Source organism: Neomonachus schauinslandi, chromosome 14 (assembly GCF_002201575.2).
Source record: "Neomonachus schauinslandi chromosome 14, ASM220157v2, whole genome shotgun sequence".
Classification (NCBI taxonomy): Eukaryota; Metazoa; Chordata; class Mammalia; order Carnivora; family Phocidae; genus Neomonachus; species Neomonachus schauinslandi.
The window spans coordinates 40,493,074-40,558,941 of record NC_058416.1 but is presented as its reverse complement, the minus strand read 5'-3'; the positions used below and the strand labels follow the sequence as shown (position 1 = coordinate 40,558,941).

Here is a 65,868-nt window from a genome sequence, read left to right as displayed (position 1 = left end):
GTGGAATTTAAGAAACAAAACAAACAAAGAAAAAAGAGACAACCGAGGGCGCCCGAGTGGCTCAGTTGGTTAAGCGACTGCCTTCGGCTCGGGTCATGATCCCAGGGTCCTGGGATCGAGTCCCGCATCGGGCTCCCTGCTCTGCGGGGAGCCTGCTTCTCCCTCTCCCACTCCCCCTGCTTGTGTTCCCTCTCTCACTGTGTCTCTCTCTGTCAAATAAATAAATGAAATCTTTAAAAAAAAAAAAAAAAGAGACAACCGAGAAAACAGACTCAAGATAATATAAAATATAAAGAACAAACTGGTGGTTGCCAGAGGGGAGGATGGGGGATGAGTGAAATAGATGAAGAGATTAAGAGTACCTTTGTCATGATGAGCACCACATAATGTATAGAATTGTTGAATCACTATATTGCATGCCTGAAACTAATAAAACACTGTATGTTAGTTATACTGGAATTAAAATAAAATAAAAATAAATAAATAAAATAAAACCTTGCCTCAAGAACTTTCCCATAACTACTCAAAATGTCAGACTCTAATTCTTGTCAAAGGTCACATCTGGGGGTGCTTGGGTGACTTAGTCGGTTAAGCACCTAACTCTTGATTTCAGCTGAGGTCACAATCTGAGGGTCATGAGACTGAACCCCGTGTTGGGCTCTGCACTCAGTGAGTGGGGAGTCTGCTTCTCTCCCTCTGCCCCTCCCCCTCCTCATGCACACATGCCCGCACGCTCTCTCTCAAATAAATAAATAAATGTTTAAAAAAAAAACTGTCATATCTGGTTGGGCCCAGAATGTAATTTGTCACATTTTTCAGTGGAAAATACTTAGCTGTGTTCAAATTAATAGATATTTTTTTCAAAATATATGCCAGTTTCTACTTGACAAATTACTGATCTGGGCTTCTCGATTTGTTTTGATCACATCTGAGGTTGGGTTTACCCAGAATTAGACCCTGAGAAACAGGATTTGTGGGCAACCTGAGGGGGAAGGGGATGGATGTAAAGGAACACTGCTAAGTAAATGAGAAATGAAATAGAGAAGGGAAAATAGCCAATAGAGGCCAGTCACCCCCACGGGCAACTAAAGCTCAGCCCTCCCGGGGAAAATGTTGGAAGTCAGTGTAGTGCACACACCGCAGAGTTAAACCATCCCAGAAATGAGGATTTCACAGGCCTGTCCTCCACATTCCACTGTAAATAAGAATGGATTGTAAGTTAACATACTGATAAACTGGATAACAAAACCCGGTGGTGTAAAATAGGAAAGTCTTCAAGTCCCCCTTGTCATTAATTTGTACCTTTATGATATTATATGATTCATGTTAATTAGATGCCTGTCCCTGTAAAGTGTTTAGACATGTAATCATTCTCCCCTAAGAGATGACTTAGCTTTACTGTTATAAACTTAGGAGGTGACCTTGATAGATAATTGGTTTAGATGTTTGTTTACTGCTAGAAAGAAGGGTCATGAGTCCATTAAAGTCATCATTTTTTGTATAGGCAGCCCAACATTTTAAAAGCTTATTTCCAATAACATCATGTTATTTCACTCAGTTTCTAAGACATGTTCTTCACCTGGCTTATTTAAAAAGGTACACCAAAAATTGTATTGCCATTCTTTGGATGTGGAAGTGATTAAATAATAAACTTTGAAATTATGTGTGATACACAGAGGTCAGCACATCAACAAACAACAACCCAATAATTATTTGTTGAATACATACATAAATGCAATCCATTCACTACTCGACTTTTCTAAAATCCATCCTTGCATTGACAGTCTATATAAGAACTGAGCCCCCAGATTACACTATATTGCTTGTCAAATTCCACCATTCCCAATAGGACTTCTCCTTCTAAATTATTCTTTGGCCTGATGATTCCTCTTTAAAATGAGGAACAATATAATTTAATTTTGTTAGATTGTAAAATACATTTTGACCAATGGTCTTAAATGTGCTTTGGAGAAAGATTAGATATATAAAAATTTAGATCTTACTAGGATGTAGTTGGAATTAAAGGTAAACTAAAAAGTAGTTTATTTTCAAATACAACTAAACATTTTTCAAGTGGAAAATATTTGGAAAATAGAGTCCAAAAAAACTTGGGATGAGAAGGTGGCTTTCTTCATATGACAGAGGTCATGGTGGCAGTTGAAAAAGCATTCCCAGAACTCTGTGAGATTGATAAATCAATAAGCAGAAACTCAATAATTATTTGTTGGATACATAAATAAATGCAATCCATTCACTTACTCAATTTTTCTAAAATATATCACCTGATAAATTAAATCAAATCTTTGTAGAAGTTCAGGCCTTTCCATATGCTGTTCCCTGAGAGAATAAATAAAGGTATTTCCTCTCCTGGTAAAAGAATATCTTACTAGATACGCCTTCAGCTTAGATGAAAGGCATGTCAAAATAATTATTCATCTTTGCTTTCCATTCATGATCAATAAACAATTTTTGAGCTAGTATCTTGATTGCTAGGGTAAGTGGAGGGCATTTAGAGAGAGAATATAAACTTTATAGTTATCCCGCAATGGAAAAATCTCCTCATGGCAAATTAATAAATTAGTATTTTACTTCATAAATCTTCTATAAACATGATTATTGAACACCAATCACCAAGAAAACTAATCTACTTTCAATATAAAGATGAAAATAATCTGAGGCTAGAAAGCTTGAATGTAAAGCTTGCCAGCCACCCAGGCGCCCCTAATGAACCAAATTTTTAAAAAGATATATAATGTATTTGGGGGCACCTGGTTGGCTCAGTCAGTTAAGCAGCTGCCTTCTGCTCAGGTCATGATCCCAGGGTTCTGGGGTTGAGCCCCACAACAGGCTCCCTGCTCAATGGGGAGTCTGCTTCTCCCTCTGCCTCTGTCCCTCCCCCTGCTTGTGCTCTTTCACGCGCTCTCTTTCTCTGTCAAATAAATAAATAAAATCTAAAAAAATAAATAAATAAAAATAAACTTTTTAAAAAAAAGATATATAATGTATTTTAAAAATCATTAAAACCAAAATGAAGATCAAAAACCAATTAAATAGAATAAAATTTCAAACACAGGTACAAAACTGTCAGAAATTAATGTGCTATAAACTAGAGGAGCAAGCAATAAGGAAAACCATATTTATTGACTGTCACTACAAATTAAATATTAGTATATGGAAAAATAGCATATCTTTTTTTCTAAGATTTTATTTATTTATTTGACAGAGAGAGACACAGCAAGAGAGGGAACACAAGCAGGGGGAGGGGGAGAGGGAGAAGCAGGCTTCCTGCTGAGCAGGGAGCCCGATGTGGGGCTCGATCCCAGGACTCTGGGACCATGACCTGAGCCGAAGGCAGATGCCTAACGACTAAGCCACCCAGGAGCCCCCCCAAAAATAGCATATCTATATCTAATGCCATAGGCTTTAATAAATGGCAAGTCTGTTACAGACATACACACTCTAGAAATGATGAAGAAAGAATACTAGTCAAAGAGAGTGGACTATGTGCTAGTTTCTCTATATAAATGTATCTAATTTAACTCCCAAAATCTTCCCCGTAAGGAAATAGATGAGGTAATTGCAATTTACAGAGATAAATTAACTCACTCATAGAAACAAACCAAGTTAGTGAAATTTCTGGAATTTGAACCAGATCTGCATCTTTATCCCTTTCAATCTGCTACACTAGCATTACACATTTACCTTAGCTCTAAATAGATAATTCTATGAGCATCACAAACTAGAAGCTATAATTAGAGATAAACTACATAAATAAAATTAAATTCTACACGACAAAAGCTAACAGATGTGATAATAACACATTCTTTCAAGATCTAGTGATGTAAGCAAGCTATAGAATCATCAGAAACCATTCTTCGAGGAACCAGTTCCACATCAGTGTTCAGTAGGGGAGTTGAAGCTGAAAGGCAGACTCCTTAAAGATACCACCTTTATTTTCTGTCACTAAGCTTCTTCCCCCATAGAGATTTTTGGGTATGAGGCAGGATGGAAAGGCACAAAGAGAGAGAGAGAACACAATAGCACGTTCAACGTAACTCAGAAACCAATCCCAAATAGATTTAATGAGTAAAAACCAGCAGAAACAAGGGAAAGCAGAAAAATACCTAAAAAGACTTCAGATACGAAAATCATCAGGCATATACTATCAAACAAATAGAAATCTAGTAAAATTTATATACCTAGTGAGGCTGATCAAAACAAAAAGAGAATGTACAAATAAAAAATATCAATAGTTCTTTAAAATAGGACCTGATTGTAGATTCCACAGACCTTAATGAAATAAGAGGAGATTATAAATAACTGTTGCAGATTTAGATGAAGTGGACAAATTCAGAGTAAAAAGTACAATTTACCCAAACTTTCAAGAGCCAAACACTCAAGAAAGAAATAATTTCAATCTTATACAACTCTTCTACATAAGAGAATAAGACCTTACAATCCTCAACTCATTTTATAAGGCTAGCATAACTTTTTGACAAGTTCGACAAGATCAGCGTAAGAAAGGAAAATTATATGTTAATTTCATACATGAACATGGATGGAAAATTCTATTTAGGGGAGTGGGAGGTACAGGCTTCCACTTACGAATGAATAAATCACAGGGATGAAATGTACAGCATAGGAAATAGAGTCAGTGGTATTGTAATAGCATTGTATGGTGACAGATGGTAGCCACACTTGCGGTGAGCCCAACACAACATACAGGGTTGTTGAATCACTGTATTATATTTGCAACTAATGTAACATTGTGTGTTAACTATATGTGAAGGAAGGAAGGAAGGAAGAGAAAGTTTAGCAAAATTGCTGGATATAACAATCAAAAGGCCAAAATCAATTGTATTTCTTTTTTTTTAAGATTTTATTTATTTATTTATTTGAGATAGGGACAGAGAGAGCACAAGTGGAGGGAGGGGTAGAGGGAGAGGGACAAGCAGACTCCCCACTGAGCCCGGAGTGGGGCTCAACGCGGGGCTTGATCCCAGGACCCTGAGATCATGACCTGAGCCGAAGGCAGACGCTTAACTGAGTGAGCCACCCAGGAGCCCCGAATGTATTTCTGTATGTAAGAAAATAAATGTTAGAAACTGTAATTAAAGAAAATACATCATTTATACTAGTAAGATAATGAATTTTTGTTGTTTTTAGTCACTAAGTTTGTGATAATTTATTACCACAGCAACAGGAAGCTAATAGACAGGACTATTTATAACAGTCTATTCCAAATAAAAACATAATCATTTTCAAATGCAAAAAAAAAAAGAAAGAAAAATCACAACAAACTCAAAAGAGAAAAAAAGCAAAAAACAGTTTCAACGTATTTGACAAAGTTGATTTCCCTTATATATGACGAGTATTTACAAATCCATAGTAAATGCATCAGTAACACTGATGGGGGGGGGAGGAAGTAAATTTTTCAAAGAAACACAAATAGCCAATACCAACCCCTCATGAAGAGATGCTAATCTCATCATATTAGAAAAATATGTTTACCAGCTGCCATTTCTGCCTACGCCAACCTAGGCTTAATTACCCTGACTCGGTAGTTCTTAAAACTTCAGCCTGCACCCCCAGAATTATGTGAAGAGCATGTTAAGAATAAATAATTTTGGTCCCATCTCCAGACATTCTGATTCAGTAAGTCTGGGGCCAAGAAATCTGTATTTCCTATATACTGGACCATATGATTTTTGGCACAAGTGGTCCAAGAAACAGTTTCAAAAACCACTGCTTAGCTTTTGACCTTCCTACTCCTGAATTTCTTCCTAGACAGCCTAAGCCCACATCCCACTTCAGAGTGTGCTAGATGCATAACTAACAGCATAAAGGGTAACCTATAAACACAATACAACTTTGCCAAAGAGGGGGGGTCACCGCCAGAGCCACTGAAGCAGCCTGCATGACACTTAAGTAATTACCATAGTGCAGAAGGTGCGGCCACTGACATCATGACCAGGAGTCAGGGGACAGACAAAGATGATATTTTTGTGGGATAAGGATGCAGCAAGTATGTAATAAGCATGTAAGTGCACACTTTAATTAATACAGAGCGAGAAGCCACACTAGTCTTTCTGCACTGACTGAGAAGACATCCCACACCAAGGACAGGACATCACAGAGAGAGTCAACAAGGCCCCTCTGTCAGGGGGTGAGTATGATTTTAGGGTGTAAACTGACATCATCCTTATGGTATTAACGTAACTCTTTAGGAAACTGACATTTAATCTCTGTGATTTCCAACACCTCCTAAATAACCTGGTTTGCAGGAACCACAGTTGCCATACATAAATTGGCTTTAACGAGGAGACAGGTTGTTCACCTTCAGTGCCATTAACTCAAGGTGGACAGTCAGAGGTGTATTCACAGCACGGCTCTAGGTCAAAACCAAGACAAGCTTTGTTTACATTTTTGTTCATGCCCCTAGGCCCATGCTAATGAAAACCCTTTTGCTTGAGTCAACTCTAGAACCTACTTGCCTACTGCATTTGACAAACATAGTTTAGGACCATAAATATTTTTTAAATTTCCTTTCTTCTAACACCTGCTATCAAGAAATAGAGCTGCCCTTGGATACTTAAATAATACCCACCGGTAACCCTACACTGATAACTTGATGGCAAATGCTGCCTTAACATCATGTTCACAATATTTGGCCTAAATAGATTACATTTCTTTTTTTCAAAAAGAATTTGTACTGGCATGCATTCAATTACCCTTCTTTGACGGCATTACTTTTAAAAATATGTAAGTGTTAAGATACTTACTCTTTTAGATGGACATGAGGTATGGAATGAGAAATGTCCCACTACTTTAAAATGTCCCAGTACGAGACAATATTACAGAAGCACAGAACAATGCTTAAATATCAAGAGCATCCCTGAAATTCTACGTAGGAGCAAATGAGATGCTACTGGTTTGATATTGAACATTAATAAGGGGACAAACTTACTGTTAGAATTTGCTTGCAGTGCCAGCTATTAAACTTAATAGTTTGGTAAACTCTAAACTCTGTAAAGAGTTTTTGTAAAAGATAATAGCATTTAGTCATCAACTCTTTTTTATTTTGCTTTCACATATCCAGCCAACACTGAATAGTGGTTTGGTATTTATATAAATTGACTATAATCAGGAGGTAGAATTCTTGCCCTACTTTGGCACTAATAAACTGTACAGCCTCTCAGGGTTATACCAGTAACATGGATCGGAGAGAAGGAAGAGAGGAGAGATTGCATTAGATCATCTCTAGGTATTTTTAAGCATTAATATTTTAATGTTCTGTTTTTATGATGGCTGGTACCCCAAAAGAGAAAGAAAAGTAGCTGCTCTTTATCTACCTAAACTCAGAATCATGACCTAAGTTTTGCCCAGAAAAGGATTTCAGTTAGTAACTAGCCACAAACTGAAATCCTTTCAGGATTCTACTCTGAGATCACTTCCACAACTGTCCCAAGGAGTAAATACAAATGAGGTGATGGGGCATCAAGTGTCCACTTCTCATTTACTGCACAACCTTTTAAATTTGGCTATAATCATAATCACCAGATTCAAATTCTGAATCACTGAGTACTGGAGTTACAAATGGGGAAATCTGGAGGAATCACCTAAAAGATCTAGTACCTACTTCTATTGTTTGCTGTTTCTTTTCTTTTTTCCTTTTTTTGAAACTCACCTTATGAATAAATAGCAAGTTGGGTAAGTAGAAAATTTTATATTTCAGGAGAAATCAACCAATCACGATACAAACAAAGGGTGGAAACCCTTGCAAATACTCCATCAGACATAGCCAGGAAAGAGTATAATTTTTCCCCTTGTGAAAAACAATAACACAGAGAGATCTAGATCTGTTTCATTAATCCTCTTAAGCAAATTAAATTATTCTAATTCAATATTAACTAAATATTGAACTGAACTATTAAATAAAACAAAAATGAATTTCTTTAGCTGGCTACACAATAATCAACTTGCCCTACGATGCCTATTAATGTAATGCACTATTATATGTTGACTCAGAGCCAACATACAGTGGTGGAAATAAAGTAGTGGTGAAAATAAAACCATCATAACAGCCCCTGACTTCTCCCTGAACTTTTAGTTCCTTCTTAAGCTCTGACTGACCCATTGTTTATAATCATAAATCTGCTAAAGGATCCTTACTGGCTTCTCCCATTCTCCACTGTTGTGCAGTTAGTCCCATTGCAATAGAAAGGTCTCCCAGATTCATCTCTGCTTGATGGCCCAGAGCATCATACTGAAAATACTGAAGCTATACATTCTCTTCTATGCCTTCATATTTTCCTTTGGATACAGACACCAAAGGAAATTTTATGTACAGAGGCCACAGTCAACTGGGTGGCACATAGAAAGAAGATGTCAGCCATTTATTTTTTAAAGCCTAAAATTCCATTTATTTGAGACACTTTATATTCTCCTCTTATATTTCTATAATTCAAATCTGAAGCGGCTTTGCACACTGAATTTCCACAAGACACAAACCATCTCCATAGCTGTTTTTGGTGTGTTTCTAGAGATAAAAATGCACACCGTTAGCCAAGGACTAGCCCTACTCACTGATACAGCACAAATTCTCATCATCCTTCCTTCTTTATTCCAAAACAATTTGAGCGCTTTGTGCAAAAATTAAAAAAAAAAACAAAGCCACAACACAGTCTTAGCCAATGAAAAGGTCTTTGGTAGGCTGGATTGGAGAGAACCACTCCACACCACCCTGTCTCTTGGAAATCATTTTAAGCAACAACACCCTTTGTATTTCTCACATATAGAGAAACACAGGGAAAATGCCACTGTGTCCCCAAAGCCCAAAGCTCACTAGCACTATTGATAGAGGTTATATTTCAAGAGTAAAAATATTTAATTTAATGCTGCCCTAACCTTTCTATAAAAGAAAATTTTTCCAAGGTAGATAAAATTGTCACATTTCAAACCTCTGAACAATTCATGAAAACAAAGGATGAAAGCTCAGTTGTGTGTAAAAGAGTTGTAAAAGAATTTTCTTAAAGCTTATTTACTCAAGCATAGCTTTCCATAACTCTTGGTTAAGGACTTATCTAACACACAATGAAAGAGTAAATTAATATCTGGAGGACTACCTGATGTACTTTAAAACTTGATATCATACGCATGCTTTATCAGGTCAGTTTATATATTTTTTAATTAGGTAGATATCTTCAAATATTAGATTTGCCTTGGGCAGATGTATCCAAATACCACCTTTTTGTAACAATTTACTTTTCCCATTGTTTAAAGATAATTTCCTGCTCTCTTTCTTATAAATCTTTTCAACATATAATTCATTTATCTTCATTTTAGGATACTATACCAGCCCTTTATTGCCCTCTCCCATGCTCCCCAAAATGCCAAACTAAGATTCTCAAAGACTAAGTGTTATTTAGAATACTTTCCACTACCAGCGATAGAGCCCATCTTGTTTCTTAATTGCAGCAATGGGGTAGTGAAGACAAGAGGCAGTCTCCAACCAACATGTATTAGCAGTTAGAGAATTGTATCAAATTCTCCAACCAACATGTATTAACAGTTAAAGAACATTCAACTACATTTTCTTTTTATGTTTGTTGATGATGCTTGCCAACTTGCAACTTTTTCATAGGGAAACTATACCTATTCTAAACTCACACTAACAGAGGGTTAGAGAGAAATGAAAAAAGGGAAATGATTTTCAGGAACATCCAGCCACTGCTCTGGTCTTTTCCCCCTAAATTCTCAGGTTCTCAATTTCAGCTTTCTCTTAATAAATGTTTATGAGGGATTCAAATGTGTTCCTCACCCATGTTATGTACTTTTTTTACCAGTGGAAATGCCATGAAGAATGAGCAAACTCTGTCTTGCGGTTACCTTAAAACAGTTTAGTTAATTAATGCCATATATAACAGGTTCAACTGTATATTGAGGAAAGAAGTTGCGAAAATGTGGGAACAAACATACTAGTGAAATCAGAGTCTCTTTATCCTAACCTTATTTTTTTCAGAACATCTTTAAAGCTGAGTAATGCAGTTTGACCAGAGGACTCCTTAAGGAGGGAAGCAGGAATCACCTGAATTAAGAGATGAGAGTTTCATTATTCTATCTCTCTCCCTACACCATCCTTTGGGCCTGATACCTTTTCACAGTGTCCTCTGCTCAAAGTGTCACCCTTGAAGTTGGTTCTGTAGTGGACCTGTGTGTGTGTGTTGTCAGTATATATAATTTTGCTTTTACGATGTTGGCAGAAGAAGAAGCCTACTAATTTTATTCAGCATGATGATAGGCCCTAACATTTTAATTATTTTTCATGTTGTGAGTAATTTATTATTCATTGGGTATCTTCCCTGTAAATCTTGTCCTCACTCTATAAGATTTTTCTTTGGTGTCCAACAAAGGGTTTCATTGCAATAAGAATCAAGGTGTGTCTATGTTCTTACCCAGAGCTCAAACAATGCCAACCTTCCAGACCAGCCCAAGAGTTTGGGGTGGGGAAACAGAGTCATTATAGAACATCTTCAATCCTCTGCGCAGACAGCACCAGAGTTATCACCCATGTCCTCCTAAAAGGGCATCTTGAAGCACATCTTGCTGCAGAGCCGAATTCAGAACCCAGAGGACTGGGACTAAAATCAAATCTCACTGGGGTTCGTGTGCAAGAGAGACTCAAAGGAATGGATTGGCTCCTTTTCAGGAACATTTGCCTTTTGATCATTTTAATGGTAAGTAGAATTTAAAGGCCTGGAAAGGAAATGCAGCCTTATCTCCTCTGTCGGTTTTCAGGCTTTCCACGTGGGATTTATTCCTTTCTAAACCTGTTCCTATAAAGAGAGTTCTGTGAGTTCAGCCAGTGGTGACTTGAAAGTACTCTCCATGCTTGAGGGACCAAATGCCATAGAAAAGCAGGGGGAGAATCTGGCTAAATTAGAATTCAGTGGCATCACAGACGTAATCTAATTCAGATTCAATATCAGAACAATTCTAAAATTTATAGTCAGAAACAAAATTATTTTTCTATCTTCTTTTATTTATACTTAAACCAAACAGATTGCTGTCAAAATTCCCAGTGCAAATGGATTCTACATGTGTAGGGAAGCAAAGTTGGTCAAGGCCATTTCTTTTAAACAGTTATTTCCCTGTGAGTTTGTTTCAAGGTGAAGGAATGGTGGCTATGTCAAAATTACATTGTGAATAACTCTGAAATATTTAAGTCATATGAGAATTTTTTCCTATCAGAAATGGCTAAAGAAAATGAAGAAAACCAAGCCATCAGGACAAACCCTTTCTGGCATTATTAAAGCATTCCTACAGTCCAGGAAGGAACCATTTAGATGATATATTTCTTTAAAATAAACATGGCATTTTGGATATTGTACTACTTTCCTCCAACCCTTGGGTGCTCAAGGCATGAAGTACTTTCCAGATAGGTATCATGCATAGCAAGTGTCCTATCCTTGAAAAAGGTAAGGCAGCTCCTAATGCCAGGGCCCTAGAGAACAAAGATCAGGTTGGTCAATTCACCAATTTTCAATTAGAAAAATCTATTTTAAAAATTCAATTAAGGGGTACCTGGGTGGCTTAGTCAGTTAAGCATCCAAATCAAGTTAAGCTTGATTTTGGCTCAGGTCATCTCATGATTGTGGGATCAAGCCCGGAGATGGGCTCTGCACTCAGCAAGGAGTCTGCTTGAGATTCTCTCCCTCTCTCTGCCCCTCCCCCCACTCATGTTCTCTCTCTTTCATAAAGAAATCTTTGAAAAAAATGAATTAAACTACGTTAGATTACATTAGACATAAGTCTATTGATGTTCAGAACAATTCAATCAACACAGTTAAGAAAAAATTAAAGGGAATGATAAGAGGAGAGGATCATTGAAATTGTACATATTTTTTTTCAAAGCAAATAAATGCAAATACCCTATTGCTGGCCTCACCTCAGTCTCCCAGGAATGTCCACAGTGATGCTACGATATTAGCTTGGAAAATGATTCTCACCATATTCAGGCAACTGGCATTATATGGGACTCATCTGTACATCAGTTCTAAAAGGCAGAGGACAGCCGGGCTAGGGAGATATGGGAACACATGGCCATCCAGTTGGCCCACAGGTGCCATTCTTCAGGGCTTCACAGTTACCACGAGCTTCAAAAGCAGTGCAGGAGCCTAACACTGCCAAACGGCACACAGCCCAAGCTTGGAAGGGAACAGTGGTAGAACATTCCATTCTCTGAGTTTGGGAGACAGATTATTAAATAAGATCATTTTTGAAAAATATTTGTAAACTGAAAAACTCCAAAAAGAAGTGTAATGCTCTGTTATAATGATCATTTTTATTTATGTTACTAAAGGAAAAGGAAAGAATCTGACTTAATTTTTAAGAGAAATTAAGAATCATCCATATAGGGGCACCTGGGTGGCTCAGTCAGTTAAGCGTCTGCCTTTGGCTCAGGTCATGATCTCAGGGTCCTGGGATTGAGCCCTGCGTCGGGCTCCCTGCTCAGCGTGGAATCTGCTTCTCCCTCTCTCTCTGTACCCTGCCACTCATGCTAGCTCTCTCATTCTCTCTCTCTCAAGTAAATAAAATCCTTATTAAAAAAGTAATTCAAAAAAAGGGAATCATCAGTGTAGACCTCTTGTTATACTTCTGTGGGTTATCTCCATGATTTTAAACTCAGATAAATCTTTTGTTTTTGTAAGGAAATCTGATTGCATGCATCTAGATTTTAAAGGCTACTTCTGAGCACTAAATTTTGCCTCCTGTTCTCTGCACAGGCATGTTTTATGACAATATTATTTAATTGAAGAGTTAATTTTTCTTCTCCTTGATCTTGAAAGAGTATTATATTTCAGATTCTCAGCATCTCTTTTTGGTAGTATTGCTTTATTACTCTTACTAATTTTCATGTTTCTGATGCTTAATTTCTCCCTACTCCCCACTGATACTACAGTATTTGTGTTTTACATTTCTTGGTAACTGTGATAGATTTAAGGTCTTTTCTAATAGATTTCTAATAGAGCTTTTAACATATCAAATAATAACATCTGTAATTAGAAGTAGAAACTTCTAGCATGTCTCAAGATTGGAATAAGTTAGGGAAAAATCAGTATAATATTATGGATGTTGTGGAAAATAGGCACACCTACTTGCCTTTCACTTCTTGAACATGAACTCTGCCCTTTTTTCATTAACTAAATCAAAGGCTATCTGGGCATCACAGCAGCTTATGCTAATGAGGGTGGGGCAGCTTCTCAGAGATGGGTACTTTGTGTCATCCGTATCTCAACCACAAAGAGTACTTTAAACAAGATTTTGACTGACATGATCTATAAATGGTACCCAAAACTCTAAGCTACAATAGGGTGTCTCATTTTATCACGTGAGCCCTTTGGCATCGTCCTCCTAAGGACATTCACCACGTTTTGCTTAAAATGGGTTGGGGTGGTCAGGTACAGTCAAAACTGAACTGGGACTCAAAGCCTCAAGGGTGAGTCACAGCTTCCCCCAAAGGGGCTGGGTAACTTTGGTCAAAGTACCCAACCTTTCAGGGCCTCATTGTGCCCCGTGTCAGGACACACTGTTAGACATGATGTCATGAAGCTTCTGCCAATGCAGAAACTGAGATCCTTTAATGACCTATATTGAAGAGTCGAGTAGTAGAAGTTCATCTCTGGCTCCCAAATATTATTTTCATAACTTTAGTCAAAGAATCTAAAGATTTAGGTCATGCTGTGGATTGTGTAAGTTTTACTAGGAAAGAATCACTTAAGACAGAACAGTTATTAGCTGTGAGAGACCTATATTTTATCAAGTTGATACCATAAAAAAAAACCCAGCCAAGTAGCTCTTATCAGATAAGAATTTTTGTGCATATATGGTGATCATTCCTGCTACATATGAGATGTAAACATTTCAACTAAGTCTTCTCCTTCTTGGAAAGTAAAGAAGGTAGATGGCTAAAGCATATAAATATTATCTCACTGTAAATTGAAAACAGACATCAGAATTTAAAAACATATTTAGAACTAACCGAGCCACTTACCAATTTAGTTCTCACATAAAACAATGTGATTCTGCCATATAGAACAGAAATTTGTTTTATTTTATTGTCAGGCAAATCTCTAGGAGTATAGACTTATGGGAACACCACCAACAACAACAAAAAAACACCTTATCTGATTTTGTTTTTCACTTGTGCTAACCAGAATGCCCTAGATAATATTAAATGACTGGTTTTAGTACTGCTTGTCACAGAAACATTGATGTCCCAATTGGGCCAGTGATGTATCCCTTCCATGCTTCTTTTATATTGTCTATTACATTCCAATATCTTTTCTCAGTTACTGACTTTCCTCCTTCTTTCAACACGTGACACCAAAGGTCACATGGAAGCAAATCCCACCTCTATTATTTTTGTTGTTGTAAATATAAGGAAATATAATATATATTTTAACCCCAGTTGACAAATTTATATTTTTGCCTTCAGATTCCTACAGACTACATGTTGGACTAAAAAAAAAAAAAAAAAGTTATATCCCAAGAGATATCTCGTATTATCATCATAACATGACCCATAATTTTACTATAGTCTTCTCAAGAATATCTATCTGTAGAGCTGTAGGATAAAAATCCTGCTCTAAAAATACTTCATGCCTCTTGAGATTCTATGATGTTTCCCCTTTTTCAAAGATATTTCTCTTTTTAAGAGAACTCTTCAATCCTGATTACATAGTCTTCTGACTCCTTGTTAGTCCCTAAGTATCCAGGCAGGAGTTCCTTACAAAGTAATGAAACTATTGTTTGAGCTGCCGGGACATTTCCTTCCCTTTCCCAAGTGGGAGCACAGTTGGAATATTTCATGCACAGGGAGCACCTCTGATGAGAGGGTTTGTGGAAGGAGTGATTGGAGTGAAACCTTCAGATATTACCTGCATGAGAAGTATTTGCCTTTCCTTTCTACATGGAAAATTACACGGCTTACAAACTAAAATGCCACTACTCGATATACCTTCAATTATAAACAAAAGTGGTATAATTAGGCTGTACTTGGCATCTCTAACATACCTCTGTGTGGATACCAATGGTTTTACACAATTATTTTTATAAGTATTATTCAGGAGAGAACTGCTTATTAATAAGTTAGTCCTAGGTGTGCAAGTGACTTCAAAAACTGACTTCAAAAAGGTAAGTCACAAAAATGAAAAATAGCCTTGTTCAGTAGCTACTGCTTTAAATCACTCAGTAGGTAAAAGAATCATGTGTACTCTAATATTGCAGGAAGCACACACAATGACTTAGATTCCAATATCTTGTATAAAAATCATCCTATTCTCTCTAGGAGAAAGTACTGACAAAGAAAAATAGGCCCAGGAAAACTTCAGCAATTTGCCAAAAGTTAGATGGCTACAGAATATTGTCTATCCTTTTATTCTCCCTAGAACGGGTACATCATTACAGGTTGGAACTCCCACACAAAGGATAGTACTTGTTCCATAATATTTTATCAGTGAAAATTTTTAAATAATGAATGGGTTTCCTTTCTAATTTATCTTTCTTACAAAGTCACTTCACCATATATCCCACCTATATGCTAATGGGCCACTTTAATGTGGCTAGTGAGCTTGAAGGTTTAAAATTGAGACAACCGGGGTGCGTGGGTGGCTCAGTCATTAAGCGTCTGCCTTCGGCTCAGGTCATGATCCCAGGGTCCTGGGATCGAGCCCCGCATCGGGCTCCCTGCTCGGTGGGAAGCCTGCTTCTCCTTCTCCCACTCCCCCTGCTTGTGTTCCCTCTCTCGCTGTGTCTCTCTCTGTCAAATAAATAAAATCTTTTAAAAAAATAATAATAAAACAAAATAAAATTGAGACAACCATGGAGTTGGATCTTGGGGATTCGGTCTGCCACTGCATTCCCATTTTACTGTCTTACACTAACAAAGCACTTTACAGTTAACAAAGTCATTTCACACACATAAAAGAAGTCCTCAAGGATAAAGAGAAGTATCCTTGTTTTACAAATAAAGAAATTTTCAGGGCATAAATAATTCATAAATGTACCATAAGTGGTACAGTCATCAATACCACATGTCCAAAACTTTATCCACTGTTCCAGCACTGACTCCTTCCCATACCTGGGCGGATGCTCTATCCTATCCATGCTTCTTCGATAGTGCCTATAAGATGCCCATCTCTTTTTATACATCTCTGCTTTCCTCCTTCTTTGAATGTGGGAACCCCTTCTGGGCAGATATTCCGTCTTAGTCTTCATCACATTCTTGGAGAGTAGGTAGCACAGGCACATACATTTTAGCTTCTGAGGAGTTCTTATATTGCCAGAAAAAGTCCTTTTCATGTTACTTCCGCTGATGCAATTTATGGTAAAGACATCCAAAGGAAAAAGGAAGATGGGAAACCCTCTCATCAAACTAGGCCACAGAGAGCATAGCACACTCAGCATACCAAACATCTCTCTGGGTTATTTCTGCTCCCTCAACTGCACGTGCCTCTAACACCCTTTTTCCTGTATTCTGCCATTATGGCAACTGGTTCAAACCTCTCCATTCTGTGTGATGTCTTTTAGCCAGGCTCTCAGGCCAAACCACACCTTAGCATGATGTGTGACCTACATAGGCTCCAAAAAGGCGACTTTTATAGGCAAGGAATTTCTGCAATTAGCCAGGAACCCATAACTATCCTGCACAGTTTAATTGAGGTTCATGCAGGTAGGCTACTACATGCAATTTAGAAAGATGATGTCATTTCACGTTTCTTCCAAAACACCTATTCACAGGTATTTCCTGGAAAGTGAGGAGTCTCCTGACAGGGCTCATGATTTTGTAGAGCTTAAGAATAAAACCCACAGTTCGTTCAGTAACACCTGCCCATAAAGGGACAGGATTTGGAGAGTATGGCTATTAGGACTCTCATCAGTAGAGCCAGCTGAGCAGAAAACAGAAATACCAGAAGTGTACCATCCCAGTCAGGCACAACGTAAGTTCTCCTAGATAAGAACCCTAGGATCTAACATTGCAACTTCCCCAAACTAAAAAAAAAAAAAAGTCAGAGACATTTACACCTTATACTCGCAGACTCATAGGGCAACCATGGATCGTTGCTACTCTTCAACTGAGTTGGATTCTGTAGAGAGGACAAGAGCAAATAAAATAAATTCAAAACATTGCCTTTATCCCTTTAAACTGAGGACTAATCGGGTTGATGTGGCTAATTTCAAGTCTTTAAAAATGAATGACTAGTACTTTTATATGATAGGGTGTGCTGTGAACATACCCTCTAAAGCACAGAAGGAAACTCTTCTTTCACTCTTCTTCCTCTTTATAAATATACTGAGCATTTACTGTGCCTATCACTTTCACACTTTTATTCTTTTTTAGATCAGAACCTGAATCAGAGAGAGGCTAGGAAATTTATCCAAGATCACACAGCTGGTAAACAAAGTCAAGACTCAGACTCAATTCTTCTGCGTCCAATGTGTCTAAACCACATTGCTTTTTATGAAGCTAAATTATAATTTAGGGCTACTTATCTTTGAGATATAAATTATTTGACTTAGATACAGACTTAAGAAACTTGATACCAGCTTAATTGCTGCTATAACAATAATCTTCATTTGGGGCACCGATATCTCTGATGTACATGATCACTTCAGAGGGTACAAGTGTACAGATAGTCCTAAGTGAATCATTTACTAGATCTTCAGCTCTCATATATATATATATTCTTTCCTTAAGTCAATCTTATGATCATGCACCTGAACTTGAGGTATCAAGCTAGTTGTCCTCTCCCAAATCTCCCTTTAAAAAAAGTCACACCTCTCAACAAATATTATTATGTTGTACTGCAATGGATTATAAAAGTATCTGGGGGCACTGAACCAAGGGATAATTCAAAGTATCTATGTCAGTATTGAGAAAAAAATGACTCTAAAACTCATGAAGTGTCTTCTTGCAAGTCATATGATTTTCAATTATTTATTTTCAACAATATTAAAAGAGGACCCAATAGAATTGTCAGCATATAGGTCATTTTAAAAATCATTTTTAATGATAGATGAAATATTATTAAACATTCTCAAGAATGTAAAATACTATAAAAATGTTTCTTTTCATGGCAATGTTAGTGTTTAAAATTATCTGCAGGATCACTTATAAGAATATGAAATCCAAAGATTTATTTTGGAAATATAAAGAAAGAAGATACAAGTAAAATTTTGTTCTCTTAAGTTTTACACCTGTATTTTATTTCTTAAAATATTTTTAAACACTGAATGCCTCTGTCAGATTCATTATTAGCAATAAATTCCAAATAGTCACTCAGCAAAAATAAAATACCTATTTTGTCCTACTTTTAGATCAGAATAAGACTTTCACTTACAACACATATCTCCATGTATACTTCCCATAAATGCACAACTTGAAGCACAATAAATCTCCATAATCATTGATGTTATATTTTCATCTAAAGTCTGTATATATAGTAGAACTAATTTTATGAAGACCAAGCAGTTGGATAAGAGGCAGGGGAAGAACAGTACTAAATTACAAATATTATTTTGTCTTCTTTTTTTTAAACCCCCACTTTTTCTGAAACGTCTACATCTCACCCAACTATTTACAAAGTAAATACAGATTATAAACAAAGCCAACTTCTAGATTTCAAACCAAGTTTATATATTCCATTTTTCTTAAACAGAGTTTTGTGACAAAGATCAAGTCTAATAAGACTTTAATCATCCCACAGAGCCATCACATGGCCCTGTAGAAGGCAGTCCCCTCTAGCTATTTTATCACAGTGCCAATGTATATGTAAGGAGTAGAGTTCAATTCACTGCTACCCAACTGGTTTTCTAATCTATCATCTATCCATTTGTACAAAACCATAATTTAGTCACATTGACACCAAAAGTCCTATGGTACAAATGCATGATATATGAGTTTAGTCATGCCTTCAGATACTGCTAATCAAATAGTTATTTTCTCATGTGCGTTTATCATACTTATAATTAGATTAATGCTTTACAGATAAGGTAAAAAGTTGAAAAGAAATCTCAGAAAATTACCATTTAAGGTACATGGGAAGTCTAAGAAATCATTTAAATTTGGAGAGAGAAAATTCTCCACAAGGTAGAAGTGTGTCTGAGTGGACGTGGAATGCAGCCCACTCATTCCAAGGCTGCTCCAAGTTCAATGCTTAATCAAGAGTAGGGATAGTGAGTGATCACATGCATATCATGAACCAAAAGAAAAGGATATCAAAAGCCACTGTAAAACAATTTCTTTCAAAGAATTATGTGGATTATTTCATATATCTATGTATCTGTGTGTATTTTTCCTTTTATATCTTCTACATTTTCTAATAATGCCACACTCAATTTTTGCAAGGCTTAGTATCTTTATCATTTTTATAGTGATTGTCCATTCGTTTCTACAACAAATATTTACTGCACGCCTAGACACTGGGCATTCTGATAGGGGAGAGAGTAAGAACATGATCCCCAAAGTCCCAGCTTTCTTGGAACATGTATAGTAATGGACAGGTACAGATAATAGAGAAGTAAATGGATAGCTTTTCAAAATAACATCGGACACTGAAAAATGCTAGGAAGACTCCTACAGAGGAAGATGTAACAATGATGGATTTGACAACCATTAACAGAGTGGTGGTCATGGATGCTGACTGAGCGTGGAGGTCGGGAAGTCAGGGATGTCTCACTGAGAAGGGGACTGAGCCAGTGCTTTGAAAATCAAAGTTTGAGCATTCCAGGCAGTGACTCAGTAACCTGAGACAAGGGAGCACTTGGGTCCTGGAAGAACAGAGAGCAGCAGAGACAGAGATAAGGGACAGTGTTGAGAGATCGGCAGAGCCAAATCAGATAGAGCTTCTTTGCTATGAAGGCGGTGTAAATTCCATTCTAATGGCCCTGGGAAGTTGCCTTGAGAGTTTTAAGCAAGGGAGTGACTTAATCCAATTTGTGCTTTAAAAAGCCTGCCTTAGCTATTAAATCATTTTTATTTGGCCCTTGCAAAAGATCTATGATGTAGCCCATATATATATAATATCAAATTTAAATAAGGACTTTGTATTTGGTAACTTTTTCAATCTTAAGAGAATGGGGATAACCAGTTAGGAAAGAATCTTAATGAGAAAAGATTTGGTACTCCTAAGGAACATATATAAAAGCTATACATTATACTCCACAATAAATATGTTTGTACAATATTTTTCTTTTTTCTTTTTTTTTAAAGATTTTATTTATTTATTTATTTGAGAGAGAGAGAGAGAAACAGCATGAGAGGGGAGAGGGTCAGAGGGAGAAGCAGGCTCCCCGCTGAGCCGGGAGCCCGATGCGGGACTCGATCCCAGGACTCTGGGACCATGACCTGAGCCGAAGGCAGTCGCTTAACCAACTGAGCCACCCAGACCCCCTGTACAATAGTTTTCAATGGAGGTACAATTCATGAGTTAAAAATAAAAAAGCTTCTATGCAAGCAAGAAAGATTTTCCAACCGTCCTTTAAAATTAGCACAACACAAATGCAATGACATGATTGTCTATGTAGAAAATTGAAAAGAATTGACAAAACAACTCCTGGAACTAATAAGCAATTACAACAAGGTTGCAGGATACAAGATTAATATACAAAAGCCAAATGCTTTTCAATATACCAGCAATGAACAAATGGAATTTGAAATTTAAAACACAGTATCATTTAAATATCCCAAAATTAAAATTTTATATATAAATCTAACAAAATATATACAAAGGTATACATGAGAAAATCTACCAAATTCCGATGAAAGAAATGAAAGAAGAATTAGAGAGATATTCCATGTGTGAGAAAGAGAGAAGACAGTGCAGGAAAGGGGGAAAATAGAGACTAGTGGGAAGCTGAAGATGAGGAACAAGAACCTCTAACAGTGGGCTCTGCGCCAAGTTCACCAACCTTCTGGCATCCATCAAGGAAGGCCGTGCTTCTAATTACATTAACCTCCCACTGGAAGACAGTGCCTGACAGTCTCATGTCAGATTTAGTCTGTAGCACTAACTAGTCAGTTCTCTGTTACCCTAATAACCCAAAGACCTGAATGGAAGACACCTGTTAGAGTGATACATTAGGCAAACTTCACAATGTATGATGTCTCTATGTATTCACTGATGTGGAACTTTACCACAGTAATCATTGAGTGCAAAAAACATATTACCAAATGGCATATTATAACTCCTTTTAGGTTAAAAAAAATATATTACAACTTGTATATGTATGTGTTTGGGGAAGAAGAAGAAGAAAAAAAGCCTGAAAAATTTTTTCCAAATATTAACAGTGGTAATCTCCAAGTAGTAGGATTTAGTGTGATTTTTACTTTTCCTCATACCTTCCAGAATCATCTAATTTTCTAACAACAAAAAAACACCTAAGCCCCAACAGGCATTATTTATTATGAAATAAAACATCCTTTGCAATCAAATAAAACCAGCTTCTATTAAATACTGAACTTTTGGGACCCTTGGGTGGCTCAGTCGGTTAAGCGTCTGCCTTCAGCTCAGGTCATGATCCCAGGGTCCTGGAATTGAGTCCCATATCGGCTCCTTGCTCAGCAGGGAGCCTGCTTCTCCCTCTGCCTGCCGCTCCCCCTGTTTGTGCCCTCTTTCTCTCTCTCTCTGACCAATTAAAAAAAAAATCTTAAAAAAAAATCAATAAAAACTGAAGTTTTTTTCCAGGTCTAGATCTTTCGTTAATGTCTAATAAAAGTACATGTTAGGGAGAAAGTGAATTAAGAGGAAACACTATGCCCCACTGCCAAATTTCTAATCTGTGTTTTTCCCCTTTCTGGACTCAGGTGCCATTCCAAATCCCCACCAGAGCCCCACTCCCTCTTATACGCCCCCACACACCTGCAGACCTGCTCTGCATCCTCTCCCAGTCCAGTCTCTCCCTGATTTCACTCTGCTCCCTGACTCACTGGAGTTCACCTTAGTACCTTATCACCTCTCTGAATCTCCCATCTGCCTTGGTAACAATCCCCAGCTAAAGGATAGCCCTCACATTCCTTCTCTTCCTGCTCCCAGGCTACCAAGTTCTATTAGAAAAAGCACAAAACAGATGGGCTGCACATCATATTCTTGCTTCCTCATCTCAACTAGTCTTCAAACTCTTCAACAACTATGGACTAAGAGTTGGTTTCCTCTGCTTCTAACTTTCGGTGCCCAAGTGTTCCTAACTTGAGAATGCTAGGTGGAACTACTGCTCCTGATTTGAGGCAGTCGTTGGCTTCCCGTCACTTTCGCTCACCTCTCCCCATTCTTGCTCATTCCAACTCCACAAAACGGTGGTATGATTTTTCTCCAGTTATACCTCAAAATGATTTTCTCTCTTTATTCTTCTATTTCAAAGGAAGAAATAGTCTACCTCATTACCCAATCTCTTTTACTCACAGTTTTGATCCAGCCATTCCTATCCTCTTTTAGTCACAGTTGTAACTGTTCCTTGATGAGTTCCTCCTGCTCCCCTCCCTTTATCCTCTTCCTCTTATCACTCTTTCTCCACAAACCCCTTTTCCTCTCCCTTTAAACTGTATATTTGGTCATGATTTCCCAACATAAAAAATATGTCTTGATCTAATTAACTCCTCAAACTGCATCTTACCTCCCACATTTTTTTTTATCTCCTAACTTGAAAATGTAATCTCTGCTTGCTATTTCCACTTTTTCAGTAACTCGTCCCTTGACTCTAATTTGGCTTATGCCACCAGCAGAAGTTAGCAATGACTGCTTGCTTTAAGATCCCACAACCTTCTCAGTTCCCATTCACCTTGACCTTGCTATGCACATAAATCATTAAATATTCCCTCTTTGTCTAACTTCTTATCACCTCACTCCACTTATTCTGCTTCTTTTCTTGCTACTTTTCCACCTACTTATCCAATCTCTCCTTTCTGAAGTCAGTTTCCTCACCAACCCACCACAACCACCACAATCGTTGCCATTTCTTAGCATTCTGACACTGACAGAATGTGCTGTGCACCCACAACCCTGGTGCCTTGATCTCTCTATTCCCCTAGTCTCTCAGAGCCCTTGGCTTTTAGACTTCTTCCTTCCGTACACTGCACAAATGTCAGCATCTCAAATAAGATTCTTTTCCCTGCCTACTTCATTTACTTTAAACCATTTCATGTAATATCCTCATTTCCTTTAACTTTAAATAGCACTCTCCTTTGGAAAATTCTACTTCTTTAGCTTTGATATCTATCCCAAATTTTAGAATCACATTAAAAATAAATAAAACAAACATCAGTCACCCTCTCGCTGCAGTGACACTCTCCTGCTGAATTTTCAGTTTCTATTGTCCCTGAAAGCCAAGCTTACACCACCAGAACCATCTGACCCTTCCTCCCCTGGCACCCATGGTCCATAAGCCCTATCTGTCCTTTGGGAATGTCTCTGTCCTCTCTCCATTCCAGTGCCACTTCAGCATAGTTAGAATAGTTGTTGTTCTATGCCCTACCTAAGCAATTGCTAATTCCTAAGTGTCTCGACTTCAAGTGTTTTTCCTTTAAAATCTACCTTTTGTATCAATGCCATGTTTTACACACACTGCTTCGGTCACTCCTAGTCTCTTATCCAATAAAGTCCAAACTCCTTAATCTGGTATATAAAGCACTTCATGATCTGTCTCCAAACTGACATTCCGAACCTTGTTTCCCATGTCTCCTTAATACTTCTTCTATCTTCCAGCTAATATATTAGTTATCATTTCTGGAACATCCTTGACACCTGTGCTCATGTTTTACTCTGGCTGAAACTTTCTTTTTCATCAATTCCTCTTATCAAAGCAGCTTCATCCAGAGCCCCTTTAGTCCCTACTTTCCTACGAGGCCTTACCAAAATTCACTTTGAACACTTGAGTTGTCCGCTATACCCTTCCACTGAGCCCATGGGTGACTCTGCTGAAGCATGTATCCTAACCTGCCTTGCTGTAATTAAGCGTCTTTCTTCCCTAAAAGTTTAAAAGCCTTTGGAGCGCAAAAAGTCTATTATTTATTTTGTATTACCCATGTTTATTCCATATTATGAACAAAATGCATATTTAAGAAATGAATTAATAAAAGAACATTGTCAATGGCTTTATGATACTGCTTCCTTTAATTATGCAAATTTTTGCTAACGTTGTACCTTCTGTAACAGGTGCTGCTGGAAGTAAACAGCAAATTTATCATTGAGGTAATGTATAATAAAACTATTTTCTCAATTTAAAATTGAAATAAAAATGGAATTTTGTAATGCATCATCTATCAAATATCAGAATATTTGAAATCATAATCATCTAGATAAAAGGTAAGAGAAAGAACCTCTGCCAAATTAAAATAGCAATGGTAAAACCCATACTCCCAAATATCCATGTTTTCAGGCATAGTTTGTGACAGCTCAATGTCATAGTAACTCCTACTTTTCAAACTATATTAGTAGTTTATCCATACATTTCCCCACTTAAAGCAAAACAAAAGAAGCACAATAACACATTAGGATGGGAAGAGGTTTTTTAGACAGTTACATCATCAAGAAAGACAACTGGTGATCTATCAATGAGGGAAAGATAGAAAAGTAAAAAAATATGTAATCATAACTAAGTAGAACAACAGAGAATCTGGTGCCAGTTAGAGTGGGGCTCAGGAAATAAAGCAACCATCCTCGATCTCTGGGAGGGCTTTACTTTATTACAGTAGTTAAACTTTCATTATGATAGTCCCAAATCATTGAAGAAAACAAAATTTCTTTTCTAATCTCTGTTGACAAAATAGAGAATATGTGGTACATTTCAGGAAGTTGTATCAAAATGGGAGGAAAATGTACATGCTTTCGTTCTTGAAAGGATAAGCTCCATTCACAGGGAACATTTCCTTCCCACAAAGTGCTAATTAAATGAAGCCCTAGCTTAAACAAACCTACAACCATCTGTGTCTCAAATAAGTACCTTAGGAGTTACTTAAAAATTTATATATATACATATATTTATACATATAAATATATGCATACATTTATACATGTATACAAATGCTTATGCATGTAGTAACATTTCTAAACTCTTGAATACTATAAAATTCTTAGACATCCTCCAACGGAAGCAACATAAGACTATAAAGAGAAAAACATATAGCTAGCAGAGATACAAATGGACAACATTGAGAAGTCACATATTTGTCCATGGGATTATTACAAGTACCATCAATTCAGTTAAAATACATATTCTTCTAATCCTACAATAATATATCTGGATGCTTAGCCAGAGTGGTGTCCTTACCAACAGAAAAGAAAAATCCCTTCCCTCTTTTAGGTGAACATACTCACCAGCACAACTTTCCTTTTGCATAGGACGTACTCACTGGAACGCTAGTAGTCTTTTAAACTCAGGAGACCAGAAAGCCTGGTCAGAGTTCAATAAAGGGTGACGTAGGCAAGGCCTCCACGTTTTGAGGACAGAATGAAAAAAGAAAAATCATAACATATTATCCAATATAAGACATTGTGAGCACCACACATAGCTAATGAAATTTGTTTCACTAGAATCATATAGTTAGAAGTGAGATGGATTCCAAAAGAAGTAGGTAGGCAGGTGACTGGCTATACCTATCTAGAGTCATGAAGTGTTTACTAAAAACACTTTCTGTGTTCCTCAAATTCAATACCATTGCTTCTTCTGGGTGCACCTTGTATTGTTGAATAAATATCCTTCCTAAGTAAATGTTGAATAAATATCCTTCCTAAGTAAAACTGTACTAACACTGTACAAAATGTGAACTATTTTGCATAAGGTGAAAGAATTAGGCATTGAAAATGGCACTACAAAATGGCAGACCATCAGAAGACAAAAGCGGGAGTGGATCAAGTTTGCTGCTGCCTGTCGAGAAGGAGAGGACAACTCCAAGAGGAATCCGATTGCCAGAGTAAGTGATGAAATAAACAGGAGCATGCTGTGCTGATAACAAATGATTTTGCAGGGCAGGAAAGCCCAGACGTTTTGGAGATTGGCAGCCTTCACTACTCCATAGTGATTTAGGAAGATGAGTGACATGTATTCAGTCATCTGCTCATGTTGCTGAGGCACTGTTCTGAATATCACCTTTGGGGAACTGATACAGAGCAGAGTCTTTGAGTAATCCTAGAAGAGAGACCTGGATCTCCAGCACAACTGGGCTTTATCTATTCATTTGTGTTCTGCTTATCTGTCTTATGTACATGTTATAGGAAAGGTAGGCATGTAGTAATAATCTTCTGACTATCCCTCCCCCAAATCAAAGGTTTACAGTATTGATTAATTCTCTCCAAGAAAAAAAAGAGTCAAAAGTTCCCACTGGATTCCTATATCCAGAAATTAGGAGAGACTTAAAAAGTATTCCAAATAATGGTAATTAATAAAGAAGGAGAGTTAAGAAAGTGTAGTAAATTGATCCATGAAGAATGGGATCCACATTAGCAGTATCACTAGCTCTTTCTGGGCATCTAGGCCTTGCCCCACTAGTGAAATCAGCAGAGCGATCAACCAGAATTCTCTCCTGAAAGCTTTACATTTATACATTGTTTAAATGTATATATAAAGTTTTACATAAATATAGTAAGCATCAGCAGTGATGTGACAAATACAGTCTCAGCTCAAGAAGAGATTATATATTTTCTCTCGGAAGTTTTCAGAATTTGGGAAATTTTTGGAAAGCTTTAAATAATTATTGTTTCCTCTCGACTCACAGTTATAGATTTATGTTCCTTCACTCTCACTGCACAGCATATTCTTTTCTTTTTATTGCATTTGGAGGATTTCCTGGATTTTAATCTATATAAATAAAATCTCTGGATTAGAGTGGAGCTAATCCAAGTTGTATTTCCAGTTGTCTTCATTTAGTTGTGGATATTTGGGTCACAAATCTTAGTATTTTACTGAATGTTCTCATCTTCAGTATACAGGTGAGATTTCAAAATTTAAACTATCTTTGTTTAAAATTATGAGCAATAGATATAAATCTATTAAAACAAAACCTATATGGCAGAATATTTGCTATAAAATCGATTTGGTAGATGAATGAATGATATGGTAGGTTTCAATTCAAAAGATTATTGCCTGTATCTCTAAACACTGTGTTTCTCTTCTGGTTTTCTTAAGTTATCTAGAATTTTGATTACATCTGCAACTAAAATCTAGTCAAGGTACATATCAAAATGACTCAATCTTTTAACAAATACTAAAGATGGTGATTTCTTCTGTCAAACTCTTTATATGCAAAGAAAATCAGAGAATTTAACAATGTGTTGTTAATAATAACAAATCCAGCATCAAGCATGTATGTGCCTTATGCCAGGCATTGGGGTGGGGTGTATGCATGTTACCTCATACAATCCCCACAACAAAATTAGGATGTAGGTAGGATTATCTCATTATACACTGATACGTGGCAAATTTAAGTGAACTTTCCATGGTCACACAGGCCTAAATCATGGTGCCAGGTTTCAACCCAAAGCCCATCTGGCTACAAAGCTATTCCCTTCTCATTCTATTATCCTCTGCAGTTCATGATCTGCTTTCAATAAGATCACAGTCCTAGCCATTTTCTTTATAGATTCGATCAGACTGTGAAGCGAACCAGAAGATTACATACCGCATCTCTGGGGTAGGAATTGATCGACCACCTTACGGAGTGTTCACCATTAATCCTCGGACTGGGGAAATTAACATCACTTCAGTGGTGGACAGAGAGATAACTCCACTTTTCTTGGTAAGTCACAGCAGTGTGTTTTAATTTATGCATTTTATTTTTCTTCCCCTTTTAAAACACAGTAAAGCTGAAACCAGATAAAGGGATCAAAGAGACGAAATGAGTATGAAAACATAAGTTTATAGTTCAAGAGTGTCTGTCTGGCGTGTTGCATTGGTATGCCATCAAATGTCTTGATAATGTTTAAATTAATAAACTGTAATATAGTCTGAATTCACTAAGTAAATTGTTTCTTTGCATATTTCCTGAAATATTTTTGAGCATGTTACTTAATTTCCTTTGATGGAAAAAGACAATTTTTTCCCCAACTCTCCACAGATCTATTGCCGGGCTCTGAATTCACGGGGTGAAGATTTAGAAAGACCTCTTGAGCTTAGGGTCAAGGTTATGGACATAAATGATAACCCTCCAGTTTTTACACAAAATGTGTACACAGCTAACATTGAAGAAAACAGTGACGCAAGTAAGTAGATGACAATCCTCTGCATTATACCACATTGATTTCTCTTGGCCAAAAGCTGTAGGAAATTGACATACAGGTAATTTAAAGATCAGAAAAAGTCAAACTTGTATTTTGAACAAACCCTACAAATTCTAACTTAAAACTTACCTAGAAAAAAAATTGTATCTAAAATGTTAAATATCCCCTTATTTGTGGAGGATTCTTATACATGTGATTTAGCAGGAGCTCTAGCACCTTCCTTAAAGATTGTTACTGGCTCATGATTAACTTAATCGAAATGAGTAAACTGAAGAAGAAACCACTGATGTGGAAAAGGGCTCTATGTTGGCCTATTCCTCAAACTCTGGGCTGAAGCACACCAGAGAGTCATGAAGGGTGCATCTCTGACAGTACCCATTGGGTTGGTCCCAGAGGGTAATCACTGGTTCTTCACAGTCTACACAGCAAGCTACATTACATTCTCTCATTTTTTTCACTTTTTCTATCCTGCTTAACACTTTTCTCCCTCTATCAGTTCTCCTGAACATCTTTCCTTTCTGTTGCTATTTTCCTCTGTTCTCCCCTTTTTCCTCCTGCCTCTTTCTTTTCCCAATCCTCTAATATTCCTTTTCCTTTCATATCTATGTCTGCATGTATACCTCTAAATTAGATTTGGAGAAAAGAATAGAAAAAGAAATTTCAGAAGAAAGGCAGATAGAAAGCAAACTAGAGATACTGATGGAGGGTCAAAGAAAGAAGGATGGAGAAGTCTAGAGGAAAAGAGACAAAAGGCAAGAAATGCTGGAGGAGAGAAGGAAAAGGTAAAAAGGCAGGAGTCGAGAAGGGGTGTCTGCAGAACTCCTTCTTCAGAGACCCTAAAAATGGTGATGTTGAAAATAAGAAACACAAAATGTTTTATAACAAAGGATGGGAAGACATACAGAAGTAAAACAAAAGTTTTGTCCAAGAGAGGCCAAACAGAGAGAAGGTCTCCAAAGCCCATCATTGTTTCCTCACTAATATACTCCAGCACAACCTGATGAAGGGAAAGAAGGTGAAACCCACACGCAAACCCACACCTAAGTCCACGTCCACCTCTGCTTGGTTGCTGGTTAGCAGTCTTGTTAACACTCCCTCATGTGAGAAGAGTGAACCACAGGGCCAGGGCATGTTTTCATAAACTGTGAACTCCATGAAAACTGGCTTTTTCTATTGAAAGGGTCCCTGGTTCTCTGTGTTAGGGTTTTTCACTTTGAAACTGGGCTAGGAAGGAGAAAAACATCAGGGACAAGCCAGGTCTGGAAAATCTGTCCTGTGGGCTGATGTCCTTGAGGACTGCCTAAGATGCTTGTTCTTTGTCCCTACGAATAAGTAAGAACTTTTTCTATTCCTGTGGACAAGTCTTCTTTTCAACAGTTATATGTTTTTGATGAATCCATAAAGTACTATCATCCACCAAGGCAACCAACAGTAATTCTCTACTTTCTGGATGAATGAAAATAAAGAATATAGGTGCTCAATAAATAATCTTAAAATTGAATTTAATTAAGCTATAATCTTTCTTACTTAAGCATTTTAAAGTAATGTCACATGACCACAGCAAAAACAAATTGATAAAATCCGTTTTTCAGCTTTATGATAAAGGCTATGGAACTTTTCATACATTAATGATTACTCTAGTTTGCTCTTAATTTACCATTTAATCACTTAAAGAGTGCAAGTACTTTATACACCGTAAAGGATTTTATAGAAGCAAACCACCATTATTTTTGCAATCAAGGGTGTAGCTGAAAGTTATGATACTATATTCTCATGGGAACTAAAACAAAAGAAAATTCAGGGGAAGGCCAACCACTCTTTCCTCCTATGCCTGATGATTTGCTGAACTGATTCTAACAGAATCCCAAACATTCCCCACCTCCATCTTCATTTCTAGACACACTGGTTGTAAAGTTAAGTGCCACAGACGCAGATGAAGACAATCATCTGAATTCTAAAATAGCCTATAAGATCATCTCTCAGGAGCCAGCAGGTGCACCAATGTTCATCCTGAACAGGTACACTGGAGAAGTTCGCACGATGTCCAGTTTCCTTGACAGAGAGGTAAAGCCTTCTATGAATGAATGATAAGAAATAAAGAATTCCATTTTCAAAAGACAAAGATAAAATGACCTATGTATGCCCTTCCTCCAATGTAAAGGAGGGAAGGAAAAATAATCCAACCATGACTTTTCAATGAAAATTGTAAGAAGAAAAAATTATATTAGAGTCTTACATAAAATTATGAAAGGAAATTGGAAGAACAACATCAGAATGTGTTGGATTTCATTCAAAATGAGATCTAAGTCTTACAATTCTTTTTCATCTTAAGCAACACAGTATGTATAACCTCCTCTTGAGGGGCTCAGATAGAGACGGAGCTGCAGATGGACTGTCTTCTGAGTGTGACTGTAGAATCAAGGTTTTAGACGTCAACGATAATTTCCCCACCTTGGAGAAAACTTCTGTAAGTTGTTACTCTTATAATCCTTTTTTCCTAAGTGTCAATAATTGATTTGCTTTCTTGGCAGTTTGTGAGCCTGGTTGTGTTATATGTATGGATGGACTCAGCTTTGCTGCATAAACCTCGGAACTTCTTTTGTATGATAATAATAGACCTCATATAATCAATAATGTTGTACTAACTCTGTATGGTGACAGATGGTAACTAGACCTACTATGGTGATCATTTCACACTGTATATAAACATCGAATTACTACATTGTACGTCAAACTAAAATGATAGTGTATTTCAGTTGTATTTCATTAAAAAATAATAATATGCCTTACTAGTCATGTTTACCTCTGAGTCACTATTCTGTGCAACTCACATCTATGAAAGCAGCAGACCATCTCCTCTGTACTCTCTACTTATAGAAATGCAGGATTTTATTAATATAAATCTGCGAATCATGTAACATTATTGATCTATTTTATGGGTCTGATAATTTGTTGAATTAATTCTATAAGAGTCCCAGACATTCTCAACTTTCATCTTCATCTTTAGGCATAAAGAAGCATAAAATTGAAAATAACAAGGCCAAATCTGGCTCAAAAAAAAAAAATGTTGGTTAAAAAAAATTTTTTATTGGACCACAACTTGACTCATTCCTTTATATGTTGTCGGTGGGTCCTTTGATCCTACAGCAGCAGAGAAAACTAGTTGCAACATGAACTCTCTGGGTCACAAAGCCTAAAATATTACTATCTGACCCTTCATAGTAAAAGGAGGGAGTAACTCAAGGAAAATTAAAAATAAGCAAGAAAAATGAAACAAAGTGACAGTTTGACCTTGATTTCACATACAGCACCAAAAAAATCAGTTTTATTATCTTATACTCATTTTATTCTTATATTTCTTGTATTTCTGATTGGAATGTATGGCATTTAATAATGGTGCAAAAATTATTGATGGAGTTTGTTGTTAGTATCTTAAATGACAGTTATGCATTAGTAAATATCTTTCCTCTTTTGAAACTTTATTGATTATAAAATTGATCTATGTCATTTCAGTATTCAGCAAGTATTGAAGAGAATTGTCTAAGTTCAGAACTGATACGATTACAAGCAATTGATCTTGATGAAGAAGGCACCGATAACTGGTTGGCAAAATTTTTAATTCTCTCCGGAAATGATGGGAATTGGTTTGATATTCAAACAGACCCACAAACCAATGAGGGCATTTTGAAAGTCGTCAAGGTACAGTATGGGATCTACAATACTTCTAAAGTTTTAAAATACTCTTACAGACAGAATCTGCCTCCAGAAAACACTCTATAACCTCAAATACTACTTATGTGGATGAGTGCAGTAACTTAGCTCACTATGTCAGTCTGAGACTTGCAGCTCAGCAACACACTCTTTATTACCAAGAGCAATAAGAAATAAGGAGGGTGTTTTGTTCTCACAGTGCCCAGTATCTAGTTGAGAAGACAAGGCATGCACTCCTGAATTAGATAGTGAGTTAAAAACAAAGAAGTAGTTGTATATATGTTATAATGTTAAACATAATTAATGGCCAGATGGGTGAAATATAAAATAATTACTAAGAGGTGAGATCTTTCTGAGCTGGATTTGTCTGAAAAGATTTCGTGCAGAGAATGCAGCTTAAGTAAGACCTTACAACTGAGATTGCTAATGTGAGAACTGAAATGAGCAAACTCACTCAGGTGAGGAAAGGTAAACCATGTTCAGGGTACTGTGAGGAATTCTTTGAGGCTGCAGCAGAGTGTTCATGAAAGGAAACAAAGATGCAAGAACAAAGATGTTGAGTTAGAGTCGGTCTACTGGTTTGATTTTTTCCTGTAAATTAATTTTTCTTAAACTACTTTACGATTTTTACCTTATGGACAGCAATCAAATCTAAAAATACAAATTAGAAACAACTAAAACTGCGAACCAGTAAGATTCAAATTAACTTTAATGTAATAAGGGAAATTAATTTTTTTCTCAAACAAAATTACTACTAACAACATAAGCAGAACTTACAGTTATGAAAATATATACTAATAGACAAATGCACACATTTAATTTGGTACACAGGGTGAACTGTAATTATTCCATTCTGTTACTACTTTTCTTTATCCCAATTACTATATATCAGGAAGCCATTTGGCCTTTATCTAATGCAAACATATCATTTCTATAGAGTCTTTCTCCGTTCTTTTTGCAGTTGTCTGGAGCAATTAAAGTATTACTACTTTACCACAAAACACAATCAACAGCACTGAAATCATGCACTGCATTAATTTATGAGGTGGTCACCAAAATTATGGAAAATATCTATGTATACCTTCTAAGATTGTCATTCAAATGAACACACAAAATTTCAAAATTCCTGAACAGAACACAAGGACTCTAAGAACATACCAGAGCCTTCCTGTTTGAGAAATATTGCTTTAGGCCATAGGTCAGCAAATTATAGTCCAAAGGCCAAATATGCCTGCCACCTTCTTGCACATAACATTTTACTGAAACACAGCCACACTCATTCATTATTTTCTATGTCCATTTCTACCTTCCAATGGCTGAACTGAATGTTTAAGACAAAAACTGTATATGACCTCCAAAGCCTAAAATATTTACTATCTGCTCTTACCCAAACAATTTTACTAATCCCTACTTCTAGATGAAGAAAACTTGGGGATATTAAAAAAAAAAAATTGCAGTCACATTATGAGCTCAACTCCGGAAAGATTAAAGAAAATAATTACATACTGTAAAGCAAGTCCTGAAGTGCTAAGAACCTGATCTAAGGCAATAGCAATAAAAATGGAAATGAGGGAATAAGAATAACAGCCACTGGCAAATTAACATAGGTAAGGAAGAGACAAGAAATCACCTACCATCCTATCAAACTCTGAATATTTAGTCAAGTTTGTTTCCAGGGATCAGAATTTGTTCAACCTTGTATCTCAGTTAAAAACCAAGATCTAGACATGTCATATAATTCTTACCCATCTTCTTACCATCTTCATCATTGACTTAGATTGTTATCTCATAACATGTAACTGTTCTTTGCTTTGGTTTGCCTCCGAACCTACTAAAAAACATAGTAAGAACTTTGCATATAAACAACTCGATCTAAAATATCATTCCACTCTTAGCACCTGGCCCAGTGTCCGGAAGATAGTAGAAACTCACAAAAGTTTGAGGATGGTGTGGCTTTCACCCAAATGGGTGTCATCAGGCTTGATTGCATATTTCATATTTCCTAAAAAATTATAAAAATGAGAAAGAAAACATGTTTATAATGCAGGCAATACACTATAACTTACATGATGTGTCTTCTGTGAGAGCTAAAAAGTGTTTTGGTTTTTTTTTTTTTTTAACAGACTTAGCTCATCACAAAGAAAAACTATGGGAAATTCAGTTTCATGAAAAATTGGTCAAGGTAGTGTTAGATGTTATGTAGACAGAGTGTCTCTCTTTCTTTCCTGGATGATAACTTCTCAAGTCTATTAAAGAAAGTAGGAAAAATATGCTTAAGAATATCAAAATAATATGGAAAGGCTAATTAAAATAAATGTAAAACCTTAGTATGCATGTCAGGACACAGCCAGAGGAATTATGTATTTAGAGAACATATGTGTAATTTCCTGAATTTGGCATTTGCAATGAGGTCACTAATGCCCTCCTGCATCTTCTCCATTTTCACCCAAGCTGCCATTTAACCTTGTGGAAACTTGCCCCTCAGTCATGGGTTTTGACTAAGCTTTCCATAAGTCTTTTCTTAGTCTAAGGATATAACCCTTTTCTTAGTCAAAGGATATTACAAATGATTCAATTCAACTCAGATGTATTGAGAACTGCGAGGTGCTAGAGATATGAAGGTGAATGAGACATGGTTCTTGTTCTCAAGGAACTTGTAGTGTAACAAGAGAAAAACCTTTAAGAAGGTAAAAGATCTCTCTGTCATTAATAACTTCCTTTCGGTATTTATTGATAAATGTGTATGGAAATACTAACAAACAATATAAATGTGTGTGTATGTAGACACATTCATTTCAGCACTGAGAAGAAAAGCAAAATGTTATCCAATTGGAATTCTAACAAAGAAATGTTGGTTCTCTGTTTTTATAATAATTCTAATTAGCATTTACTAAGCAGCCACAAAATACCAGCTAGTCAGTCATATGCATTATAGAGGTTTTATGCGTACTATCTAATCATCCCAACTCTGGGAAGAAAATACTCTGATTCCTTTTTTTATAGAAAGTGAAACAAAACCGAAGAGGAAAACTAACTTTTCTTAAGTTCACCCAGGTGGTCAATGACAAAGACAGGATCCAACCCGAGCTCTCGGTTTCCAAAGCCTTATGAAATGCCACCTCCGTGCCTCACGGTGGAAGGTGGGGCCAGGAAAACAAGTCCGGCTCAAGAACTCGTGCCTTGAGACATTTCCCTCTGTTCACCCCTCTAAGCCCCTATCTTGACTTCTGTTGTTGGTAAATGTGGTGCAAGTGATGCTTACATTAGCTTTCAGAACACTTCTAAACAGACTTTGTCCAGGACTCCCTTTTTCACAATTGATTTCTCACTTGTTGTGCAAGACGGAAATCTCTTCCAACTGAAAATCCATTTTTTAGTACACAATTCAGTCAGCTCTGTGCTGAATTGTTGGTGGTGACTTTTCATGTCACCACATCAATCATTCTGGATCAAAAGATTCCATTCACCTTTCATCCAAAGAACCCATTTCAAAGGTGGCTTTTCTCTGGGAAAGGTATTTATTTATTTGAATGTGCCCTGTGAAGAAACCTTCTTGTCCACCAGACTCAGCACAATGAAATTATAGTTTAGGACTGCATTTAATAATCATGAATTTTCTTTTAGAAGTTGTTTGCATCATTTTTTTTAAATTACATGTTCATTTACATCATATATATTGGCTCCTTTATTCTGCTGATTTCAAGAGATTCTCAGATGTGGATTCTACAAAGAAAACCTGGGTCCTATTTATTCATTCACCAGGTGTAAACCCCTTTTATTTCATGCTAAGTTTATTTTTTATGTTTCTCATTTGGAAAGACATCGTTTTTGACTTCAGCGTTTTTATAAAAGAAGTTTAAAACTCTAGGATTTGAGTCCAACTTGAGTCACAGGCCAAAATGACCTACATACCTGATTATGCCGAGAGATAAAGGGAATAATATGTCTGAAATATCTGATGCAGTAATTAGGAAAGTTTTATCCATTAAAAATCTGAATTACATAGCTCCTGGACTTCACTCTCGTGTTTGCTTTCTTATCATGGCTACTTATTCTATCAAAAGAGAGTCCTTTTGCTGTTTTGGAATTTTTTACTTTCCATCATTTCAGATGCTGGATTATGAACAAATGCCTAATATTCATCTTGGTATTGGAGTGAAAAACCAAGCTGAATTTCACCACTCAATTGCCTCTCGATTCCAAATGCACTCAACCCCTGTGAGAATTCAGGTTGTTAATGTGAGAGAAGGACCCACATTTCATCCAAACTCTATGACCTTCAGTATACGAGAAGGAATAAGAGGGACTTCCTTATTGAATTATGTGCTTGGCACCTATATGGCTACAGATGTGGACACGGGAAATCCTGCCACCAATGTCAGGTACCACAAATACTGTGCTCATGTCAAAGTGATAAAATGTGGTTTTGTCCAGTGTTAGCTCATGCAGAATGTGCTAGATTATGTGGGTTGAAGTGCTTTTTGAGTTTTGCTTTGCTTCTCTTGTTCATTTGCTTGTTTTAGAATGCTTTTGTAGCACTGACATTTTTCCAAGATTTAATAGTATTTTAGGGGCAATATGGCCTCCAACTGGTTAGAAAGGTAATTGTGCCCAGGGAGAAACTATGAGGTCAAAGGGCTACCTAAGAGACTTTGTGAGTCTCTCTAATCTTCTGTGGCCAGTTGCTACCACCCTGGCCCCAGGCTGATTAAGCCATATTGTAAACTATGAGACATCATAAAAGATGAAGCACTGCTTATTTCCTTAAAACCCATGTTACCTAATGACTTTGGGGCTAATCTCAACCCCCAGCTTAATTTAAAAGGAAGAAAAAAAGAACAGGAGAAGCTGAAACACAGGCGTTTCAGAAATTTGATGAGTATAAAGAAAGTCAGAATTGGAGAAATAGAAAGGTAAGCATTTGAGGCACTAGGTACACAGATTATACATGAATTACATTATATTACAAGATATTCTAGAAAATGACTCTAGTGAAATATTTAAGTATTCTTTCCTTATCTCTCTTCTTTTCTCTGAACAGTTTATTGACTTGTAAATTACTTTGATATTAACAGTTTTGATTACTTAATGACTAACAAATTGACAGACAACAAAAATTATGAAGTCTATCAATATGGGATAGAGGAAAGGGTGTGTCAGATAAGTGCTTTGGACCCTTGAAATTGTGCTTGGTACAGAGATCTTCTTCCACTAAGGTCAAGCACTTTGAATCCATTATTACATTATAGCATATTATAGTATATTATATTATATTAATATAATACCACAATCCCTAACAAGCCAACAGTGAAGTACCCTAAAACAAATACACCTTAAAATCTAGGAAAAACAAAGTACATCACATGTGAAAATGAATAAAGGATATTCCCTCAGTAGATATTGCTATAATAAATAAATCTGAAAGAGACTCATACATTTTACTAACAATTATAGTAAGAGCTAGAAGAGTGAGAATCATGAAATTTTAAAACTCTGTTGTGAACCTGTGTATTAATAAGTTCAACACTAAAATTTTATTGATATATATATATATTTTATAAACCAAGGCAATTATCACCATAAACCATACAAACACCATATTTATGTTTAACACATTGTATGTGACTTAAAATTATTAACTTTCATATGAGCAAATGATGAACTTATTTGTTTAAAAAACAGGTATATCATAGGACATGATGCAGGCAGCTGGTTAAAAGTAGATTCAAGGACTGGTGAGATAAAATTTTCTAGGGAATTTGATAAGAGATCAAAATATATTACCAATGGGATATACACGGCAGAGATCCTCGCTATAGACGGTAAGAAAATTTCTTCTCAATATTTTAATAAAATTATTATTATTCCATTAAATATAAATGTAATATATAATATAATATCAATATAATATTGATATTAGATTGACTCAAATAAAATATATCATTTAATGTGTCTGTCTACAAGACTTAATAGAGAGTTCTAAATACCTTAGATTAAGAACTGAACTCAGTACACTCATAACCATAATTTACATTTAGATCATAATTTATTTTACCTACTTCCAAAAAAGAACTGTATGTGACTTACAGCAGAAAGCATAAAAGTTTAAGTCTATAAGTAAAATTCAGTTTCTGCTTATGGCCTCATTTCTTGAAATGGTTAATCCAACTTTCAGAGTATGTTAGGAATGTTTACATAAGGTAAATGCTACAAGGTGTACACAAAGTTCATTTGGGGATGACCTATGGGAAAGGCAGTGTCCCAAAGAGTATAGTTTTTTTAAGGATTTTTTTGTTTATTTATGAGAGAGAGATTGTGCACACACATGCGAGCGGGGGTGGGGGTTGAGAGGGAGAACAGAGGGAGAAGGACAAGCAGACTCCACACTAAGCGTGGAGTCCGAGGTGGAGCTCCATCTCAGGACTCTGAGATCATGACCTGAGCAGAAAACAAGAGTCAGATACTTAACCAACTGAGCCACCCAGGTGCCCCAAGAGTATAGTTATTTTAGAATCACTAAAACTGAGCTACAGTGAGAAGCCTGTGTAAATGCAGCTTAAGTGGACATGTTGTAAAGCACAAAGTAAAGCACAAGATTATTCCAAATATAAGAGCCAAATTAAAAGTCATAACTGCAGACACACTGAACTTTTAACTGAGCTGCTTCTCATGTGGGAAAATCTATTAAGCATTCTTCCTGGTGACTACAACAGGAATTTATTTATCAATAATCATTCTCTAAACAGTGCCTAGGAAACCAGCTACTACAGAACAAAACAAAAAAAGGTCAATAACCAGGAAAGAAGAGTGAAAACAGGTGTTCCAGACATATACCTAATATAAGATAGATACTATGGGTTTGTATTATCTATCTGAGCTTTACAGTGGCCAAAGACAAAGATAAAGAGGCAGTATAAGATTTAAAAAGAAACCATGATAATACCCAAGTAACTGTGGTCCATAATTCTGGTCGTCATCCTGTGAGTGTCACTTTTAACACCTGGGTCAGTTATCAAAATATTATAGTTTGATTTATTATCAGTATTCTGGAAAACCTATTCCTATAAAGGATTCTAACCATGTTGATCATGGCCTATGTTTGCACACTGGTCATATGTGAATATCTTCAAAAACTAGAATAAAAATTAGTCATTGAGTGAATAGAGGGAGGAAAAAACTATCAAAATGTACAACAGAAAACTAAAACCAAGGGCTATTGTTATGTACCTAAGCAGAGTATCTGCACAGACACAAGCCAACCAGATGAAAAAGTGAACTAAAAGCCCAGATTCCTATTTCTTGGTCCTCTGCCCTTTCTAATAAACTATATTAACCCAAAATTTGTTCCAAGTAGGTTAGGAAAAAAATTTAATAGATTTATGTTTGTTTTCAGAAGTGTCATTTCAAAGAGAAATAGCATCTAAGGGATGGCATTAAAATAAACAGCAAAACAGAAAGAAAAAATATACAAACAATTATTGCATTTGAATTTTGGGTATTTTCCTGCAAACACAGAACTCAATAAGCATCCTGAATGGAAGGCTATAGGCTGGACTGGGAGTCTTGTTCACGGGGACAGGGTAGGAACAGAAAGTTGTGAGCCTTTTCTGAGGGACACTTACTTTTGCATCTTGGGATATGTAGGAGTTGGCTGAATGAAATTGAGATGAAAACATTTTGGGAAGAATGAATAGAATGCACAAGAGTCTTGGGTTAGGAAGTAACTTGTTCCAAGAACTAAAAAGAAGCTAGTGTGGCTGGAAGGTAGTGAGCAAAGGCAAGGGTGGCTTCAGGTCATTGAAATAAGCAGAAACCCATCAGGCACCACCTCAAAGAGTCATTCATGTTATTCCTCTAAGCTGCAGCATCATCATGGAATATAAGAAAGAATTTTCTCCCTCACACCATTTACCCCAACACCCATGATGCTCTGCTGTTTCAGATGGCTCTGGGAAAACGGCAACAGGGACCATATGTATCGAAGTTCCTGATGTCAATGATTACTGTCCAGTTGTTTTGGCTGAAAGTGATTACATATGCATTGCCTCTCCATCAATCCTTATTTCTGCAAGAGATGTTGGTGATCATTCTTATGGGTCTCCCTATAACTTCTGTGTGGTTGATCAGCCACCAGGGACAGCTGACTTGTGGGATATCAGATCAATAAATGGTAAGTGGAATGCAAACTTGCTCATCTTTAAGACCAAAGCAAAAACAATGACTAAATAGTTAGGCAAGACGTGTAATAACACTTTCTATCTCTGTTTCTATGATTCTTGGCCATATTCATAATAAGTAAGAAAATCTTTCATATTCACACTTAGGATATTTGGAAAAATTTTAAACTGAAATAAAAGTAAAAATGTTTTATCAATACTGCAATTACAAATAGTAGTATGTAAATATCAGTTTATCCACCATTTTGTCTACATGGGGTGCTACATCAATATTTGATCAGTTTGAAATAAACAGAACCCTTGACTAACTCACCATATGTCACAATTGCCTATTTTGAATTATTTCAAGCAAATCACTTAAAAGTTTCTGAAACTCAAGTATCACATAAATACATCTATGTATTTGGTACTCAGGTACATAAGATCAATGAAATTCTTTTTAGAAAGAGTGATAAGCTCAGACTTTTTGTAAAGGTAAAAATTTAAATCCAAATTGCTCAATATGGGAAGAATGGTTAGGCAAACAGTAGAACATATTATTAGGATGCAGTATGAACAACATTAAAATTAGAATTATGTGAAGCATTTAGATACAGAGAAACACATAAACCAAAGTATTTAAAGAGTAAAGATCTCCAAGTAGTTAAGTGTATTGTGCTAAGTGCTGCTATGTAAAAATGAATGCCTGAAGGTACTGAGAGTGAATTTCAGATGACATAACATTTTATATACTTAGGTTCTAGTTCCTTGAGATGTTAAATGTATAATAGAAAATGAAATGCTGTAAGAGAACCTCATTTGGGTTACAATAGCTCTCTAATTTCATATTCATTTGAGGCAAAACTAAAAGATGTTTAGGGGGTGATGGGATGGGGGTCAGACCTCAGAGCCCAAAGTGAGAGGAAATATTTCCCACCTCTCTGAAGCTGCTAAGCTTCTCCATTCAGAGAATGGAGAAACCCTAAAAGGATGCCAGAAAAAAATGCCACCCGTAAGGACTTAGTCAAAAGAGGAAATTAAGCAACTTGTTTTCATGATAAAACTTTTTGGCTCTTTTCCACAAAACCGCTTTAATATTTTAAAAAGCTAGGGACATTAAAGTAACCTCATTAAAATCAAGACAACTTTGAATTCACCCTTCCTATAAAGCCCAATATCCCATTCTTAAATAACAACTGCTAACCATGTTTTCCTCATTAAGATCCTAGATATTATGAGTAAAATCATTTTAAAAAAAAGGTTCAATGTGGAGGTTCATAAAGGTATTGAAATTATATTATAGATTTGCCAATAAAAAATATAATCGCATTGGAGACAATATTCCTAGAGTACTATTTCGATGTTGGTTGTTAAAGAACAGAATAAACTTTCACCTAATGTGCTATAGCATTGCACGTTATTCAGCTCTTGCCTTGTGCACAGGTTACATTTTGGTAGACATAGCTGGCTTATCATATAGCTACATGAAATTAAGAAACCATAATATTTATAATTATTGCATGTTATGGATCAATTAATTAACATTCGTGATTTAAGTGTAAATTTAATCATCTCTAAACCCTCCCTGGGTTAATAAATAAATTTCAACCTACGTTTTAAGCAATAATTTCCATGCAAATCAATAGGCAACGGTAGCAAAAAGATTTAGGAAAATAATAGTTACTGGAATCACTTAAATTTAAATGATAGAACAGCGTCTTTGAATAAGAGATCAACAACAGTCTTAAGGAGGGTATTTGCAAACCATAATCCTAAATAGAAGACTTTTAATATTTCCTTTCTGCTCGATAGTCTTCATTCATTGGACAAATACTTATCAAATATTTATATAATATGCCAAATATTGTTGCTCTGGAAAATAAGCAACAGGGTCCTAGCCTGCTTCAGAGAAATACCAATTCAGCAGGAAGAAGTATTCAACAATTCATTATAAATATTAAAAAAAAATAAGTAGAGGGTGCTGTATGACTAAGGGAACATGATAAAAATCAGGCCCTAGGTGAGTCTTGGGTATTAAGAAGGGTTACCCCAAGGAATTTCAGTTTATTTTCCCTTTCCTCTCTTCCTTTTCAGCCACCTCTGCAATCCTGATGGCTGAGCAGCCTTTAAATCCCATAGTTTACCAAATCCCAATCATAGTGAAGGACAGCTATAACCGAGCATGCGAATTGCCACAGATTGTGGCATTAGAGGCCTGTGATTGTGACAACAACCACATGTGCTTGTACTTTAGTACCACGGGCATCAACGTAGAGGACGGCAGCTCAGCTACCAGTGACGTATATGGGACTGTCACTGATGAACAAGCTGGGGGTTCAAATGTTGGTCTCGGACCGACAGGGATTGGCATGATCGCTATGGGACTCCTACTACTACTTTGTAAGTACTGGATCGAATCCCCCTTTTCAGCAATTTTTCAAAATAAGAATGTAACCAGGCTCACTGCGGTGGCTAGGTTCATTTGGCCATGTCCTTTTGGTATCTGTAGCAATTCTCAGGGGAATTTGGAAGAAAACAGTGGGACTAATAAGGGCATGTACTTGTTCAGTAATGATAACTAGAATTAGTGAGGGTCATAGAGATGAAAAACACAAGCAAATTTCTAAGTATAATACAGCAAAACATAGAGTAAATCCCATCATGAAAATTTCAGCAACGTGCTTTAAGAGAGGTAAGAAGCAATTCAAGTCCAAGTGGGAAAGGTTGGGAGTCTTTATGGAGAAAGTGGCTTTGACCCAGACCCTACACGCTCAAGATTTTCTTAGAAGGAGGATGGCATTTGAGGGAAATCTGAAAGGAACAACACAAACATAAACAAGGAGAAGGATCAAAGGCATTGAACACTCAGGAAATGGACAGGCTAAAAGGCAGGCTGGGAGTCATCACGCAAGAATGTTCATGATAAGCCAAACATTCTGGGCTTCAGTCCACAGGCAATGAGAAATCAGTGAGGATGTGTGAGATCAAGTGACCTGTTCATGCTGGCATAATAAGAAGCAGGCAGAAGAGCCTAGAAGAGAAAATGAGCCTCTGGACTCTTGATAGGAGTGTCTGCAAGTAGGACCAGGGTCATAGGAATGGTGAGGTCCCTAAGCAAACACCGCAAAAAGGGTCCTCCTCTGCCTATACCATTTTTTAAAACATGTAGATCCTCAGAAGAGTAATACATTTTAGGCTGCGCCTGCAATACTTTAGATTTTGTGGACATCAAAAACTGGATTCTAAAATTAAAGCGGACTAAATCCTTCCAACTATAATATGAATATGTTTCAATGGAGAAGTGCACACTGAAACTTTACCATTTTGAGGAATGAAAAAATAACAGATGACTTTTGGACAGACTTTCTTTCTTAAACTAATATGAACTTTCAAGATTATACCAAGATCATGAGTGATCATCATAACGGTATTAGAGATATTTTCCCAGAACACGACAATAGCAAATGAGTCGAGGTGTCAGCTTGCCTTTAAGCCAGCAAGTCTCCATCTCAGCTGCACATCAGAATCATTGGCAATCTTTAAAATTAATCCTTTTCAAGCAGGAGTAATCAAGATGAGACCCCAGGTGTGGCATGTGTAAGCCCTCTGCTGAGGCTAATGTGCAGTTCAGGGATAAAAACCCAGGATCAGCCTCATTCCCAGTGGACTAGCACTCAAAATTTCACACCTCTTCCTTAATTAGGCCAAGGAAACATAAGAGTTGTGAAGTCGATTGTAGAAGGGGCATACCCTTTTGGAAAAAGTTATTTGTTCTCAACGGAAAAGCCCAGGCTGTGGTCTGGTGGGGGAGGAGCGGTGTGATGGAGAGAGGAGGGGTCACCGCCCAAAACATCTTCTCAAAGGGCCTTCATTTAAGACTTTTGATGTTTGCTCCGAGTGAGATTAACTATTTCAACGAAATCAATAAAAGCCCTGATTTAGCAGCTTTGATATTTTCATCCGTACTTCTAATTAACTCAGTGGAATGCATGTTATACTAGGGAATTAGGAAAGTATAAAAAAAAAAACTAGAGTGGACCCAAAGAACTAAACTGAGTGTATACTAGAATCTTAGAAAAGTTAAGAAATGTCGATATTTAGGGGCGCCTGGGTGACTCAGTCGTTAAGCATCTGCCTTCGGCTCAGGTCATGATCTCGGAGTCCCGGGATCGAGTCCAGGATCAAGCCCCACATCGGGCTCCCTGCTCAGCAGGGACCCTGTTTCTCCCTCTCCCACTCCCCCTGCTTATGTTCCCTATCTTGCTGTCTCTCTCTCTGTCAAATAAATAAATAAAATATTTTTTAAAAAAAGAAATGTCGATATTTATGGATTAAAGTGTAGAATTGAGGTAAATTTTTCATTACAGTTTGTAGACAAAAATCTTAAAATGGGGCGCCTGGGTGGCTCAGCCGTTAAGCGTCTGCCTTCAGCTCAGGTCATGATCCCGGGGTCCTGGGACTGAGCCCCGCATCGGGCTCCCTGCTCCGCGGGAAGCCTGCTTCTCCCTCTCCCACTCCCCCTGCTTGTGTTCCCTCGCTCTCTGTGTCTCTCTCTGTCAAATAAATAAATAAAATCTTAAAAAAAAAAAATCTTAAAATAATAAATGTAAATAGCTCAATTAAATTTAGTGGGTGATATTTGATTGATTCAAAGTATAAGTATAAGGGTTGAAGAGGAGACCTATTTCTAGGTCCTACACTGAAATTTGTATTCAATCCTTCTGATAGCATATATTGATTATGTATTTAACTTATACGTATGTACATGATGTTTGGCTACATAGGTTTGTATATATTGGTTTTTATATGGATATGCAAATATATATATACATATCCACAGAGACAGTCTATGTGTACGTTTATACATACCCAGGTACCTGTGCATCTACACATGCTTATGGAGATAAGTACATATTTATTCATATGTATATATAGCTAGCAAATACATATACATACACAGACAATTATATGTGTGTACAGGAGGGACTAGGAATCAGAAAACTGGATTTGAATCCTGGATCTGCCAGCAACCAGTTGGGAGTGCTAGAGCAGAGGGACGAAAGACCCTTACTTTCCTAATCTATCAGTAAGAACCCTGGTTACATGATCCCAAATTCCCTTCAGTCTAGCTTCAAAAGTCTATGTGATTTGGTGGTTTGGTGTTTATAAACATGGATATGTATATTCAATCCTTTAGGGAAATCCTTTAGGGGAATCCTTTAGCATTCAATTCTGATGCTTTCTTACACTTGCATTTAACCCTTTGGTTCTCAAAATAATGCCACGTTTTTCAAAAAAGGAGACATTCAGTGACTTCCCAAATTGGGCAATATGTGCGAACTCTCTTTCCACTTTCTTGGGTAGTGTCACCACTCTTGCTGCTCATGTGTTGTTGCAAAAGAAGACAGCCCGAAGGCCTGGGGACGAGGTTTGCTCCTGTGCCAGAAGGGGGAGATGGAGTGATGCAGTCTTGGAGGATAGAAGGCGCCCATCCCGAGGACAGGGTGAGTGCACTGACGTGTTCCAGGGAAGTGTGGGGTTTCAATGGAATTGAGCATGTCTTGACAACTATACAAGACACAAAAATAAAAATATGTCAGTGTTTATATGTTTAACATAAAGCATGCATTTTAAAAATATTTTTCTTTCTTTTCAGGATGTGTCGAATATATGTGTACCCATGACAGCCTCCAATACCCAGGATCGTATAGATTCTTCCGGTCAGTGGACAACAAATTCTGTTGTTCTTTTTTTTTTTAATTTACAAAATTATTCCACAGATAAATTTCATGTATAAGTAATTTTAAAGAAAACAGTATGTCTGCCAATCTCTTTGGATGACAGCATAAAGGCAGGGAAAGTTACGTGTTTGAGGTTAGCACTCTCTTTTTCTTAAACTATAGGCAGCGGATTATGGTGTAGCAATTTAAAAGGCAAACTCTAGAACTAGAATGTTTGAGTTTGATGCCCAGCTATGTCTTTGCGCAGCACTTAACCTCTCTGGGCCTCAATTTCCTTATCTTTGAAATTGAGTTTGTGATAATATCTACTTCAAAGTGTCACTGTAAAGAGTGACAAACACACAGACATATACACATACGTATGATATATAATGTATGTATTAGATATTATATAAGTTAGATATTATATATGTATATGCGTGGTATGTGAATATATATCACAAAATATACACATATACGTATACATACAAAATTTATATATATATATATATATATCACAAAATACACATTAGAACAGTGCCTTGCACAGAGTGGTATTATAGCCATTATTTGTAATGCAAGCTGTTCAAAAAAAAAATAAGAGAACAGAAAAAGCAGCAAATATGCTCTTCTAATATACACTGAAGCACTTTTCTTAAATCCACACGTGCATTTGCCTCACCAGTTATATTCTCCTAATTTACCAGCTCCATGTACACCTAGCAATACTGTAAAATACCCAGCTAGTGGGCAACGACTGAACAAAGAGGAGAGGTTGCCCAATTCGAGAGCAGACAGGAGATTTCTCAGTGGTGGTTCCTTAGTATCCCAAACCAGACTCTGGAGGGCTGAACACGCCTCTGGAAGCCAGCTGTTCCTCCAGCACTGGGGTGAACGAGGACTGTTTCCGTTTCTGCCGGCCTTGCTGTGGAGGGCTCCTGGGTGGGGTGCAAGCCCTCTCTGACAGCCGGGGCAGCTTGCCAGATGCAGTGATGGAGAGCCCCGGGCGGGAGCGGAGGTCCTGCTCCTTCTTGGCGAGCTCTCCACCTGTGAGTCTAGGGGAGAAGCTTGTGCAAATGTGAGGCCAAAGTCCGAAAGCTGACTCCCTCTGTACCATTTACTTTTATTTCATCAGCCAGCCTGAGACTGGGTAGAATTCAAATGGCCCCTTGCCTTGCTTTCCAGGACCTACTCGTGCGGGTAGATGTGGTGTGTAACATGGCACACAGTGGCCGGCAGTGTTTCCCATGGATGAACAGGGCAGACCATCCAAGCACTGTCACCTGAACACTCTCTCCTTTCAGAAATCTACACTAACACCTACGCGGGCGGAGGAACGGTGGAAGGGGGTGTGTCAGGAGTGGAACTCAACACATGTCTGGGGACAGTCGCTGGCCTGGCCGCGGGAGACCCAGCAGGAGCCCGACGGAGAACGAGTTCCACAATAGGGACCCAGTGGGAATATGCAGACACAGGTCTGAACATGGCTTTCCTGGACAGCTATTTCTCTGAGGTAATCCCCCTGCACACGGTTACTCAAAATAGTCTTGAGACTGAATGATAACAACAATGGCAGTAGGTTCTTCTGAAATACGTTCAGTTATTCTCAACTCTATCCCAATCCTGAAAAAAAGAAAGTATTTCATTTCTCCTTAAGATACAGAAAGCCAATTCGCCAAACGCATTTCATATTCAATTGACCTACATCCATTTTTCTTGTTTTGTTTTCTGTTTCCTTCCGGTTTTCCTGCTTTGTTTCCCATATCAGCAGCAAAACAGGAGGATCCTGATCAAGAAAAAAAAAATGTGTATCCGTGTCCCCGTCTTTATGGTGTCCTTCCCGCTCTGCAGGTATCTCCAATAGAAAGGAGAGAAAAATAGATTAAAGGCTAGGACGGGGGAAGGAAGAGAATGGTAACTCAGGAACAGAGCATCACCATGACTTGATGATAGATCAGGGCCTAGAACCCCTGTCTCCTATTCTGTATCCAGTGCCCTATCCCAAGGATACCTGTCCCTCACTAAGAGAAGGGATCATGGGTCTATGAGCATTCTAAAGAAGAAAGCTCCATAGGCATTAGATTGGCCTAACAGAGTAGCACAAAGGATAAATAAATCCCCTTGTGAATCCCTACTAAGTATGCTTATTTCATTTAATTAGCAATCCATTTCATATCACATTTCAACTGGTTTGTTTTACCCCCTATATGGTAATACATGAATTTCACCACTGATCTTAACAAAACAAAACAAAAAAATGCTAAGGGTGTTGTGGTAATTCTAAGCTCTTTCCTAAAATTGGTGGTTACAAATACTATCACAGACTATGCATGAATAGCATCGACTATTTAAATGAGTGATCAAGGGGCGCCCGGGTGGCTCAGTCGTTAAGTGCCCCGCATCAGGCTCCCTGCTCAGCGGGAAGCCTGCTTCTCCCTCTCCCACTCCCCCTGCTTGTGTTCCCTCTCTCGCTGTCTCTCTCTCTGTCAAATAAATAAATAAATCTTTAAAAAATAAATAAATAAGTGATCAATATCACTAAGTATACTCAATAAATGGGCACAAATTATATACATATCATAGAAATGTCATAGAAATTATATTTAACGAATCATTCATAAAAATCACTCATTTTAAAAGAGCTTTACCATTAATGTCAAAATTGCACTGGGCATTCTGATACGTCAAATAAAATCAAAATGTGTTCTCCTCTGTGTGCACTGAGGTCATCCTTCCCCAAATATTTCAGCTCTACACTTAAAAATTGGCACTACATTTCAGAGGTGGTGAGGCACAGACTCTCCCTCTACTAGGTGGAACCTGCAGGACGGTGAAGTGCTTCCTTCCTGCCACGTTTTACACCACCACCCTCCACCCCTACAGCCAACATGTGCCCCACACAGGAGGGGATTATCCTCTTACAGGGGTGTCACTTCAAAATATTAAACGGCAGAGCACCCGGGTGGCTCGGTCAGTTAAGCGTCTGCCTTCAGCTCAGGTCATGATCCCAGGGTCCTGGGATCGAGTCCCACGTCAGGCTCCCTGCTCAGCAGGGAGTCTGCTTGTCCCCCTCCCCCTGCCGTTCCCCCACAACTTGCACTCTCTCTCTCTCTCAAATAAATAAAAAATAATAATTAAAAAAATATTAAACAGCAAAGTTTTAAGGTAATACCAAACTCATGAAGAACCGATTTCAAGACTTAAAACCATTTATTTCCAATGGTAGAATTTAGAGTCTAGTACATAGTACAGACTGGAGGGTAGGGAGCACGATATAGTGTAAAAAGGATAGTTGGACTTGAGGTAGCATTCTACAATTATTTGAGTCTTGGGCACACCATTCACGCTCTCTGGGCCTTCGGTTACCTTATTTATAAGATAGAGAGGCGGTAAGATTATATCAGGTCCTGCGGGATTTCATGGAACCCAACAGGGCCACAGCAGCTGAGGGAAAGCGAGGAGAGAACTAGCAGCCACCCTACCCTCTTCAAACAGAGAAGTTCCCTTTCATCTGTTCTACATAGAGGGCTTCTACCTAGGATTTCATTTAAAGGGGCTGTCATTAAAAATAATTTGAAAGTCACAGTAGGTAACCTCTTATTGTCTTTTCCTGTTAACCTAACTCCAAAGACATCTTGGGTCTCTTTGCTTAGGTCACATAAAACCACTGAACATTTGGACATAAGCCTCTGAAACTTAAAGATATTGACATCTTTATACATGCTTTTATTCCAAGTTGATCAACTACCTCTCCTTAAGTAAATAACATGTTGCACATAACTAAATATATTTTGTTATTTCTAGACCACCTCAGAAACAAAAGACTATAAATCCAAAAAACTAAAACCTTGCCTTTGACAAATCTGGATTGTCAAAATCTGAATAAAATGTAGAAATTATTATTTGTTAGCTTTCAAATAAGAACAATTCACATTTATTCAAATTCTATGCACCATTAATACAGACTGATCTCCTTTAAAAATTCCATTTAGAATTTCAGCAAAAAATCATCAGTGTTTTTGTTTTTGTTTTTTCAGTTCATTCCATTAAAATCTTCTCAAATCAGACACCTTTAAAGCACTGTTGTTATTCTTTGGTTACTTTAAGGAAAAAGAAACTTCTAATTTCCTGTTTTTCTTCTAATTTTAGAAAGCGTATGCTTATGCAGATGAAGACGAAGGTCGGCCGGCAAACGACTGCTTGCTCATTTACGACCACGAGGGAGTGGGGTCTCCCGTTGGCTCCATTGGTTGCTGCAGTTGGATTGTGGATGATTTAGATGAAAGCTGCATGGACACTTTTGATCCAAAATTCAGGACTCTGGCTGAAATCTGCTTAGATACAGAAATTGAGCCATTTCCTTCACAGCAGGCCTGCATACCTATCAGTACCGACCTGCCTTTGCTGGGGCCTAATTATTTTGTTAATGACTCCTCGGGAATGACTCTCTCAGAGGCTGAATTCCAGGCAGAAATGGCAATACCTGAACCCATGATCCGTGGGGATATTGTAGTGACCGAGACTTACACAACGGCTGACCAATGTATGCAACCCACTACAATTGTTTTCGATCCTCAGCTCGTACCTAATGTTGTAGTGACCGAAACGGTAATGGCACCTGTCTATGATGTTCAAGGGAATATCTGTGTACCTGCTGAGTTGGCTAACACACACAATGTAATCTACACTGAGAGAGTGCTGTCTAGTCCTAGTAGGCCTGACATGAGCAGTGGTAGCATGACTGATGGCTGTGTGGGACCTGTAATGAGCGGCGGTGTTTTGGTAGGGCCCGAAATTCAAGTGACACAAATGGTGAGTCCCAACATTCACAGAAGCCAAACCACTGGTTCCACATCCCCAATGACATCTCGACACCGAGTAACACGGTATAGTAACATACATTACTCCCAACAGTAAGTGTTTTGGGGTCAGTATTCTACAGGGAGACCTTGCACCTTGTAATCACCAACATATCCATCAAAGATGTATAATGTACTATATTTAACATTTTAACAGCCAACGAATATTCAAATATCCTAAGGTCAATGGCACTCTTTGAATATATCTTTTGGGGGGTGAATATGTCTAAGCACTTTAGATATAAGCCTTTTATAATTCTTTCTGGTTTTAAATAATGTGCCAAAAACTTAAAGAAAATGTGTTCTGTCCTTTGATACTGTCTAATAAATAGCACATAACTCATAAGGCGAATTTTAGAGGTCTTCAGGCCTATAGGACTGGTCGTGTAAGCCAAGATGCCCTTGTTCTTGGAGGCTGCAAAAGAAGTCTTGCCTGCATTTACCAGTCATATTTATCTTTTGAGAAATATTTCTGTTAAAATTTTTTAATTGAAAAAGTGAACAAAGTGTACATTTCTGAAAGGAGATTGAAAAGGAAAATAGAGCATCTCATTAGTGATCTGAAATCATTTGTCCCTTCAAACAGTTTCTCAAGATATGCAATATTTCGGGCATGATTAATATAATACAGGGAAAGAGTTTGCCAGCTGAGTGCATCACTGAAAAATGGTTCACTGAAAAGAATTACATATGTATAGATATGCATATATAAATAAATCAATATGGATGAATTTTTATCGCACTTTATTGATTTATATCAGTAACTGTAAATGAATTTAGGATAGTAAAAAGAATTATGACAACAGTAGGGTACAAATAGTTCTTAGGGAAAGCATTAGAGTATTTCCTTCTTACAGAGAATGTTTTTTCTATTCTTGCTAATTGTGTCAGAAAACCATATGAATATGGTTTATTCCATTTTGTTGACCCAAATCATAGAGCTTTGATTTGGTGATCAGATATTCTCCAAAGCACCTGGTAGTTATGCATGTATTCAACAATATTTACTTAGAAGCTATTATGTATTGAGTGCCGGTCTTATCTCTATGAATAAATAGATGAAGAAGACAAACATGATTTCTGTCTTCCTAGAACTTCTAATTCATTTCTCGACTTAAAACTCTGGGGATACAGCTTTGAGTTCCTACCAAGAATAATTAACAAAATATTTAAGTCCATTACCAAGTTGTGTTTCTCTTTTTAACACTGCTACTTATGTTGAATGAATGAAATGGAAACACATGCACAGATTGCTTACTTTTAGTAGGTATAAAGCAGGCTTGAGAAAAACAAGTTCTAGCAAGACCATTTTATTTAATTCTGTAAAATATGTAAACTATATAGTAGTAACTATAATGTGACTCGTAAAATAATGTAAATGAAATAAACTTATTTTCAGGGCGTATTCCTTTTGGAAGGAAGTATCTGTAGTGTTTCTTGCTTAATTTGTTCCTTTATAAATAAAACTACTATCGAATTTGGAGCATCTCCCATAATCTCTTGCCCAATTCTCTCATTTTACAGAAGAGGAATTTAGAACCTGAGAGGTAAAATGACCACAACCTGCTAGTTGTGGTACAGAACTTTGAAGCCATTGCTTGGGTACTCTGGCCCGGGTTTCCATACTATAACTTCATCAGACATGGAGAGGATCAGGTTTGGCCTGTTGCATGGTCTTTGCTATTTCCTAATTGGAAGAAGAAATATCTCAAAAAAAGACAATAGGTTTTGTGAAGTTTAAGTGCAGAATGTCTAACACAGTATAATGCCAGAAGGTTATTTACATGTTTTCTCATTTTTTCCAAATTACATGTACTACCAGTTGTTATAGTCATTCCTTACTGTAGTTACTCACAACCAAGATCCCGCTACATTTCATAGCTCTATAATTTGATTAATCCATATGGTAGCCAACAAGCATTAGTACCATGGTCATTTTAACAGTCAACAACCAGCGATGCAACACCTTGCATGCATTCAGTGCTATGGCATATCCTGAAGAGGATATTTCTCTTTTGAATTCTGCATTCTACTGGGCCAACAATTTTTAAAATTATGAAAAAACTAGTGAATAATTAAATGTAAGGTGCTAATGGGTTTAAAACTGAAAACACTATAAGATTTGAGAAATGACAAAGAAAATAGTACTAAGCATTTAACTGAAACCACTTGTGAGAAGGCTAAGAAAATTTCTCTATGAACTTTTTTATCAATACACAAAGATTTAAGGGTGCTTCCAAAAGAGGATATCTACCTCTAGTGGATGTTTTCCCTTATTCTGTTCATGGAAACAAGACCAGAACCAATTTATTTTCTCTCTCAACATTATCAGTGAGGAGGAACTCCTCCATTATTTCTAAGATGGTCCGTATCACTCACATATGATAAGCCTCTGAAGTTGGAATATTATTAAAATACCATACCAAACAAAATAGAAAGCATAAAGTAAGATTTCCCCTTCACTGCTGAAGAGTTAGGGTATTGATTTATCTAGGATATAAAGATGATATAGCATTGATAGCACTGATGTTAAGGTTTGAAAATGGACCCAGAAATCCAAGAAATGAGATTTAATCAATAAATACAATAACATACAGTTTGAGTCATATCTCTTGCCACATGCAATTACCTGAAGGGAAGGCATTATCAAATGCATAAATGGGTTCTCTTAGAAAAGACTTATTAGGTGAAGGGAAAGGAAGACATTAAGAAGACAGAGTATTTATAGGGGTGCCTGGGTGGCTCAGTCAGTTAAGCATCTGCCTTTGGTTCAGGTCAAGACCCTAGGCACCTGGGATATGATCCCAGCCTAGGCTCCCTGCTTAGTGGGGAATCTGCTTCTCCCTCTCTCTCTGCCTCTCTCCCTGCTCATGCTCTCTCTCTCTCTCTCTCTATATATATATATCTATCTCAAATAAATAAATAAAATATTTTTTAAAAAAGAGTATTTATACACTTGTTTCAGAAAAAAATGATTTGAAAAAATTTCTTCTTTTGGATTAGATATTTCTGATTGCAATATATTACTGAATGTAATAATGTTTTATATATTTCTTCAATAAAAAATATGTGATAAAGAAAGAAATGTTTTATTTTCTCTTTGGCACATGTAGGGTTCTAAACACAAACACGCATCCAGAAAACCTTTCCCCATTGTGTTGCTAGGTGATTATCACGTCTATCATGATGGGTATAATACAGGAGAATGGATTTACTTGTAAATTGAAATTCAGAATGATTTATTTACTCATCAATGGTAAAATTTCTCAGTAAAATCATTTTCTTAGTAAATGCTCACTATAAACAAGTCAACTGAATAAATTCCAGAAATTGTTCTAGACATTGTATAAATTACAGAATTAAATATCCTCTTTTTCCCCCATGGATTTAAATTCAATAAAATTATCATTATTGTTCCTCTACCAGAGCCACTAATTTCTGTTGAAATAAGAAAATGATGAATTTTCGTAAGGGGAATTGAGGAAGACTTCTTGAAAATGGTGAGATCTGAGCTGGGCCAAGCAGAATTGCTTTAGTTTTTAGGTATAAAAACTAAAAACATAGGATATATTCCAAGAATACTAAGTGGTCAAATTAAATATAATAAAAAAATGTCTAAAGCAAAATAAGCATTATAAAATTATTACATGGTCAGCCATTTGATATGATGCTTACTGTACTAATTACTCAGAATATATTGTCCTACTGTATTCATAAAACAACACTATGGTACCCATGTCATCCATGAAGAAACTAAAGCATTGTTATTTTTATGTTAGAGCTTACGTGAGTAGCAGAGTTAAAATTCAAACCTAGGATGGCCTACTCTTAACCTTCAAATTCTTTTGACTTAATTCTGGAAGGATATGTGAGAAAGGCAAATGGTAAAGAAACTTGAATCCCATTAGGGGTTTGGTTTTAACTTGGTATAAAATGGGAAATAAGTGAAATTTTGTGTGCTGGTAAATGGCCAGCTCTCATTTTAGGAGATGACACTGGGGCAACCATCAGGGTCCTCATGAAGCTGGTGTGCTGTTGATCACAGAGACACCCCCGAGACCAGAGAGCCAAGGACCCTCCAAAAACTCAACATTCCAAGGTGAGATTGCTGGCCCCAAAGCCCCAGTGATCCTCTTGGACCACCACTGTGATGAGCAGGTATATGTTGGGCCATCTGAAGTGACTCCAATCAATCAATCAAAGTTTTTCTACAGTGAATGCCCTTGACCTTCTTTTTTTCCCCCCACTTCAAGTGAGGTGTATGGACTATTTGCAGTTCCTGGAATAGGGCATGCTTTCTCATACGTCTGGCACTCTGCCCCTCCCTGGTTCCTTAACCTGGAACCCTCTTCACTCTCCTCATCTACTTAGCTTTTCCTACTTACCCTTCAACACTCAATTCAAGCATTGCCACTTCTTGAGAGCATTTCCTGGTATCTCTTTCACTGACCCCAAGCTGCTGGCTTAGCTAGCTTTCCTCTGCACCCCAATAACACACGATTTTAGCCTATGCCTGCCGGTCTGTGAGCGCCTTGGGGAAAAGGGTCCTGCTTTTCTCCAGTGTTTATAGAATATCTAGCATATAACATGCACTCATTAATTTGAGAAGTGAAGAATATAGTCCAATTCTTTCAGGCACCTAAAAGGAATTGTCTACCATCTAACAACATTGCCTCTAGATAGCAGCCCTTTGAATGATCTTTGAAAAGCTTGTATAAATGCCATCCTTGGCAAGAAAATATAAGTATATAACTCACAAAGACAATTAATTTCAGGAGAAATTTACCTTTTGCAGAAAAAGTAATAAAGTTATTGAAAACCTCATGTGCTTTTCAAAATTATGTTACAGCTGAGTAAAGTAAATTTTAAAATGTTACAGAGAAAGTGACTTTACTTTCAGGATTTACAGGATAATACATCAGAAGAAAGTTAAAATTTCTGAGAATTTGAGAGACAATAAGGGAGAGAATTTGAGAGACAATAATAAGATTACCTTTCATTAGAGCCATTGATTGTGGGTTTTTTCTCTTTCAAAACCATTTCTTCTATATAAGGTCGGTAACAAAATGTGTATGTTTGTGTGTGTATCAGAGAGCATCACAGCCAGGAAAAATAGAGTTCCCAATATTAAGATAAACATTCTTTACTATTTATGAAAACCAAATAAATGAATCCTAAAAATTATACTTATATATTACATGGAAAAAATTCCCAGAAAGCCAACACTTATTGTCACTACATATGGTATAATTTCTTGAATGTTACAATATTTAAATGGTTGTTACAATATCTTAAACATGGACTAATTATTAAATACAGGCAATGAAAACTAATTTGCTAAGACAACTTCTTTAAATTCTATTTCAGCTTGTTTAAGGGGTCCCGTGGCTCCATTGGTTGAGCCTCCAACTCTCAGTTTCACCTCAGGTCATGATCTCAGGGTCAGAAGATGGAGCCCCGTGTGGGGCTCAGCACTCAGTGCAGAGTCTGCTTGGAATTCTCACTGGGTCTCCCTCTGCCCCTCCCCCACCTCTCTCTTTCTCTTTTTCTCTTTCTCGCTCTCAAAATAAAATAAAATAAATCATAAGTAAGTAAGTAAGTAAAGAAATAAGTACATTCTGCTTCAGCTTATCTGAAATAACGGTAAGACTGAAGAAATGGAGTTCACACCAGGAAGGAATCCTTGATGGGGTTTGCCAGCGCTTTTGTGGATTGCTAAGAAAGTGAATAAACAAAAGATTGTGAGGTATCTTATCATTTTAAAAAATAATAAAGGAAAAGGCAATAAAACCCTTCTCATAATTACACAAATAAATTCTCTTTTACAGATAAAGATAGCAATTGTCTGGAACTCAGGCATCATGTGCTAACACAAAGTGCTTGTGCATTAGCTCATATGCACGTGGGATTGTGCGTAGACAGGCAATGTAAGGAAGGGTGGATAAAGTGCGTTGAATAAAAGTGGAACAAATGAAAATTGAAAATTGTATTTATTGTTGTTGGTATAAAAGATCAACTCTCAGCATTGAAAAATTTTCTTAAAAAGAGGTTGGGTTAGATATCCATAGAGCTGAGTTTCTCTGTGATTAGCAAGATGACTAAGTTAAAGGCAAGAGACTTTAGGCTGACTATGTGTTTAATAGGGAGGCAGTGAATATGCATGGTGAGTGATGCTGAGGTGTTGGTACAAAAGTCACAGTGCACACATGTGATCATCATAAATACTGGTTGACTGGGAAGTCTTCATTATGTATTAAACACACAGGAGGTACTGACTGGGTGGGGACTTTGGTATCAGTGAGACATGAGCCACCAGGTGTGGGGAACATGAAAATACAAAGGTGTTGTAAAGAGAGAAGAATAAAAAAGAATAAAAAACCAAATATTTATTTATTATTATATGTAAAGGATTACACTAATTGCTTTTCAAACATATTCTCATTAATTCACTTATGATCTGTCTTTCTATATGGAGAAAATTGAGAAAAAGAAAACTTATGGGAACTACCATGACCTAGTTCCAAAGCTTATTCATTCATTCTTTAAATGTTTTCCAATCATTTCACTATTTACCCGTGAGCTAATTGCTAGGAGTAGAGAGGTAAACTAGGGTCCTTGCCATCAAGGGCTTCACAGTCCAATGCAGAAAGAAGTAAAGAGTTAAAATGTAGTTTGACAAGTGTTACCCAAGAGAATAAATAAGAGAGCTATGGGAAAAGACTGGGAGCATCCAGCCAAGTGGGAAAGGCTTCCCAGAAGAAATGATCTTTTAGCAGAGACTGGAAGAACCCATGAGAAAAAGCCAGATGAAGAAATGGGAAGGGCACTCAAAACTAGAAAGAATGGGAGAGAAGCAGAGAAACCGAGGACATGGAAAAAGAGATTAGCCCCTCTGAAAACTGGAAGGAGTTTGGTAAGGTTGGGGAATGAAGGAAGATGATTCTAGTAGAGACAAGAAGTCAGAAGCCTAAATATGTATGGCATGCTAAGGAATTCTTATTTTAATCTGAAAGTTAAAGAGAACCATTGAAATATTTAAATAATAGTGAATTTGAAATCACTTGTGAAGTTTGCTCTGGTACAGATAGAAGGGGCACAAAGCTATTGATAAGGAGATCAGCGAGGAAGCTGTATCAATGAACCAAAGTAGTGAGGGAATGATTTGAGTTTCATCTACCCATCATAATCTTTGAGATAATGGACCAATTAACTGCCCATATCACAAAATCATAGTATGAGTGTGTATTTCATGGGGCACCTGGGTGGCTCAGTAGGTTAAGCGTCCAACTCTTGGTTTCAGCTCAGGTCATGATCTCAGGGTCGTGGGATCAAGACCCACATCAGGCTCCATGCTCAGTGGGTAGTTTGCTGGAGAGTCTCTCTCTTTCTCTGCCTCTGCCCCTCCTCACGCTCTCTCTCTAAAATAAATAAATCTTAAAAAAATAATTGTGTATTGCACATCACTAAATGGTGGCAACCAGTTATACCAGCCATGTCCCAAAGATGGCACTGTAAGCTAAAGCCACCAAGCCCAGTAAATGCCCTTGAAATAGTAGGGCTCTCCCTGGAGGACTATCTGCTAAAGGAGCAGAATATAGATACTAAGACCCAAACTTCCACTTCAAGAATCATATGTTTTCTACATTTATACAGGAGAGAAATGAAAAATTTTGAAACAGGTCAGTGTTAAGATTTTAAGGGTTTTTTGTTTTTGGTTTTGTTTTTTTGCTATTCGTACAGCTTTCATTATTTTCCTAGTATAAAATTAGTGTGTAGTTATTGTAGAAAATTTAGAAAATATAAAAAGGTAATGGCAATCATATACCATCACCCAGAGATAACTACTGCTAACACCATGATAGTTTTCCTTTCAGTTAACCCTTTCCTAGCTCTACCCTTCAGCTGACAGATTAACGCCCAAGAAATCCAAATTCGTGACTGTTAAACTTTGTTTCTACATCCTTTCTCCACACCCTTATTTGTTGCATCTCACTTTAAAGTTGCAATTATTATATATAAAAGTTCGTGCCTATTTTATATTTAAAATTATTTTATTCATTTATTTTAGGGGGGCAGACGGAGAGGAAGTCTTTTTTTTAAGATTTTTTTTAAAAATTTTTATTTATCAGAGAGAAAGAGAGCGAGAGCACAAGCAGGGGGAACGGCAGACAGAGAGAGAAGCAGGCTCCCCACTGAGCAAGGAGCCCAATGTGAGACTCGATCCCAGGACTCTGAGATCATGACCTGAGCCGAAGGCAGACGCTTAACTAACTGAGCCACCCAGGCGTCCTGAGTCTTTTTGTTTTTTTTTAAGATTTTATTTATTTATTTTAGAGAGAGAGAGAGCAGGGAGGGAGGGGCAGAGGGAGAGGGAGAGGGAGGGGGAGAATCTCAAGCAGACTCCTTGCTGAGCAAGGAGGCTGACACAGGGCTCCATCTTACAACCCTGAGATCATGACCTGAGCCGAAACGAAGAGTTGGATGCTTAACCCACCGTACCACTCAAGTGCCCCTATTTAAAATTCTTTATAAAAGTGTTTTAAGGGATATTCATGCCGCGAATGAACACTGAGGTTTCTTTCATTCCTTTTATATTGTAAATAATGATGTGGGACTTTACATGCACTTTACATTATTTCCATTGGAATTGAAATTTCTGCATTTATTAAAGAATTTGTACACATTACATTTATGCATTTATTAAAGAATTTGTATACATTATTAACAAGATAGTCCTGGATATTCCTGAAAACACCTTATACACTGAAGTACAATAATCACAGCAATAGTATATATTTTTTGATTTCTGGAGTTCCAGTTTCCCTTCCAATACTCTGATGGAGACCATGAATCTAATAGATGTATCATATAGTTATGAAGCTTATATTCGTTTGTAAGGACGCCAACATTATAGAGGAATATTTGGATAGATATGCCTTGCTATCAAGGCTTAAATTATCTGAGGTGAGGGGCGCCTGGGTGGCTCAGTCAGTTAAGCATCTGACTCTTGATTTCAGCTCAGGTCTTGATCTCAGGGTCACAAGTTCACACCCTGCATTGGGCTCCACATTGGGCATGAAGCCTACTTAAAAAAAAAAAAGATCCCAGATTATTTTTGATAGCCTTAAAACCTACTCATTTTTCTCAAGTGAAGACAATATATCTATGTGTTCAGCCCTGATCAATGTATAGTATAATCCTAGAACCAAAGTAATAGGCTATAATTTTCTAAGAAAGTACCAAATATCATCTAACAATTTGAACCATGAAAAAAAATCTCTCCCCCCCCAAAAAGTATGAGAAAACCTAATCCACAATGCCACACTGGCATCTCCCAAGTACTGCCTATAGGCTGGTTGATAGAACCAGGTTCACCATCCACCAAGAAAGATTCTTAGATTTGGGTACATGCTTAGAGGAAAAGACCTATGCCCAGCAAAGATAGAACATAATCTGATATGATGACTGTAGATCCCATCCTGATGGGAGATTGAGATTTTTACACTGTCCAGAATACATTAAACTATGACTAATATTCCACAATGTGTGGCTTTCAAGTACTAGCCTGTTCCTGATGTTTTCCATTTCCACAGTTTCAAACCAACGTTTCTCATCCGCCTCCCTTAACTTGGGAATTTGCATTCTCTGTTTCACCGGCACTGAGATTTTGTCAGGAGAGAAGTTACGATGACAAACGATGTTAAAAAATCACCATAAAATGTTTTGTTTTACCCTTGAACAGCGAGGATAGAAGACCTGGACACTTGAGGGAACATCTGGCTTATTCAGTAACCACTTTCAAAACAAGTACAAGCAAACTTTCCCCAAACAACGACCACAAGCTAATAAGATTCATTAACTCTTGCTGATGGGTGTCATCTATTCAACAGCAGCGTACTCTTCACAGAGTGGCTAAAGCCAAGAGCTTCCACCAGTTGCTGAAATCAAGCAGTTACTTAGGACCATATCTCACAGCAAACTCCACAAAAAGTCAACTGGAACCTTAACACTTTTTTCACCCACCCCAATTTCATAAAATGCGTCAGTGAAAAATAATTGATTATCTAGAGAAATGAAAAGGAAAATCCATTACCATATTCTGATAACTGACTACTTTAAGTACTTAGTGCCTTCCTCCCTCAATCTTCAGATTTTCTGGTTGGGAGACCCCGGGTAGCCTTGCTTTCTGTTGGGAGGAAGCAAGCAGGAGAATCTGAAAGAGGGAGCAGTGCTTTAGTAGAACAAGAAGGAACAGGACACCCACCCTCCTGTAATTCAATCCTCTCCCAGTCTCTCACCAAGTCAATTGTGCCTTTCTGCCCTACACCACAGGCTATTTCAGAAAGGAAAACTCAGCGGGTCAAGAAGACAGCACACTCCTCCCAGATTCCTCTCTCCCCTAGAGAGCAAAAGAAAGGGAGGGGAGAAAAGACTACAGAAAATCCCACTGGTTTAGGAATTATGGCTTCTGTGGCACCAAAAAGGGTGTCCTTTCTCTGAAATAAGGGTGTGTTCAGTTCATTGCATGTTTTGGCAGAGTACTTGTTAAGTGCTCTCAGCTAAGACAGGAAAGCATGTAGCTCAACAGGAAAAAGGCTAAGAAGTGAAATCTGAAGATGGAACCACTAAGCTCCATGATAGTCAGACTGATTAGCAGTGAATACATAAAAGAGAAAACATCCATCACTTTGTCAACTGGAAAATCCGGGCAAAATAAAAAAATGCTTTATAATGAGTTTTGAAATTTGGAGCAGTTGGTGATTCTTAGGGTTGGATGCATAATTAATAGTAACCTTATTTCCTGGATTTCCAGGACAGGTTCACAATGATCACCATCTCTTTCACCATCCCTTAACTTAAAATCATCTACCTGTTATCCATTACCTCCTCATTTTTTTTTTAATATTTTATTTATTTATTTGAGAGAGAGAATGAGACAGAGAGAGAGAGCACGAGATGGGGGAGGGTCAGAGGGAGAAGCAGGCTCCCCACCGAGCAGGGAGTCCGATGTGGGACTCGATCCCGGGACTTCAGGATCATGACCTGAGCCGAAGGCAGTCGCTTTCACAGGCCAAGTTAGTCATGTAAAATCCTTCACAGCATGAATTGAATTAGTCACTTTCTTTCTATGCAAATGGGCACACCCTGATCTAAGATTCTAACACTATGTCATTCATCTTTGTATCTCTAGGCCCAAACTGTGCCTCGTATATATAGAGACTCAGTAAATGCCAGTGGAATGAGTACTTGTTGATTGAATTACCCTTCTTCGATCAATTCTTAATATGGTTTTAAAAATTATCTCTTCTACTAGCTGTAGATTATAGGAGAATCTATCTTTCTAAAAGAGAAATCATAAAGAGATATTAATAATTTACTGGGAGGTAAAAATGATTAGATATTCACCTTCCACCTCTCAAGGCTTGCAGCTCTGCATAACCGGACTGAGGATTCTATTCATATTTGGGACCAATTCTTGGATGAGTCACTTAAAGCTGTTCACCTTACTTTATTTGTAAAACTAGAGAATTGGATTATACCAGTGTCTTTCACACTGTGGGTCATACTCCTTAATAATAGGTCTTTAAGTCAATTTAGTATACCTGGCTCGATGAACATTTTTAATGGAATTAAACAGAATATAAAAGAAAAAGAAATAGCAGAGTACATCACACATAGTAAGAGTATGTGTTTGTGTCTGTGTGCACTGGTTGGTGACAAACTATGTTTTTGACTATGGTTAAAAGAAGTTTGAAAACCACTAGACTAGATCACCTTAAGTTTCCTCAGGTTCTCAAATGCTTGAATTTTTTAATAAGTTGAAAGAGAAATAAGAAGGGTTTTAGTGCTGGAAATGGGAAGCCCCAAAATAGGGCAATGCCTCTTGGAGCAGAGCAAAAGCAGTTCAGATGAGAGATATCTTAGTGCCCTTAATATTATTCACATCACATGAAAATAAGCACTAGTCAGATCTCTTATATAGAATACCTTTTCCTGGGAAGCACTGGGAAAACAAGAAAGTTATCAATCCCTGGAATACTAAGGAAGAATTTGTAAAATGAGCACTCAGTGATCCTCACCTACCATAGACCTATTATGATTGTAACTAAGGAAAGATAGTTCATCTACACGGAGAAAAGCCAGTGGGTTGTAGGTGCATCATATCTTCGTTTACACTGAACCTAGCAAACCCCACTTTTGACAATCTTTGCTTTGATCTTCAACTTTTAGAGTATGAAATAGGTGGCACTTTGTAGATGCTGAGGCATGTACCCACGATCCCTGCTCAGTGGCAATTTGTCATTCTAACCTGGCCACAGGATGGGATTCTCACTTATGCCATACCACTGATGAGACATGCAATGGTAGGTAAGTCCCTTACCTCTCCGGACTTCTCCGTTACCATCTTCCAAATGTAAGTTTCTGGAACAACATATGTCCCTGGGTATGGAACTGTATGAACTGCTCCTGCTTAACAAGATAATCCCTATTATACATGAAGTCTTTCCTAAAATGAGAGTGACCTGAGGCATTCCAGGCATTTTGTTCAAGAAGAAACCAGTTGTGGAGGATCCTCTGTGAGTAAAACTCCAGGTATGTAAGCCCCAGGATGTTTTATGGTCAAGTGAGAAAGTTGGGGATGAAGCCTTTTGGAGAGCAGTGAACTATTGTTCCCTGAGCAACAAGTCTTCCTACAGAACCTCCAGAATTCCTTGAGAGTTTTGTTTCCCTTTTCCTGTGCTGCCCTTCTTCATGGGCAGGGGGCTTCGGGGGCTAAGTTCAGTGCCTCCACTGCCCCCACCCTCACCAGACATACAAGCTCTAGCAGAGTGGGTTTTAATTAAATTTAAATGAACAGTAAGCAAAGGATCTTTGCTTTATTAGTTGGATCTTTTTGTTTGTTTGTTTAGTTGGATCTTCTTTTAAGAGTAAGAAAACAGTGGGGGGATTTATGTTTTCTAGTGAAAAAAGGAAACATAAAATTTCCCTTGATAAACAGACTAATACAAATTTCAGATCTACATTCCACCCAGAGGTCATATAGAAGAGGGAAAAGAAAGAAGGGGACACTAATAGAAAAGAAAGAATGGATGGAGGGGTTACCTAAAGAAGCAGGAAGAAGGATAAAAGGGAAGAAGAGGAACAGGAATGGAGAGAGTGGGCTGCACCCAGAAAGACAGGCTAGAGGGCTGGAGGAGAGACGTATCCAGAAAGAGGGTTCAGAGCCTCTACTGGGCTCACAAGCCTGAAGATGCCCGCTGCACTCTGGAACAAGCCACACCTGCCCAACCTGATCTCTGACCTCACCAGGAAGCCCGCACAAGGCAGAGCAGAGATAGTTCTTGTTCTAGGATAGACAGTCATTTCCTGGTTTGGAGCTGGGTGAACCAGTTAGTTGCCTGTTGTGCTTCTTATTCTTAATTTGTACTCCATTCCCATTGTTGTTGTTCTCAGGCTAATCCTAAATGCCAAACTCAACTTTTATTCAGAGTGCTTCTCCCTCATACCGGACTTAGAGTTCTGACTGCTAACATAACAAGAACGTTTTCAGACACTGAAACTTGTCTGCAACCTACAGGGTGACTTGGAATCTCTGAACCTGATCTCAGGAACCACTCCACCCCCCCACCACCCCCGCAAGGGCTCTCTGATGCATTTTTTCAATGTAACATTCAGATGCATGATTCCCAGCCCACATTTTGCTGACTTCCAATCCACTGATTTCATTTTATTTCAACAAATATTTATTGAGTATCTGCCATGAACAGACAAGGCACTGGGGCTACAAAGAGGAATAAGACACAGTTCGACCCATGGGGACGTTACTGAATAGTAAGAGGGATCAACTCTTAAGCAAATACTTCAGTATAATCTTTAAGAAAGCTCTACCCAAGTGCTATGTGTGGGCACGCAGACACAGAGCCCCGGCTAGTCTGGGAGATCAGAGATGGTACCTGAAGTACATAGGATGGATTCTGGACAAAAATGTCTGATTTATCATCAAAAGGAAGATTAAAATGTATAAATAAAGGGATCCATCACCATAGCAACAGAGTATAGTAAATTACTATTTGACTGCATGTTTGTTTTCTCGTATCTTTTCCTATCCCATCATCATATCACCTGAAATGGTGAAAAGACCAGGATGATGTTAGATCCAGGAAGGATGCCAGGTCCTTAGGATCTAACCAAGATCCAGAACTTACTTAGGTCTTGGTCCAATACCTTAGATTGCTATGCTCGGAATCTTAACTTTATTTTAATATATTAGAATCTAATAAATTATTAGCATTTAAATAAACAACATTCAAATCTTTTCTTTAAAAGATTTTATTTATTTATTTTAGAAAGAGAGAGAGCACAAGCAGGGAGAGCGGCAGGCAGAGGGAGAAGCAGGTTCCCCACTGAGCAAGTAGTCCGATGCAGGACTTGATCCTAGGACCCTGGGATCATGACCTGAGCCAAAGGCAGACGTTTAACCCCCTGAACCACCCAAGTGTCCCACAACATTTAAATCTCTTACCAGAACTAAAAATTTTTTTTTCATAAGGGTACCGTTTTCTCATAAAAGAAGCAGAAAAGATTTATCTGTGACAAACATCATACCTGGCAGGGAGGAAGGACTGGCATTTTCTTACACTATCCCCAGGAGTGCAAATTGGTATAGCCTTTTGGATGACGATCTATTAAGACTTTGAACTGGATGTGTCCTTTGTTCTAGCAGATAATACTTGCACAAAATTTTTAAAGATATATTCATTTGTTCACCCTGCAAAGTCCTGGGAATATGCTATTAAATGAAACAGATGTGATTCCTCCCTGATAGAGCTCACAGTCAAGTGGTGGAGAAAGGCAACATAAGCAATCTGACTAAGAAAAAGCAGCTAACACATGGTCCTAAGCCTGATAGGCAAAGCAAATTGGGATGACTGATAAAAAAGATAATAAGGAAAAGAGTGCCCAAGTGTGGGGAGTCGGAAGGAGAGACCTCACTGAGAAGGTCGAAGAAGCTACCACCTGATGAGTGAGAAGAAGCCAGGCAGGAGAGAAAGAAACTGAGTGAAGGTCTAAGGCAGAAAAAGAGCTGAGGGTTTCTGGAGAACAAAAGAAGACACATGTGAGAGGGATGGAGTGTGGGATATGGTTGGAAAGG

At 37.4% G+C, this 65,868-nt stretch overlaps 1 protein-coding gene across 1 annotated transcript; it reads left to right on the top strand.

Annotated features, from left to right (window-relative positions):
- The first annotated feature begins 11,446 nt into the window (after positions 1-11,446).
- On the top strand, positions 11,447-50,772 carry DSG4 (desmoglein 4). The gene is made up of 16 exons (XM_021686193.1): positions 11,447-11,521; positions 24,210-24,245; positions 25,835-25,966; positions 27,632-27,787; positions 28,106-28,250; positions 30,166-30,332; positions 30,601-30,735; positions 31,782-31,967; positions 36,090-36,361; positions 37,662-37,801; positions 39,922-40,149; positions 42,230-42,535; positions 45,500-45,639; positions 45,792-45,855; positions 47,160-47,368; positions 50,005-50,772. Exons 1-16 carry the CDS (start codon positions 11,447-11,449, stop codon positions 50,770-50,772), a joined length of 3,159 nt encoding a protein of 1,052 aa, XP_021541868.1.
- Positions 50,773-65,868: the final 15,096 nt, after the last annotated feature.

Excerpts from the sequence above, each read along its gene's own strand:
- DSG4 (XM_021686193.1), top strand. The coding sequence starts at position 11,447 with ATGCATAGCAAGTGTCCTATCCTTGAAAAAGGTAAGGCAGCTCCTAAT. Across the intron at positions 11,522-24,209 it reads CCCTAGAGAACAAAGATCAG|GTGCTGCTGGAAGTAAACAG; the intron begins GTTGGTCAATTC and ends CTTCTGTAACAG. Across the intron at positions 24,246-25,834 it reads ACAGCAAATTTATCATTGAG|GTGAAAGAATTAGGCATTGA; the intron begins GTAATGTATAAT and ends ATTTTGCATAAG.